A 71226-nucleotide genomic window follows, 5' to 3' on the forward strand; every position below is an offset into this window, starting at 1 on the left:
AGAGAACAGGCCTCTATCCGCAACGCCAGAGGGGCTAGAAGTGCCTCCCGCATATCGGCGGCCGCGTCCGGATCTCACATCCCCCCGCCCGCCCCAATCCCACAGCACATGGTGCAACCCCACGAGGTCTTGAGAGATAACATAGATGTGCAGTTGATGCAACAACTGCAAGACGTATGCAGCAAATACGCAGCGGAATCTGACCCGTACGTCAGGAACGTCTACAAGAGGCTCATCACTCGGATTGAGAGTCGGCTGGGGTTGGTTGATGATGCTCCTGGGGAAACCGCGACCGGCAGCAGCGACGGAGGAGGAGGAGGAGGAGAAGAAGAAGAAGAAGAAGAAGAAGAAGAAGAAGAAGAAGAAGAAGAAGAAGAAGAAGAAGAAGAAGAAGAAGAAGAAGAAGCCGACTCCGACACCGAGTAGACGGTGGCAGAGTTTTTAGTTGTATTTTATTTTAATTATTCGTTGTATAATTTTACCAGTTTGCAATAAAACGAATATTCAGCTCCAATTACCTCGTGTTCTAATTATTTACAGTGCGATGATTTTAATTATACCTGATTAAAACTAAAAACATTTTAAAATGAAAATTGATTATAAAATTTGGGGGCTATTGAAAATGTCCACTATAGTGGCGGAAACAAAATTTTAGGGCTATGGACAAAAAAATTGGGGCGGGACTATTGGAGTGTCCGTCTTATTGTGGACACCCTTAGCTCTCTTCTCTCTCCACTATTGTAACGAACGCGGACTTGGCTTTTCCGGCATTGACTCATTTCGGAGCTGATCTCTCAGGTAATGAATTGTTGCAGAGATCGATGGGTTTAATTATACCTAATTGAATTGTTGTCAATTGTTTCCATTGCAGCAAGATCTGTCCCTCTGTTGCCAACTGCACTATGCCCATGCGGGCATTGTCAATTGTTTCCAATTGTTTCCAATTCTCTCTTTCCATTAAACTTAATTGGCATGCTTTAATTTGAGTGTGAAGTATCTGTTGTTTGATTGCATTTCTTCACACGCCAGCTCCTCCATTAAAGCCTTGTAGGTTTCGCCTTACATCTTTGGAATTAGAATCCTCTGATTCGGAATTTGCTACTGTAGTTTCTCAATTTTTCCGTGTTTCTGATTCATGTTTGTTGTTTTCTGTTTATTTCTAGCTTTTTTAGGAATGTGCATTTGTTAATTGGCTATTCCTTTTCCTGTTGTTTTTGTTTTGTTTTTTTATATTTGCTAAATTTGGGAACTTGGCATGCGGAGAGATGCAGATTGTTGAGGAATGGTTGTTTTTTTAATTGAATTTTTATGAGCATTAATTGCGTTTTCTAGTCTTGGAGGATTTATTATGTTGAAATGTTGAATTTTTTCCAGGAGTATTGAAAATCAAAAGAAATCAGCCTCACGGAGAGGGAAGAAGAAGAAGAAAAGAAATTGAGTATTTTGACGAAGAAAAGAAATTGGGTATACTTTAAAGAGAGATAGAGGGAAGAGAGAGAAAGGATAATTGGAATTGGAATTGGAATTGGAATTGGAATTGGAATTGGAATGTAAATATATTCTGGAAAGTAAAAGTGTGACATTGACCAATTTTTTGTATGGACAAAAATACCCTCCAAGCTTTTGAGGGTATTTTTGGTATAAAATTAAACTCAAAAGTGAAAAATATAAAAAAATGTGATTATCTCTTAGTTCAGGGACTATCTGCGATATTTATAAAATTCAGGGACCATTGGCGTGCAAATGGCATAGTTCAAGGACCATTTGCGTAGTTCACTCTAAATAAATAAGGCCACTTTCGAAAAGTGACAATGAGTTTGTTGGTGGAGGTGATAATTGTTTTACTCCATCCGTCCCCCAAATTTTGTCACACTTTTACCGGGCACGGCTTAAATGGATTGAAAAAGTTGATAATGTGTGGATCTTGCTTTTAAAGTATTAGTTTTATAAAAAAATGTGAGTAGGAATAAGTTAGTCGAATGTGGGGTTCATTACCAAAAATGTTAAAAAATGAAATGTGACAAATTTTGTGGGACGGGCGGAAATAGAAAAATGTGACAAAATTTTAGGAACGGTGGGAGTATTTTTTAAGGCTGTATTTCCTAGTTGAGTTTAGACTTTAGAGCATTAGCAGTGGTGACCTCTCTCCGGAGTCCTTATGGCCTCTTTCCATTTTCTCATGTCATGTTAGTAGACCCATCTCAGAAGCCTATCTTCCTGCAATGACAGCTATCCAAGAGTCTATATCAAAGTACATCTCATTTTCTAATCATCATTATTTTTATATATTTCACTAAAATAAAATGATAAAATAACAAAAAATAAAGACAACTCAATAAAAAATAAATTTCATTAAAAAGAATACATCCTACATTAAAAAAGGAGAGAGAAAAAAACAAACTAAAACATTGATAAAAATATTGTAAACATTGTGACTAGAGAAAAGTACTATAGAGTGAGATAAAATGAAGTGAGATAAATGTGAATAATTGAGATAAAAAATGAATTTAAAAAAAAAGAAAAGGAAGAGATTGGCGCAACCGAGGGAAGAGCCCATGAGGAGGGGAGAAAGGCCCTTCCTCTACAATGGAGGCCTCTCAGAGCCATGGGGGATGCTCGGGCCCCATTGCTAATGCTCAATATTAGTTTATAAGGAGTAAATTTGTTTAATTATATGTGAGCATCCACAGCCGGATGTGGAAGGAAGAGGCTGCAGCGGGAACGGAGGGCATCTTCCTTCGTTGTGGATGCTCGTACACGGACAGGGGACAGGGCTGGTGACGACAGGAAAGGGGATGGGGGTGGGTTTCGGTGGGGTGACATGAATAAAGAAAGAGAAAGAGGAAGAGTAAGAAAAGTGGGAAGGCAAAGATGACCCCTCTTTCTTAATTTGTGCATTTATATATGTTTTTAATATCATATGTTATTACTATTAATTTTATTTATTATTAATATTGTATTTATGTGAGTTTCATTTAAATTATTATTACTATTAATTGCATGTATACTAATTTCAATTAATTATTTATATATTATTGAAAGAGTAGCGCTAAATGATCGAGCCATAAAAATAAAATATTAATATAATTTGTATATTTATTGATGGTTCGAGCCATAAAAATAAAATATTAATAAAATTTATATATTTATTGTTGGTTTATTTCATTTAGAAAGTAACAATTTTCTTTGGACCATGTTATCCTTGAACATTAACACTCCACTAAATAATACTCCCTCCGTCCATAAAAAATAATCTCAAATATTCATTTTGAAATGCACAAAATCATATTTATGAAAAATGAAAATTTTCAATATCATACGCTGCTTACTTTTTCTCTATATCTCTTTTACTTTATCTATTTTTTTTCTCTCTTATTTACCTATTTCTCATTAAAATTCGTGTCGTCCACATATGAGACTATTTTTTGTTGACGAAGGGAGTAACTGTAACCCTTTTTTAATTCTTTTATGTTGATTTTGTATTTTTTTACTATTAGTTATTATTTTTTTGTTTTGTAATTTGAATTCCGTAATATGTAAAATTAATTTTAAAGTTATACTCCCTCCGTCCCAGTTAAAATGACCCCTTTTCTTTTTCGCACGTGTTTTGGAGAAATGATAATAAATAGTTAAAGTGAAGAGAAATTAAAATAATAGAGAAAATAATATATATGAGAGTCTCTTCTACATTATTCTTCCTCTTACTTTAATTTTTCTCTACTTAACTATTTATCGTCATTTTTCTAAAACAAGTACGAAAAAATGGGTTATCTTAACTGAGACACACGGTATATCCAATGATATTATAGTTCAATTGTTACTAATTATTTTTGTTTTCCCTTTATATAAAATATGTTAAATTAGTTATGTATTTACTAATTTTTAAACAAACTATATGTAAATATTACATTGGAATGATATATTCACAACACTCTCATTTGACGCACATTTAACGTTGTTTGTTTTGATTTAATCTATACATTCAGTTTGATTCTAATACATTAAAAATGTTATTGAAAATTTTAATTTAAAAAATTCATAAAAAATAAAAACTTGTTTTGTTATTTTATTAATTTATTTGAAATTATAGAGAAAACAAGCAAATCGAGCTTTAATTTTTTTTTTTATGAATTTTGTGAAATAAAAAATTTCAATAACATTTTTTAATGTATTAGAAACAAACTAAATATATAAATCAAAACGAACAACGTTAAACGGGCGTCAAACGAGAATGATGCACACATAGGAAGCGCGCATAAAGTATGTGGCATATCATTTCTCGTTATATACTAAGATTCGGTATGCTTGAGTATTTTTTATATACACAAAATTATATATAAAAAAATAAAATTAACAAATTTAAGTTATGATCATATTTATTGTGTCTCATTTTTAGCATTTTATATAATAAGAAATGGTTGTTTGGGTTTTTTTCGTATGCATAAGATAGTACTTCTATCTAATAAAAAAAATTAACATATTTAAGTTATAATCATATTTGTCTTACTTTTAGCATATTTATATAATCTATTACTATTACCCTACTCATTTGCATGTCAAAGATAATAATAAAAACTATACATGTTCAATGATAAGTTGCAGGTAGGGTTAAAGAGATTAGAGACGGATTGTGTATGACCTAGGGAACATACGCTACATTTATACCCCTTATTTATGTGATTAAAGTAGTAGTTGATAATTTATTTCTGGGCAGAGTTCAACATTTTGCTTTTATAGTTTCTTTTGTTTAAAAATCATTTCGTCCACGGTCGCTACATGTTTTTCTATTATGAATTTATATATTCCTCCACTCCAATTTGAATTCATTATAAAATAATATACGTAAGAAATATTTAGAAGTCTAGATTGGTCAACAATTAATTAGTTGCTTAAAATAAATAGTTATATTTTTTTTATTAAACACACAATTTAATTAGTAATACTTTAGAGACAATTAAATTTGACAAAAAAATAAAAGTCCATATGCAAGTTAAAATTCAGAATTCACTTTTATAATCTATTTTCAAATTAAATATGCATATACGTACGCTATTGTTAAAAAATTATCAAACAATCAAATACGGAGGTCATTTTTAGATATATTCAACTCACTTTTCTTTACATTTCTTAAAACTCGTGTCCTAACTAATTAGGACTCTTAAGTTGGGACGGAGGGAGTATTACACATGTATTTATATACTTATAAATTGTATCTATGATGTAGTAATAAATATTTGTATATTTCATATTTTAAATTTTAAATACTAACAATATTATGAAAACAAATCTGAATTATATTTGAGGTGAAATTGTAAATTCAAGTACAAAATTTCTAAGTATTTTTTTAAAAAGCATTCCCTCCGTCTTATTTTAAGTGATACCTTTTCTTTTTTGGAATTATACCGAATTATACCAAAATGAATTAGGGTACTGAAATGACCTAGGATAACGACTTATACTGGAATGACTTAATGTACGTTTGTGTTTATAATATTGCATGATATGTGTCACGTGGCAGCACGTGGTTGGAAGTACATAAGATTAATATATGAAAACAGATTTGAGGGTGGATTATCTACTAACTGAAATTTAGGGTTCTTAAAATTGGGAATTTTATATTTGCCAGATAAATTGTGCAAATTGATTATGAAATTATGCATTTAGGTTTGTGTTATGATATTACAGGTATGAAAATATTAGAAAAATAGGATTTTAATAGAGTTATGTGTTGATCATATGCTTTTGACAGGAACTTTAAAGATATTTGAATATTTTGTTGATGGAAAACTGTTGTACAATCTGAAAGTTATGTTTTAGCAACTGAAATATGGACACGAGATGTTTTTAAGCTCCATTTACTAAGTTGTTAAATTATAAGCTAATTTTAAGTAAAGAAAGCTTTCTTCTTGATGGAGTTTGGGACGATAAAGTTTGGGGGTTCCTTGTAAATGCAATACTATTGTTACTATAAAGATGAAAAAATTGATTGTTGAAAGAGGACTTTCCCGGCGGCCTATATGTTGGATTAAAATTGAGAATTTTATTTGTATTTTTTTTATTATAGCTTGTAAATGACTTTTATCTTAGTAAATGAGTATGAAGCTTAACGAAAGAGTAAATTTTTGAGGTTAATGTTTTGGGACAGCTACAATGTAATTATAACTTTTGATTATTCATATTGAATTAGTATCTTTCTTGTTGACATGTGAGTATATAGAAATGCTTTAACTTAGTTTATGAGATGTAATAGCATTATCTTGGAGAAATATGAGATATTATAAAAGATAAATAAATGTTATGAGTTATAAGCTGATGAAACTCGAAAGCTAGGTTTAAAAATGCAACGGAGAGATAATAGTTGGTTTTGGATTGTGCTTTTTGTGTTTGAATTTTATAGTATGTGTGTTTATTTTTAAAAGTAGGTGAACCAAATTCAAAATGCAAATAACAAAGGAAAGAGCAATATCTTGAAGTAAATGGAGAAGTAAACGCAGTTTTGTTGACGTGTACAGGTAGTGTACGCGTATTCTAGAATTTAATGCCTTTAAATTTGATAAATATTACTACGTGCTTATGTGGTTAGTTGCTTGTGCAATGAAACTTAAATATAATTGTGGATAGATGAGACTTCTTTAATTATATGTGTTAAGGTGAAATAGTCGAGTAATGATTAATCTTGTGTGGACTACATAATTGTGATATGACATGGGTGAAATGGAAATGTGAGATGATGAAGATTGTGGGATTATATATATTGAAATTGTGAATATGTATATGATATGCAAAGTAATTTGAAAGTCTTTATGTGTTGAGCAACGTGAAAAGAGATGTGAAATATGTGTTATGCCTCATTGCTGAAGTGAGTCGCAGGGTATAGTTGGCATGCCATAGGACAACAGTACAACACACATGTTTGATCATTCGTCTTCTGGATAAAACGAAACTATGGTCTATATGATATGTTGATAGATGATATGTGTCATATACGGGTAATATATGACAGATGCCTTATGATAGGCCATATGAGAGATATACAACATCTGATAGTACCTCATACAGATGTACAGATGCCCTCATCGGGCTACTTATAGTATCCGGTACCCGTGTCCACCACTAAGCAAAACTTGGGACTGAATGTGTTATCTATTTGAGAAATGATAGTTGTTCTTTAACATTAATTAAATGGATATGAGTATCTTGTAGTATATATATTGCGTTGATTGATGAAAGAAAGTGACAGGATGTGTTATTTATATGAGATTCACAGAAGATATATGTGCCTAAAATGATTCTAAGGGAAGTGATTATCTCAAAAGCTATATATTATGTTGATTGGTATATAAAGTGACAGCGGTCAGTATGATATGCTATATTTGTGCTATAGTTGCGACATGTATTATTTTGATTAACACGTGGCATGTCATTATTGAAAGTAAGTCGTTATTTATAAATGAATCTATTGGTTGTTTGGTCAGATGGAATTGTTGGAAGTTGAAAGTGTTATCTACTTGAAAATGATGCATGTGCTTAAAGGCTATGATGTCTCAAACTAGATAGTGTTGGATGATGAAATAAAGTGACAAAGTTGATAGAATAAATTGTTATATTATGCTATATTGAGATAAGATTATTTTGGTTGACAATTATCATATTATTATTTGAAAGTGCCACTTGTTTATATAATTATGCTTGTTCTGTCACTTCTATGATTCAGCAGATTTATTAGGTGGCGAATATGATTTGGTTGACAGGTTGCTATTATACTAACGTTACAAGTACAATTTTGTTTATATGATTGTTTGTTATATGATTTGACAGAATTAATGTTATATGGGGAGGTAATATAAATAGATGTTGTACGACTTTCCAGGTAACAAAGTTAATACTTTGTGATAGTGTTATTGATGGAAATCTTAGGGATTATATTCGGGAATGTGGTTACACTACGAGCTTAAGCGCACCTCCCTTTCTCCTCCCTTTTGCAGAGTATTCGTAGAGTATAGTGGTGAGGGATCTCGCTAGATGGACAGTTGCGTGCGTCAAGTCACTGTCGCTTTTGTCCAGAAAGTTAAAGTTGTGTATACGTGGCATGTTTAGTTGAGAATTGTAGATATGTATAGTTGACAGATTTCCTTACAGTAGCATGTTGCTAATTATATAATAGTATGTGCCAGTGTCATGTTAAAAGAAGAAAAAAAAAATACACAGGAGAAAGGTTTTTTCGTAATAAGAGGCTTAGTGTATCGAAATTTGACACCAATTGTTCGGTTTAATCAATCGAGCAAGGGGTGTTATAGTTTTTTAACGGTCAATGGGTTTAATCCCGATTTTGACCAATTTAAAATATTTAATTATGATTTTTTACTCCTTAGTTATTTTCTTAATTATTTTAATAAATATTCATTTAAAATATGAAAAAATAAAATGAAATAAAATTGCTCATTAAAAAACACGTATGTTAAACACTTAGGCTATTTGATGATTCACTCAAAACATCTCCCTCACGGAACCCTTCACTTCGACGGAACCCTCCTCCGATCGGCGACAACGAATCCAAGGAAGACCCTCGCGACTCTCAGTGGAAGTTCGAGAGGAGGAAGAAAGATCTACACATGCATGGAGCTCATCTGGATGAAAATACATCCGGTCCTTCGACTCAAAATCTGCCTCCTCCGACTGAAAATCCGCCTCCTCCGGTTGGAAATCGATAGCTACCACCACTTGCCTCTCAAAATCGACCCCGACTACAACCTCCAACTCAAATTCCACCGCCTCCGAGACGTAATCCAGTGGCCCCGACTGCTTATCGTGCAAGTGAAGGAAGAAGATAAAAGATAGTGGGAAACATGAAGGGAGGAAGGAAATAAGAAGATGAAATAAGTGGGGAACCCTAATCTATTATTTATTTCATATTTTAAATGAATTTTTATTAAAATAAATATGAAAATAATTAGGGAGTAAAAAATCATAATTAACAGTCTAATTTAGTCAAAATCGGGATTAAACCTGTTGACCGTTAAAAACTAACGGAACAGTTAGTCCAGAACCAATTGTGATCCGATTTGAAATGTTCAGGATGCAAAAATTTAAAAGATAAAGTTTATGACCAAAATCGTAAAATAGACATATGTCCAGGACTAATTTTTTCCTTTACTCTTTCCAAATTAAATATACATATAGTTTGCTATTGTTAAAAAAATTATCAAGCAATCAAGTACGGAGGTCGTTTTTAGATATATTCAACTTACTTTTCTTTATATTTCTTAAAACTCGTGCACTAACAAATTAGGACTCTTAAGTTGGGGCGGAGGTAGTATTACATATGTATTTGTATACTTATTAATTGTATCAATGATGTAGTAATAAATATTCATATGTTTTAGATTTTAAATTTTAAATACTAACAATATTATGAAAACAAATCCGAATTATATTTGAGGAGAAATTGTAAAATCGATGAGATGGGATAGGAGAAATGGTCGTTTCTATAGTTGGAATATAAATCCGAATTATATTTGAGGAGAAATTGTAAATTCAAGTATAAAATTTCTAAGTATTTTAAAAAAAACATTTCATCCGTCCTTTTCTAAGTGATACATTTTCTTTTTTGGAATTATACCAAATTATACCAAAATGACCTAGGGTAGCGACTTATACCGAAATGACCTAATATATGCTTGTGTTTATAATATTGCATGTTACGTGCCACGTGGCAACACGAGGTTGGAAGTACATTTCAGATATTTAGTTGCACATTTTCTTTTATTTGTACTACTATATCTTATTCGAACTAACTCATACTATTTGATACTTATTCATACATCTCCTATTTGTCATTTGTTTTATTTTATTTTACTCTACTCATATTTGTCATTTAGAGTGGTTTGGGAGGAGTACATTTCTCTTTTTGTTATTCCTATTGTTTATAATGTTTTTAGATGTTTATATATTGTGAATATTTATTGTAATTAACACATATTCTTAATCATATACATCATTATATTCTTATTATCCTCTTTTTTTTAAAATCTACTTACTTTATAATTTATCTTTATTATTTAAAAATTTTATGTCTCATGCTTAGCATGAACGTTAAACCTAGTAAAAGATAAAAAGAACACAGTGCCATAATTCTCAAACTAGTGGCATAGTGCGTGAAAACTGAAAAGATTATTTCAAACACATATGTTGCTATTTTATCATAGGAATATATCGAGGAATGATATGCTAATGCTACATACCTTATGTGAACTTTTTATGTGTGTATCATGTTGTTCATTGTGATTTATATATCTAAATTTAATTCTAATATATAAAAAATGTTATTGAAAATTTTAATTTCACAAAAAATATACAAAATAAATCTCGATTTACTTATTTTCTCTATAATTTAAAAGAAATTAATAAAATAACAAATCAAGCTTTGATTTTTATGAATTTTTTAGCGCGTACTCCGATTTTTTTCATAATATATTAGATGTTTATTTGAGAAAGTTAATTGATGGAGATTCAGCATCATGATAATTTGTGATATAATGAAGAATTACTTAAATCATGCTTTAAAAATGAATTAATAAATTTACTTCAAATGATTTGATTTAGGATGACAATGTGTAGTGCTAAACTTGGTGTTGGGAAATAGTATTGTAAAATTGAAATTTGCTGGACTAATAAAATAGGAAAGAAAATAAACTAGAAATATGAAGAGAGAATAAAGAGAAGATGTGTATTTGCCAAAAACTGAAATATCTCAGCGAGACAACCAAATAAAAAAAATTAGACTAATATTTATCACTTGCTTATGTTTTTTAATGTACCAACTTATCATTAAATGAAAAAGTTTGAAAAATAAGTTATGGGCTATTATATTCATTCATTATTATTATTGGGCTTAATAGGAGGCCTAAAGAAAAAGCCCTAGAAAATTAACAATCGCTACTTCTGCATCACATACTCCTCCCTCGCGCCTGAATTCCCACAGCCGCACTTCTCCAACCGCCATCCCGCCACAGCCCGCCTAAATTGACTAGTATTTTCTGTGTAAATACCAAATGGAGATTGATTTGGAAAAACTTCCCTTTGATCTTGACTTTCATCCGTCAACTAATATCGTCGCGGCTGGTCTCATCACCGGCAACCTCCTACTGTGAGTCCAGTCTCACTTTCCAACTATTATCATATGAATTATGTTGTTGATGCATTCTCTGTTCCTTTCCATTAGGTACCGTTATGATGCAGAAGCTACGCCGCAACGGTACAATTTTTCTCCTCGGCAATTCAAAATTATGAATTTGATGTGTTGATTTAGTTAAACTGTTATGGTTATGCTGATTATTAGGCTGCTAGAAGTGAATGCTCATACCGAATCATGTAGGGCTCTCCGTTTCGTCAACGAAGGGCGTGGTAATTTGTGTGCTTTCTGTAGTACTGATTGTTGCTGTGTTTTTTTTTTGGCTTATTTCGTCTACTGAAATCGGATTTCGTGCTCAGCTATAGTCACCGGCTCTCCGGATTGTTCCATTCTTGCAACAGATGTTGAAACTGGTGCGGCTATTGCACGCCTTGATAACTCTCATGGGTATGTTTTACAACAAAATTTTTGTTTCCAGTTATGGATCTAGTAACACTATCATAGATGTCGTTTTGTAAAATTAAAAGGGTTACTTGCCAAATATGTAGGGCTGCTGTAAATCGCATAGTTAACTTGACAGAATCTACCATTGCTTCCGGTGATGATGATGGTTGTATTAAGGTGAAGTTTCACTCACCTAACTATTGGAAATTCACCTAACTATTGGAAATTCAGTCTCATGACTTAAAGTGCACTATAGCTGTGTGCTATTTTTGGAGGGTATGCTGTGCTTGTTGTAACTTATACTTGTAAGCTCTGTAAAACTCGAGGAACAGCAATTAAGGGATGTATTTCTGTGGTTATGTTATCAGGGTTGATCAAGTATTTTCAAACATAAATGCTACTGGGTAGCTCCCTCATAGTGGACATACTTAATGCATTTTTGTTATCCAATTTATTCTGGTCTGCATCCAATGAAATTTGTACTCTTATCTTATTACTAGTAAAATCACTTTGTTGATTAGTGTGAGTTCATCTTATATGTAGAATAATTAGTTGAACTGTGCATTATTATCTAAAATGCAGCATGTATCCCTTGGCACCATCTTTTGTGTTGAAATCAAGAATTCTGCTCTGGATTTGTTTTTAGTTGAGAGTTCAGCCTATGACACCTTCTGTTTCAGTGATAAATGATGAGTCTGTATTGTTTAGTAAGAAGAGTGGTGTTTTTTTTCCCAAGCAGCTAATGGTGAACCATTTTCTCTTAACTGTCTAATGAACATATTTTCATTTTTCGTACTGGTATCACAGGTATGGGATACCAGGCAACGTACTTGCTGCAACACTTTACATGTTCATGAAGAATATATATCAGATATGACATTTGCATCAGACTCGATGAAATTGATTGGAACAAGGTAGTCTTGTCTTCCGTATGCGTTCATGTCTGTTAATACAAACCTTTCTGATAAAATCCTGCAAAATGTGGTTTCTTCTGAGATGTGGGCTCTTAAGTTAATCAAGTTTGTCATAGTTGAACTCACTGGGATGTGGGAATTGGTCCCCCTCATTTTTCCTTTTGTTGCCTGCTTGGGAGGCAGGGAGTAGTACCTATAAATTTAATTTTCTGAAATTTTGTTAACATGTTCCTAATCCTATATGTCAATGTTCATTTTTGAAACTCAAATTTCATATGCTGAGTGTAGACCGCCCTATTTAAATGTTGAGAATGTAGTGTATATCTTCTATTAGCTTCCCAGTTTTAATCTTTTGTAAGTTTTGTGCTTTGATGCAAATTCATCACGTGATAACATTTTCTTCACTACATCAGTGCTTATGATGCCATCCATTTTATGATATTTCCACTTCTCTTATACATGCTTTAAATTTTTATGAAATTTAACACAGTGGGGATGGCACTTTATCTGTTTGCAACTTAAGAAGCAACAAGGTATGCTCTTTTACTTTCTTCTAGCACTTGGTCATTTTTGATTGCATCTGGTTGTCAGTGCCTTTATCAACTACATTTACTCAATGAAAGAATATATGTTATTAATGTACATCAGGTTCAAACTCGATCCGAGTTCTCTGAGGATGAGCTGCTTTCTGTTGTGATTATGAAGGTTGGTTTTAATTTCGTCCTGAAAAGTGAAAGTTGTTTCTAGATTTGCTTTGAAAATAAAGGCCTCTAGCATAGAAGAGACCTGCTGAGTTTGTTTTTGTTGCTATTCATTACTCATTAGTGAGTGATGAAACCTTTTTACTACTATATCTTTCCAGGTTACCTAGTACTTTTTATATGCCTATTGCCTAACTGTTGCATGTTCCCCTTTGGACTAGAACGGTAGAAAGGTTGTTTGTGGAACACAAAGTGGAACATTGCTGTTGTACTCTTGGGGATTTTTCAAGGATTGCAGGTATATGCCTTTCTTGGATGTCTATTTTCTTTATTTACATATAGTCCTAACCATATTGGGATGGAGACCCTGCAATATCCTTTTATACTTTGGAATTTGGTTTGCATTACTTATTTTTGGTTAATACTGATAGTAGTGTTTTAATGATTAGCGATCGTTTTGTTGATCTCTCCCCAAACTCTGTTGATGCCATGCTAAAGGTCAGTACTCATGATGAGCTTTTTCCTTTTTTTATCACTTTTTTCTTGCTTCTCAAGTTGTTTGTCTGATGAGATTATTCTAAATCTTAAGCTTGACGAAGAGAGATTAATAGCTGGTTCAGAGAATGGAATAATCAGGTGAGGTTTTTGTATAAAAAACTCACATTCCACACTTAAGTTTAACTTATATCTCCCTTTTTGTTTTATAGCCTGGTAGGTATTCTGCCAAATAGAATAATTCAGCCAATTGCTGAGCATTCTGAATACCCTGTGGAAGGTCTTGGTATGACGCCATTCCTTTTTGCAAACTGATAATTTGAAGTTTTTAGCTCTTGTAGTCAGAAGCAAAGCATATCAATAATCTTTTGCATTTTTCTCTTTTCTCTCACTGTAATTTGTTTTCTTGCCCTGCAGCTTTTTCTCATGATAAAAAGTTCCTTGGCAGCATTTCACATGATCAAACACTAAAGGTCAGGGTCTCTCTGCAACTCAACTGTTATATTCATATATGCAAATCTACATTTGGTCTGTCTATCTTTTTTTATCTGCATATAGCTTGTTTTACATAATCTATGCTCTCAACTAACCGTGGCCTGTTAATATATATAGCTGTGGGATTTGGATGAATTGCTGCAAGGATCTGAAAATAGCATGCCAAACCATTCAGCAGCTTCAGATAGTGATAGCGATGGGATGGATGTCGATGCTAGTATCCCAAAACCCTCTAAAGGTAAGCCAATATCTTTAGTCGCATTCAGTTTTTATAGAGTGCGAGGTAGAAATTCTTGAATTAATTTTCTGACAGAAATCATTTTAGGTTTCAATAGCATTCTTTGAGTCATGTAACTCGTGTGTTTGTTGATGCATCAATTTTTTTATGACTGAGTTATACAATGAGGTTAAATTTGGCTTGGATTAGTTAGATTAAAATTTTCTTAATCTTGTTGTAAATAATTACTACAAATATCTTATGAACTAGTGTGCTCCTCCTGGCAATGTTTGCAGGGACCAAGAGGAAAAATGTAAGCATGGGAAGCAAACTTGACAATTCAACTAATTTCTTTGCAGACATGTAGAAATTGCTGAGTTTTGTTGTTCAAAGCAGATTATTTGTTTTGTATTATTATTATTTTTAGAATAATTGAATGTAGAAAATTGTGCGACAAAAATTAGCCTTTAGTGTTGTGCTGGCAATTTTTTTCACAGATTTATGCAGTTCTTTATTTTGGCCTTTAAGTTGGCCTTTAAGTGTTGTGCTGACAATTATAATTAGTTTCATTCTGTCTTGTGGATTTAGAAAATATTCCATGGTCTTGACAGACCATGTTGGCAATATGATTTGGTGTGACCAACTAATAGTTTTTTTTGACAAGTGTTATCAATAATGTGTATTATGGAAACTAAATACACCTAATATATGGAAGATTTCATCAATTTATAGGCCAATATTTCTTTTATTTTAAATTTTTTATGCATATAAACTTTATTTCATATTTTAATTTGTTTATATTATACTATTGAAATATTAAATATTGGAATTAATTTATAAATATTCTAACAAGAGTAATTGTATATAATATTGAAACTAAATGCATCTAAAGTACTTTTTGCATTTTTATGCTTTTATTTCTTCGACTAAATATTTTGATACATATTGAATTTATTTTTCAGTAAAAATAAAATTAAAGTTTTCTCCAACCTTTAATATTTTTTACTAACTTTTTATATGTTATTAAAAATTAATATTAATTAATCAATATAAAAAAGTTCAAATTATCACATTTTATCACACTACTTATATAGATTTTTTATAAAATAAAAAATAAGGTATCATTTTAGTATATTAATTTATTGTCACTACAATTTAATTTTCTTGGAATGTTGGTTAGTTAATATTCATCAAAAAATAAGTTTTCTTCCATCTTTAACATTTTATGTTATTGAATTTTTGATGTATATAAATTTGTTCCGTTGCATAACAAATGTAAGTGTTCTTACACTATTAATATTTTATTTTCTTTCTTATTTTTTTAAAATTATTTCTACATGTTATAAAATATATTAAAAGTTGTAATTCACTAATATAATAATAAAAAAGTTCAAATTAATTAATCTCGATTTTTAATAGTATAATATAAAAAAAATTAAAATAAAAAATAAAATTTATATGCATAAAAAATTTCAAATAAAAGAAATAAAGGCCAATAAATTGATGAAATCTTCTACTCCATATTAGGTGTATTTAGTTTTCATAATACATATGGTTATTGATAACACTTGTCAGAAAACTATTAGTTGGCTATACCAAGTCATATTGTCAATTTGGTATGCCAAGACCATGGAATATTTTCTCATGTTGTGGATGATTTCTGATATTGTAGTTTTCTATAAAAAAACATGTTATTTATCATATTCCAGGCCCAAACGTGCATTAAATCCATACTTAATTTCATGGAATGCCCAACATAATAATCTAGATTACTAATAAAAGTAATTGATTTAACACAAAGAGAAAATGAAAAAAAAAAAAAAAACCAGTCGTTCGCTTACAAAAAATGGCTTGTAAGTCCATGACAATTATTGGGGTGTTACGAAAGTTTAAATACTAACTGTAGTCAATTGAAAAACTTGCACACAAATTGACAAAATAAATAATTACAACTTTCATCCTTTGCCCAACATTACTCTTCAAGAAACACTTGCACACAAATTTACCATCTCAACTTTTCTGGGAAGTACTGCAATAATAAAGTATAAAATATTTACTTCTCATCGGCCAATTAAAACTACAATAAATACATAAAAAACAACAAAACAGAAAATGAATAAATAGCTAGTAATTAAAACACACCTTGTGAATGAGTGACATATGGTAGGGTTTCACTTCTTCTACATCAACATGAACTTTGCTCTTACAGTAAAGATCGTATTTGCTGTACAATTTTAATTCAAAAAATAATGTTAATATATACTAGCTACGTCTAGTAAATATTAAGGTCTTAATTTTTAATTAAAATTAATCAGTTTATTTACTTGAATACGTGGAGCCATTTGAGGTTCTCCCTGTCTTCGTCGTTCATCAAGTGTGTATAAGCTCCAGCCTTATGCAACGCTGTAATTACAAATGTCAATACAATTATTTAATGTCACTTCCAATAAACAGAAAATTTATTAGTTTTATTAATTGAGTTTTGTGAGTGACATTATCTTTTTAATTTTCACAATTGAATTCATGAATTCTAATTTCATATTTATTGCATGTGGAATATTTAGTACTAGTAATTAATAATTCATCATTCATTTACTATGTAAAAATTTGAATACTTACGATAAAATGAATGGTAACGGACAATGAACAATGCGGCTGGAGGTAGAGTTGTTCCATTTTCCTTAGACACCTACAAATTGAAACAAATTAAGAAGCATGAAATTTCAACTAATATGAAAATTGTGTGTATGCAATTAATTATATTAATTGTTATAGAATTACCAAAGACATGTAGTCGTCGTGCCCCCATGACATAACCACATTTTCCAAGCCACATCCTTGGTCGTAAACTCCAAGAGACTAGGCTCGAAGTCATGGCGGACTATGAAGCTTGGAGAAAAGGGGATTATCTATGTAAAAATTTTATTTTAAGTGCATTAGATGATAGCCTCTATAATGTATACTCCAATGTAACCACATCTAAACAAATGTGGGAAAACCTAGAAAAGAAGTATAGCATAGATAATGCTGCAGGGACGGAACAAGTTGTAGCATCCAAGTTTATGGACTACAAAATGGTCGACTCTCGACCCGTCATGGAGCAAGTCCAAGAGCTCCAAATGATCATCCACTCATTAGTGGCTGAAGGGATGACCTTGCCCGACAAATTCCTAAGGTGCACGATCATTGACAAGCTCCCTCCAAGTTGGAAGGACTTCAAGAGTTATCTCAAGCACAAGCGAAAGCAGATGACCCTTGAAGACTTGATCGTGAAGTTGCGCATCGAGGCCGACGTGCGCAAAAGTGATCAAAAGGCTAAGGGATTCGCCCCAAACGAAGCCAAGGCCAATCTGTTGGAGCGGGGCGGACCCTCCAACAAACGCCCTCGCCCAAACCGTCCAAACGACAAAGGGAAGGGAGAGCAGCCTTCAAAGAAGTTTGAAGGCGACTGCTACAAGTGTGGCAAACCAGGCCACTTTGCTAAAGACTGCCGCAGCAAGAAGAAGAAGCCGGCTGCCCACGTCATTGAGAAGGAATTCAAGGACTGGGATGAGAACGACCTCATTGCTGTGGTCACTGAAGAGGTCAACCTTGTCAACAACAACAAGGGTGGCTGGTATATTGATACCGGCGCTACTGCACATGTTTGTGCAGATAGGAGTATGTTCTCCACCTACAACAACGTTGAAGGGAGAAATATAAACATGGGGAATCAAGCCTCGTCTGAAATCCTCGGAGTTGGTGATGTAATCCTAAAGATGACGTCTGGCGTCTCAATCACCTTGAAGGATGCGCTGCACGTTCCGGACATCCGGAAGAACCTAGTTTCATGATCAATACTAGTGAATAAGGGTTTTAAACTTGTATTTGAATCCGATAGGTTTGCATTGTATAAGTTTGGGAAGTCCCTCGGAAAAGGTTATGTAACCGACGGACTTTTCAAGCTTAGTGTAGCAACACTGCGTGTTCCAAAGCCACTGGCTAATAAGAATAAAGCATCTACTTCCTCTTATTTGATTGAGTCTTCAAATTTGTGGCATTGTAGATTGGGACATGTGAATTCAAAAGCTATTAAAAGATTAGTGAATTTAGATTTACTAAAGGCTAATGAATTGGATACCCAAGATAAATGTGAAATTTGTCTTGAAGCAAAAATGACTAAGTTGCCGTTTCACTCGGTTGAACGAAGCACAAAACCCCTTGAATTAATTCACACGGACGTATGTGATTTAAAGATGGTGCAAACAAGAGGTGGTAAAAAGTACTTTATCACTTTCATAGATGATTGCACAAGGTATTGCTACATTTATCTTTTAAGAAGTAAAGATGAAGCAATAGAAGCGTTCAAAAATTATAAGAACGAAGTTGAGAATCAACTTGGTTGTAAAATCAAAATGATTCGAAGCGATAGAGGAGGCGAATATGTAGCCCCGTTTGAGGAGTTATGCAACGCAAGTGGTATAATTCATCAAACAACTGCTCCATATTCACCACAATCTAATGGTGTTGCAGAACGCAAAAATCGAACTCTAAAAGAGATGATGAATGCACTGCTTCTAACTTCAGGATTACCACATAACATGTGGGGGGAAGCTGTTTTGACAGCCAACTATATCTTGAATAAGATCCCTCTCAAAGGAAAAGATGTCACTCCTTATGAGTTGTGGAAGGGAAGGAAGCCATCCTACAAATACCTCAAAGTGTGGGGGTGTTTGGCAAAGGTGATGGTTCCTCCGCCCAAAGAAGTTACAATCGGACCTAAGACGGTTGATTGCATCTTCATTGGATATGCACTTAACAGTAGTGCATATCGATTTGTTGTTCACAAGTCTGAAATATCGACTATCACAGTAGGAACAACAATTGAGTCGAGGAATGCTGTATTTCTCGAAAATACATTTCCTTGCAAAGACAAGGAAAAAGTCTCAACCAATTCTGAGACAAGAATTGAAGAAGCCACTAGTTCTAAACAAGTGGAAGAAGAAGCCATTAGTTATAAATCAGCAGATGCGGAACCTGAATCGCGCAAGCGTGCAAGGCCCGATCCAAAAGATACAGTACTAAGACGTGGTAATAGAGTCAGAACACCAAAAACTTTTGGTCCTGACTACATTGCTTTCATGTTGGATGAAGAACCAACATCGATAAAAGTAGCCTTTGCTGGCCCAGACGGGCAGCATTGGAGAGAAGCTGTTCAAAGCGAAATTGATTCAATTTTGCTAAACCACACATGGGTGTTGGTTGATTTGCCCGAAGGTGCTAAACCTTTAGGATGCAAATGGGTTCTTAAAAGAAAGTTTAAGGCCGATGGAACAGTTGATAAGTATAAAGCCCGATTAGTAGTAAAGGGTTTTAAACAAAAGGAAGGACATGACTTCTTCGATACCTATTCACCTGTAACAAGGATTACATCTATACGAGTGCTTCTCGCTATTGCTGCATTGCACAATCTTGAGATTCATCAAATGGATGTAAAGACCGTGTTTCTAAATGGTGAACTAGAAGATGAAATCTATATGGAACAACCCGAAGGGTTTGTAGTACCTGGACAAGAGAAAAAGGTATGCAAGCTCGTAAAGTCCCTATATGGATTGAAACAAGCGCCATTGCAATGGCACTTGAAGTTTGATAATGTGATGTTATCAAATGGGTTTAAAATCAACGAGTGCGACAAATGTGTCTACATCAAGAGCACTAATAACGGTCATGTTATAGTGTGTCTCTACGTTGATGATATGTTAATCTTGGGTAGCAACACTCAAGTAATTAACGATACAAAGGCCATGTTAAAGAGAAACTTTGACATGAAAGACATGGGTCTAGCCGATGTAATTCTTGGAATGAAGATTCTAAGAACGAATGATGGAATCATCTTAACACAATCACATTATGTTGAGAAGATATTGAATAAATTCAAAGCCTATGATGGCGCGCCGGTTAAGACTCCAATTGAACTCGACGTTCACTTGAGCAAAAACAAAGGCGAGCCCGTTGCACAAGAAGAGTATGCACGGGTCATCGGGTGCATTATGTACTTGACTAATTGCATTCGACCTGACATTGCTTGTGCCGTGAACAAGTTGAGTCGTTACACGAGCAATCCAAGCAAAGAGCATTGGAGAGCTCTTGTGAGGGTTTTGAGATATTTAAAACACACTCAAAATCTTGGGCTACACTTCTCGAGATACCCCCCGGTACTTGAAGGGTACTGTGATGCCAATTGGATATCCGATAATAGAGACTCACTTTCAACAAGTGGATATGTCTTTACTATTGGGGGTGGTGCTGTATCGTGGAAATCCACAAAACAGACCTGTATAGCCCGATCAACAATGGAATCGGAGTTCATTGCCTTGGATAAGGCTGGTGAGGAAGCCGAGTGGCTTAAGAACTTTCTTGAAGACATTCCATGTTGGTCTAAGCCAGTGCCACCAGTGCTGATCCACTGCGATAGCCAAGCAGCTATTGGAAGGGCAAACAATGGCTTCTATAACGGTAAGTCTCGACATATACGTCGACGACATAACACCGTGAGACATTTGATCACAACAGGGGTGATTACAATTGACTATGTGAAGTCAATAGATAATCTAGCGGATCCGCTAACCAAAGGGTTAAACCGTGATCAAATGAATAAGTTGCTAGAGGGAATGGGTTTGAAATCCACAAACTAAAGAATTATCATAGTGGTAACCCAACCATGATGACTGGAGATCCCAAGAACTTGGTTCAAAGGGACAACTAAGCTATGAGAGTTCATGAGAAACACTCAACTATATCTATTCCCTAGAGAGCAATAGAGTGTTGGAGAGCTTGCCTAGTGGTAAAGGCTAAGTCTATGACTTTTAATGGTTCTTAAGGATCTCAAAGAGATGGAATTCTCAAAGAGACCAAGTATGGCAAGGTACTTGACTAAGAATCACCTATGTAAGTGCGAAGTGTGGTCGCTTCATAAAAAATGCACTTATGAATCCAAAGTGGTGTCCAAGACCGCAATGGACACAAAACGTGAGAACGGATGAGGTTGAGGTGTTTAAGCACCATTGTCTCGGTGCACGCCGTGGGGGATTAGTTCAAAGCATCGCGCTACTAAGCCGCCTGTGTATCCGATGGTGTCGACTATGGAGGGTTCAAAGTCAACAACTACCTATCCTTATGCTTATATACCTCTCGAGGGTTGAGCTTATGTCTGCATGCATATGCATTTGGCTATTTCCACTCATGGATTAAATATGCCTGGTCAATGGTTTTGACCAAAGAATAAATGTGACGAGACATTTAATTTTGTGAAATTAAATGATATAGCGTCGATCTACATTTTACGTAGATAAATGTAGTATATTCACTTTCTCAAATCCGATTTCCGGTGAGTGAGAAATAGTGGATTAAAGTTGGGCATAATTAGCTTTTAATTAAAGCTTGGAGCATGTGCTTAGGGAATAATTAACTAGTGTTAATTATCCCACATTGGAAGATTAATACATCTTTAATGTGTATAAATTAAGTGACTTTATGTTACTTAATAATTATAGTGGACCAAGATGGGTGAAAGAGCCCACACGCGCGCACACGCACGCGCCGCCGCCACGCTCGTAACCGACGGCGGTTACGAATCTGCCATGATGAGCCTTCATGGCTCGGTTGACCCTGCATGGTGGCTTGGCCTATAAATAGGCTAGCCATACCACTGCATTAGGACACACAATTCCAAGCATTCTCTGCATCATAAGCTCTCTCCCTCTCTCTGCATTGTCCTTCTGTCGAAGCTCTGCCCTCTCCTCCATCCAGTTCGCCGGAGCTCTACTGATTGCGGTGCTGCATCAATAGAGACGTAGCCGTTTTACCTTTGGGGACGACACGCCAAACCGAAGAGCACTACCGGGGCGTATCTCGTCTTGCGGGAAGAGGCCTCCTCGACTCGGCTAATCATACTGGTTTAGTAGTTTTCGATTCTACGTTGTAATTTTTAAGTTCAGTTCCTCATTTTCTTTTCTTTTGGGTTGTATTACGCCCGGTTTTGGTTTTGTTATCTCTTGTAATCAGTAGAACCAACAGAATTAATTTGTTACCTTGTGATGAATATTGGAGGCGTCGAAAGCACATCCAAGAGGGAATGTGTCACCTGATTTGGGAAATTTATATGAGTGATCATCGTCTAAATGGAGAAAAATATAGTACTATAGTACTAGTAGGTGTTAATGTACTCATCAACAACGGCCCATTGAGGCAACCCTCCGAATTTCGGGAGAAGGAGCACTTTTCCTAGATCTGAAAAAATTAGTGTGTCAGGTTTCAATTATGCACACTCAAACTTAACATTAGTATAATACTATACAAACGAAGTTGAGGAAACACTTATACATTGTTTTAATTTACTTGTTCAGCCATGTGGGATGAATAACGAATTAATGAGGCAGTTGTTTGGTTGCGTACCGTGAATTAGAGCGGTGAGGTGCAACCAATCTTGATCGGGGTAGTCCTTGCGGATAGCCTCGGCAGATTGCAACAAGTGTTGAATTTGTGGTTCGTCTAAATCAGGATCACTTTCATCCACTACTTCATTAAGAAGCTCACAACATTCCCATATGCTCATTTCCATTTTGTCAAGTTTTGAAAACTTTTTTCTCATCTGCTTAACCTGCATTTGCAATTCAATTTTAAAACTAAAATTAAAAAAAAGATATAGCAGTGGTTGATTCAAAATGAAATGTGTTGCACGCACATAATCATATGTCTGGTTGATGTGTTGCAAACGGTAGAATTCCTCAACCCCTTTCTGCCTCTCGGTCTCGGCATTCGTATAGTCCCTATAAATTTCATATCAAATACTAATATTTTTAAAAACTAGATTTAGAAATTAAATCAATTGTAATATGATTAATTCAATACCTAAGAGCATCCATAATGGCGGCGAGCGCACCGGCTAGCCGATTCGCGGCGCTCGCCGAACCATTGCAAGCGGCGAGCGCCAAATCGGCGTGCGCACGCCGATTCTCGGGCGCTGGCCGATCGGCTGGCCGCCATTGTAGGCTCCCGATCGGTGAGCAATCGGCCAACCAATTTTAATTTTTTTTTATTTAATGTATTTTTTTATGAAACTCATTCTTGGTTGTTTCTCTTTTATAGAGACGTCCTTGAAGGTTTTATGTTCCACTTTCGATGTGGGACAAACTCATTCTTGGTTGTTTCTCTTTTATAGAGACATCCTTGAAGGTTTTATGTTCCACTCTCGATGTGGGACAAACTCATTCTTGGTTGTTTCTTTTTTATAGAGACATCCTTGAAGGTTTTATGTTCCACTCTCGATGTGGGACAAACTCATTCTTGGTTGTTTCTTTTTTATAGAGACATCTTTGAATGTTTTATGTTTCACTTTCGATGTGGGACAAACTTATTCTTGGTTGTCGAAAGTGGAACAAATTCATTCTTGGTTGTTTCTCTTTTATAGAGACATCCTTGAATGTTTCATGTTCCACTTTCGATGTGGGACAAACTCATTCTTAGTTGTGTTTTTTTAATTAATGTACTTTTTTAATTTTTAATATTATTATTGGGTTTTTCCGTATCTGTGTCGTAAATTTAATTCCGTATTTTGTGTGATTGTTAATTATTTATTTTATGTAATTTTGAGTGATTGGCTAGGCTATTGCTGAGCTATTTGCTTGTCCCGATGATGTGACAGAAGGATTTTTAGTACTGATGATGTGACAGAAACAGTTTGTGGCTGGGCTATGGCTGGGCTATTGCTGGGTGAAAACCGTTATGGATGCTCTAAAGTTTTGACCAAAAGCATTTATTTCAGGAGCTTCGAAGGCGCCTTGAGATTGCTGCCAACTTTAATCTCTTCATCTCACACACAATTTTAAATTATAGATCGTGAATATTGTGAAACATTATGGCATTTTGGGAGGAAAATAAAATTATTTACCATGATGGAGCTGGTCAACGAGGTTGGTCATCTTGGCAACAAAAAAAATTCAATATCAAGATTCAAACACAACGAGATATATTATGATTGGAAAAATTACAATGTGACAAAGAAACGGCTTTTCTGCTTGATATTATAAGATTGGAAAAATTCTGGTATTTATAATGAGATAAATGTCCTCATCTATAAGTTTGGACTTTTTCGTGTACTCAATAGAAAATCTAATTGCGTTTAGATTGGCTGATTTTGGGAATAAGATTTGGTCAGAGGTGATATTGCCACTTACGATTGGGAAATAAAAGTATAATGGTATTAATTTATTATATATATAAAAAAATGAAAGATACATCTAATCACCTTTCTAATGATAATAATGTTAACTATTACAATGATAACTCATTAATTTATGATTGTGATTTTATTTATTAAAAATAATGTAATAAATTAAGAAAATATAGAGAATACAACACAATATTATTTAAATTATATCAATTGCATTTAACTAAACCAGATATAATAATAAGCAATTAATAATCTTTAAATAGGTAAATAGAAAAGGTTAAGACTTAAAATAAAAAAATATAACCAATGTCATTTTGATATAATGATAGATGACTTATCTTGTGTATTGTTAGGATTTTAAATTTATATTAATCAATCAAATACAATCAAGTAATTGAAATAATAACTCAATTAACTAATTGATGAAATAATTATTAAAATTTCCATTGATAGAACAATAATAATAATATTACCGAGAAATTAGTTTTCGGGTGAATCAATAGTGCTAAATGCAATTCGTAAAGTTTATACAATCGTTCAAATGGTATAATACTGTCTTTACCTTTTATAATAAATTAGACATGTACACTCTTCGTAGACCACTCAGAATCGTATAATCATTCATAGGAAAAAAATCAAAAATTTCCCATAATTATATTTTTAGAGAATAATTTGGTGTACTTAATAAATATGCCATGATTTCAACTCATATATAAATATAGTTGCACTACATCGATAGCCCAACAGTCAAATTATATCTCATGAAACCATCAAATCAAATAAAGCCCAATAATAAGCCCAATTAAGTTTATTGTAGACTACGTGACGTTTGAAAATAATGAAACAATTTCAAAAACTAATTTATATTGACTTTAAAAGAAGAGGAAAAAGGAATGGAAAAAAGTTTATTGAATAAACCCTCAACTTGTAACCGCCGTTTCTTCATCTTGTTCAGCCTATATTCTAGTTTCCATTTCTCTGTGGATTCGAACTCCTTTCTGTTGCACAATTCTCTGTTTTTTTCGTGGTGTGTTAGTTATGGCGGAGAAGAAACGGCTGATAGCGTTAGGGTTTGAAGGATCCGCTAACAAGATTGCGGTAGGCGCTGTGACGCTGGACGGTTGCATTTTGTCGAATCCTCGTCATACTTACATCACTCCGCCAGGGCATGGCTTTCTCCCCCGCGAAACCGCCCAACACCATCTCCACCATGTGCTTCCGCTCCTCAAATCGGCCCTCACTGAGGCCAACATTACACCACAGGATATTGACTGCCTTTGCTACACGAAAGGCCCCGGGATGGGAGCCCCTCTTCAAGTATGAATTCACTTAAATTGGTTTTTTTTGTATGTTATGTTGTTGTGCAGTCTCAGCTGGAATAGCTCTTAAGTACTTATTTGGATCCAAATAAATTCACCTCTATTACCAATTTGTAAAGCTAGGAGAGCATATTCACAGTATTTTCCCAGCTGAATTTTTTTCCAATTTGATATAGTTTGATTGGTGTTACTCTGGTTGAACTGATATTAAATGAGACCAAGTATCTGCTGAAGTTTGAGGGTAAATGTTCTTTTTTCTTGTGGAATACTATAAGACCATATAGAGACCTCTTGGGAATAATTATAAATTAGGCAATGAAATTTCCAGCAGCTCTGCACCAAAATATGAATGGCGGAGTAGTATCATTTTAAGCCTGGAAAACTGAGGAAGTGGTGAAAATTAAATGAAATACTGCAAACAATATGGATCGATTCCTTGCCGAGCAGAGGGTTATGCCTTTGATTCTTTTTATGAGTTCTTTGAAACGTAGGGAATGCCTAGATCCTTTTGTGGATGTGACAAATTGTTGAATTTTGATTTTTGTCCTTCCTTTCAGGACTTTTAAAATAGTGGAGTATAACAATTGAACACAACACTGAAATGACTGTGCTCTCTTAAAGCAGTTTTTATTGGTTATTTAACATTGGTATTCTCAGGTTTTCATTGTTAGAAGGCTTAAAATCATGTGTTTCTTTTGTAGATATCAGCTATAGTCATTCGCATATTATCACAACTTTGGAAGAAACCAATAGTTGGGGTTAATCACTGTGTAGCACATATTGAGATGGGGAGGATAGTGACCGGGGCAGATGATCCAGTTGTGCTGTATGTGAGTGGGGGAAATACTCAGGTCATTGCCTATAGCGAGGGCAGGTATCGTATCTTTGGCGAGACAATAGACATTGCAGTTGGAAATTGCTTAGACAGATTTGCTAGGGTTCTTAATCTGTCTAATGACCCTAGTCCCGGCTACAACATTGAGCAGGTATGGTTTTAACGAAGCTTTTAAAGCTGGTTACATGAACACAATTGCATATGATACAAAAACAACTGCTTGTGAGTTAGATCTAATTCCACCAGTTTCCTGCCAGCTTGCTAAAAAAGGAGATAAGTTTATAGAGCTTCCTTATGTTGTGAAAGGAATGGACGTTTCCTTTAGTGGGATATTGAGCTATATTGAAGCCACAGCAGAAGAGAAACTTAAAAACGATGAGTGCACACCTGCAGACTTGTGTTATTCCTTGCAGGTAATTTGGGACCATTTTCATTATAGATGGGCTAATATCTAGTCCTCATTTTTGGGGAGAAAAGGTAAAATTCTTATTGTATCTGGTTGCATATTGGGGATTTGCAGGAAACTTTGTTTGCAATGCTTGTGGAGATCACGGAGCGGGCAATGGCACATTGTGACAAGAAGGACGTGCTAATTGTTGGTGGTGTGGGATGCAATGAACGGTTACAGGAAATGATGCGTGTTATGTGTAGTGAAAGGGGAGGGAAGTTATTTGCAACTGATGACCGATACTGCATTGACAACGGGGCAATGATTGCCTACACTGGGCTCCTTGCATATGCTCAAGGCCAGACGACTCCGTTAGAAGAATCTACGTTTACCCAGCGATTCAGAACGGATGAAGTATTGGCAGTTTGGAGAGGGAAGGAAGATTTTAAATCAAATGGCAACTGACAAGGTATTCTCTAACTATGAACAATTCAACTTTTGTTTCTTTATTTTATTTTAATCTGATGCAAAGATTCTTTTGTGTACAAATGGTATTTCAAACTTGGAATTCATGGTTTACGGGGATCTCTGCAAATGCCAACATATTTTCTATGACATGAAATTTGCATAGTTACAGCTACTAATCGAATGATAGTCAACATTTTAATTACTAGTTATTTGTTTGCATTGCAGGCCAATCCACTGTATCATTTTCCATCAGGATTTCGTATTTGTTGTGTATTAGGATGTTGGATTAGGAATTACTCGATCATGTACTGATTTATACAGAAGATGTGATTCTTTCTCTTCCATTTTTTCTTCTATTGATCATATGTACTGATTTATACAGAAGATGAAATTCTCTTTTTTCTCTTTTTAATTTCTTCTACCGATCATGTAGTTGTTATTGTGTCCAAGAATCAAGATGACTCCAACTAATTTTAAGTCCAAGAATAAGCTTGATGTTGTAGTGCAATATTATCCATGCCATTTAAATAATACTAATATGAGTTGTTATAAGTTGAACATTTTATTTCATACATTATTCCCTGTGATATGTTATCTCTAAAACTATCCCAACATGGTGATCGTGATCTTCGACGGTCTATTTTGTTTGTAAAATGTTCCAAACTGAATTTCATTCTATTATACATCTGTTGTAGATTATGGGCTGTACAACCCTAACTATTTTCTCCCACTTTGATTAACTTGGGAATAAACTTGCTACCCTAAACTTTGAAGCAATCAAATAGGGCATGAAGCTTCTTGGGAATAACATGCATGTAAAGGTCGTAATCGAGAAGACGCACTATTTTTACTTGACATGTGATTTAGTTCCTCAATTAACTATGTCATTCCAAACTAGACAGAAAATAAATTTACAGGATGAAGAAAAGATGCCAAAGTTGATGAAAGAAAGAAATCGTCACGTGGGGATATCATACAAGCCATTGGAATTTATAGAAACCATTTAGAGAAGCCCTCACCTTCCTCTCAAGCTCATACTTCTACGCTTCTGAGTTACAGCGAAACGGCGTGCCTTTGCAGGATTGTACCCGACAGTCTACCAATTGCACGGAGGTCACCAACTGCAGAGAGCTCCTTCAAAAAGGAGTCGAATTTCTTAAAGGGTAATTTCATCCCCATGTTTAAAACTTCTTCCAAAAGTGAAATCGCATCCTTGGTATTATTGCATCCGAATAGTCCTTCAATCATCACGCAGTAGGTATCAGTATCACGAGCACAACCTCTTCTCTCCATCTCCCTCCAAGCTTCAACGGCGCCATCGGGCTCACCAATTCTGAAAAAACATCACAATCAGCATATTGTACGTTTGCACACTGGGTGAGCTTCCCACCACGTTCATTTTCCGGAAAAGACGAAGTGCCTCTTCACTATTCCTATTATCACACAGAACCTTGAGAAAGCAATTGTAAGTGACAATATCAGGAGGGTAGCTCGTCTGTCCCATCTCTTCCAAGAACTTATACGCTGCTTCGATTTTCCCAGCTGAACACATGGCATCAATCAGGTCTTTGTACGTAGACACATCATGAAGGCATCCACTAGCTATCATATCTGCTAAGATCTCGAAGCACTCATCCATTCTGTCATTCTGGACAAGTGCTACCATTATAATCGCGTAAGTTTTTGCTGTGGGAGAAGACATAGTTGAGCCTTTGGTCTTCATGAATTGCAGAATCTCAGCAGCATCTTTGAGCATCCCTGCTTTGCAGAAGGTATAAATGGCAGTGTTGTACGTGAAATATTCGGGCGTAAAACCCATACTGATCATATTCTCGAGCACGCCCATAGCTTTAGTCTAATCCTGCACCATCCAAAGAACAAAATGTTATACGTGTCAGCATTCGGCTTGACCTTGCTTCTTACTCTCTGGCACATCGCCTCAGCATCCTCAACGAGAGAGCACTTGCACATAGCATCCAATAGCAGATTTAACGAGTTTATCTCAGGCTGTGTCTTCATGCGTATCTTTTTCTTCTTCGCAAACTTCTGAAGATGCGTCAAGTGTTTCTCAATATACCGTCTCAAAATGGTCAGCAACACCTCAATGGGTACAGAGCTTTTACCGCTCCTTTTCATATAGTCAAGAAGATCACAGATGATACGAAACTGCCTCACCTAGTACTTAGTACTGGATAGAATGTCAATCATTCTATTATAGGATTCAGGCTCATGACTATAATGTTCTTGGTGCCCCACCCAATTAAAGAACCTGAATGCTAGCTTCTCCTCAAATCGAAGCCTGTCTAGAACCTCTACTACCAAAGGTGTTGTCAATTCAATGCCAAGTTCATCAAGAGCCCCCTCCATTTTATACTCGGGCTTTGCATAATCCAACACTGTTTTATAGACCTCATCAGCATGATCAGTTCCATCTGTATAAGATGGTTTGATCGATTCAAATTCCTCTGAAGTGCAATAGGGCCTAAACATAAGTGGATATGTAGTCACAAAATGCGGGCCGATGAGACTATTTCCGCACGGTACACAAGAGGCGTAAGCGAGCATTTTGCTGTAGTCTCTATAACAACTAAAAGCAACAGGATAAGGCGCTACTGCAACATGATAAGTGAATGATGGTGAAGATGCATTTCTCAATAATATGTGAGTTGTGTATAAGAGTGAAAGCCGCTGCGACATTGCGGTGAACATTGCACACAAAAGCATCAACAAGACCTTAATGCATAGTCAAAAGATACTATCAGTTATAAGTAAATGCAAGTTCAGAGGAAAGAAAGCACAATCATGCCGTTGACGCATTTCGTCGAACACCTAGGCGACATCAACATATTCCGATTTCCGACGCATTACAACTACAGAGCAGCTCAGGTGCTGCAGAAAATTTATCCGGCCAGAGTATTTCAAAAGCTTCGTGTGCTGGGGAACTGATCAGAGGAATGGAGGAAAACTGCCGAACGCGTACCTAAAAATCTATGAGTACGATACTCCATTTGCTAATTTGCTTTCACGAGGAAGGAGACTAATTCTAATGTTATTTAGTAATAATAGAAAAAAACTAATGTTGCTTATGTGTAAATATAAATTGTAAGAAACTAATCCCTCGTTTTCTTGTTAATAAAGACATTTTTTTGGCGGAGTTTAAGAATAATGTGTTAAATAGATGGTGAAAAAAGTAAAAAGAGAATAAAGTAAGAGAAATGAAAAGAGAATAAAATAAAAATGAAAATTAATTTTTATCAAAAATAAAAATAACTTAATTAGTTTAAAACTTATCAAAATAGAAGAAGAGCGTTTTGGTCAGAAAAAATTAAACGGAAATATTACTACTCCACTAGCATTGATGATTTAATGAGGTGAATTTAAGGATGGGCGTCAAGTAAGGCCCATTTGGAATTGAATTTTAGGGCCTGGCCCATTGTTCATTTTGAGAGTTGAAGATTCTATGTTTCAAAAGAGTGTGCTCAACTTCTGTCCGATCAGAGACCTAATAATGTACTACTTCCGTAAATCCCATAGGCCAGAGGTTACCATTAACGAAACTCAGTTGATCATAAAAAAATTATAAAGGGTAGAAAAAATGTCACCAAAAAAAAGTTTAACAAGTCCTCTTTCAACAAAGTCATACAAACTAAAAGTAGAGCCGACTATTCAGAGGATTAATTTATTCTAATCATCGTTCATACTCCTATTATTTAATCTTTTTTTTTACCATGCATTTTCAAGATGAAGTCATAGTTTTTATTATATGAATAAATCAAATCTGAGCAAAGCAAAATATCTATTGGGGGCCCTCGAGCTGATACTCAAACCAAAAAATGTTGACATATGTATTACTTGCCCATGAAACAAATTGACCAAGTTGTTTCCTTTATCCAACACAAGGGGAAAAATGTTAACACTTCAAACTCCATGTGGGGGAAAGAAATTAGCAAAGTACTCCAGTTGACAAAGTCAAGCTTACACCCATCCATAAAATCAGATACATTTCTTCCCCATATTTTGCCAACCTCTCTCTCTAAACATAATAGTGATCAAAGTGAGAGTTAAATGGGAAGAGCACCTTGTTGTGACAAAAGCAAGGTAAAGAGGGGGCCATGGTCTCCTGAGGAAGACACCACTCTCAGAAACTATGTTCAGAAGCATGGCACTATTGGAAGCTGGATTTCTTTGCCTCAAAAAGCAGGTACTACTAAATCTTTTTTTTTTTTTAAATTAAAAATTTCCTCAATTTTGTTTAATTTATTCATAGACACACATACAATACAATTACAAGCATACATACTCACTTTGTGTTGACGAAATAGGGCTGAAGCGATGCGGCAAGAGCTGTCGGCTGAGATGGCTTAATTACCTTAGGCCCAACATCAAGCATGGCGGCTTCACTCATGAAGAAGATTCCATCATTCTCACACTCTATCATACCATTGGAAGCAGGTATTTATCTCTTAATTCATTTCCAATTACATTCACTATACATGCATTGATGCCAAATTTTTCAATTCCTTTTTTATGCCAAGAATTTATCAGCAGACTCATTCCGCTACTAATCCATTATTGAACTATTAGTAGCGGATTTATAATGTATGTTATGGATAGGTGGTCCGTGATAGCTTCACAGCTTCCAGGGAGAACAGACAACGACGTCAAGAACTATTGGAACACCAAGCTAAAAAAGAAGCTATTGGCTGCCAATCATCCAACCGCCGCCACTACAACAATGGAGAGCATTAACTCAAAAATCGACAACATGTTGCCATATTTCCCGGTCGATGCAGAAATTGTGGACTCTCAGTTCCTACTTCCCGGCCTCAAAGAAACACCGGATTCCGCACCACTTCCTTCAGCTCATGCAAGCCTTTCAAACATTCATGTAAATGGATCATCCGAAGACGACTCGTTTCTGGTTGAATTAATGCCCTATGATGCCTTCGATTTCGTCCAAGACAGATTCAACCATCAACTTAACTATCTCGAACCGATGTATCAAAGTTATACGTATTAATTAAGTTATTCTATGTTAAGTTGAAGAAGAGAGGAGTGATGTTAATGCATTCAATAAATCTTAATGGCTGAAATTTAGTGGTAATGGATATGTGTTCATTAGTTTATGGTATATATAGTTGTGTTTAAACTACTAATGTTAATTAGCTGTCGTTGAAATTTTATGGTCTTTTTTAATTGATTATATGATACCAATGTCCACATGCAAATTTCTGTTTGAGATAATTGCAATATCTTACTGAAAATATAGTTTATGCTTGATCCAAATACTTAAAATTTCAAACATGGTATCAGTGCAACTAATGCCCAAACTACCAAAACTGAAAAGATGTCTAATAAACATGGATTTTACATGTATATAGGCGTTAGACTTGACTTGTGTTTGATTAATTATTATTATGTGATAGAAATATGATTTTTCTTATATTCCTGTCAAGAAAAGAAAAGAGTAGTGGATTGGATTTTGTGTCGCATACTCACCTTCTTATTGGGTGAGGCAGAGAGCCTCCAACGTCATTCTTCGGCATAGGTAGGCTAACTTTGTTATCTGAACTCGCCTTATTAGCTTCTTAGAAAATAATTAGGTATTCATGCATTTGCAATCCCTAATTCCCAATAATATTATCTATAGTATGGTGAAACACATGGAGACATAAACCAAGCTTAGTTTATTGGCATTCCTCCTTTTTATAAATTATAAGAGTGGAAGATTTGTGTACAAATCTCAATTTCTCAAACTCCAATCCAAAACAAATTGAAAAAAAAATACAGGGGTAAAAGAGTAATTAATTAGTAATTGAATTTAAGAGTAATTTTTGGTATGTCATTTAGCCATGGATGACCATATTGTATATACAGCCTAAACAAACACGTCCCATATGATATACACATCAAAGGAAAACTAATTTTTTTGGCTCTTGGATAAGTTTGAACCAAAGTTAAATATCATAATTATCATTGACTAATCTTGCAATAAGGAGTATTAGATTAGTAAAAGCAATTGAAGTAATTTTACTCGGGGGGGGTCTCTTGACTCTTGAGATCATTATCCAATAGTTTCTCCATATGTTTTAGTAATTGGTTTAGTATCGACATTTTTTGTCCTTAATCACAAAACGTAGGGTATTATAAAAACTTAGATTTGTTGACTTCACAACATGACGGTGTAAATAGTCTATCGCCCTATGCTTTGAATTGAATCAATTGTCTAAACCATCAATCCACATTTACATAATCCTTGTTGATAATAAATAACTATTGATGATACGTATATGGTCCCTTTGCAATTTCAAATTTAAGTTTCCTGTTTACTTCAATAATAATTCATATACTACTTCTGCTATTTCATCTTGATATGATATATACTGCATGTTATTGTTACAGACTCCACAAAAAGTAAAATAATTTATCAAATATTGTATTGATCCATGTATTATGTATATACTTCATTCCTGGATTGGTGAAACAGCCAGCATTCATATATATTCATGCTTGGTCTAACAACCCTTCAACTTCAACCCCACCAACCAACAAACACATGATTTTAGTAACTCTTATTATTTGGTGATGTTAGAGCATCTCCAATGGCGGCTAGCGGACCGGCTAGCCGATTCCCGGCGCTAGCCGGTTCGCTCGCCGAACCATTGGAGTCGGCTAGCGCCAAATCGGCGAAAAAATCGGCTAGTGGACGCCGATTCTCGGGCGCTGGCCGATGCGCTCGCCGATCGGCTGGCCGCCATTGTAGGCGGGCGATCGGCCAACACTTTTTTTTTAAAAAAAATTTGAAACACTATATATACGCGATTTACACGTCATTTTTATTCGCACCGCTTGTTTTAACGAGTTTTCTCTCTCACTTAATTTCTGTACAAGAGCAATAAAGCAAAATAGAGAACAAAAACGAGGGGTTTCCAGTGACGAGCGGGTCTCAAACTCCCACGGTACCCGTGGGAGGTGGATGGGGTCCGATGGCCGGGTACTACAACATGTACCCTTGGCAGCAGATGATGCCCGGGATGGCAGCCGGGGGTAGTATGGCCTTGACAGACCAGTGGCCAAACTGACGAGGACTGCAGGAGGATAGCGGATAAAGCCTTCCCCGTGCCCGGGTTTTATAAGGAGTTCACCTACTGGAACTGCTATGAGGTCCTGATGGACTCCGAGAAGTTTCAGGCAGGTGTCGATGCTGGCTGGCAGAAGAAGCAGCGTCTGAACTATGCCGGTGATTACAGCGGCAGCAGCGGCGGTTCCCACGACCTCCCCGAGGATGTTCAGGAGTTCCCGTCCCCTTCATCATTTACTCTCCGCACTCACCCGGTTGGGCAAAGGCGGGCGCAACGGGTAGCGAGGGGGTTGCCCAGGGGTCCCAGGAGGTCCAGTCGGCATCCCCCCTGTTGGCTCGTCGCCAACCGAGCTCGCCTTCTTCGCACGTCAACAAACGCGAGCTCAGATGCACAAGATCTTAGCTGAATGGACGGCGGCAACTGACCCGTGGAGAAGATGTGGTTGTTAATTATTTGTTTTTTATAATTTTGTTTATCGTGGCTAGCCTATGGCTTGTCCAGTTGCTTGTCCTGATGATGTGGCAGGAGGAGTTGTGGCTGGCCTATGGCTAGCCTAAAACCATAGTGGATGCTCTTACCGCAGACTTGGTCATTGTCTCACAATGTGTGGGTTATTACTACTTCCTCTAAATTAAACAAAATTTTCTAATTTCGGAAAAAGTTTATAGAACAACTTTTGTCTGATTTTCATTCTTTTATAGTACACCATATACAGCAAGTATTACTTGCATACAGTAGTTTTCATCTGTATGCACAGATATTCTGTTTTTTATAAATCTGAATGAGTTCTGGACTTGACAATTTGAAGTACATCATTTGGAGGGAAATTGGCTAAATGGAATAGTAGTACTTAATTAGTACGTTGCATAGCATAACAATACATGGTTTGAAGCGAGGTTAGTCAAGTGCACACATTGCCATGTTCTAGTCTCCACCGACCACAAGCGGCTACCCCAACGTTCAACTAAAATAGTCAACAAAAATCAATGGTAAACTCAAACTCACAACTCATAAATTGGCAAAATCAAAACCCAAAAATGACAAGAAAAGAACACTCTCAATATTAATAACAAACACTCTAACCCTTCATGCTTATTACTATTATATAGGAGTACTCTAGTAGTATGAAATTAAAGAGTGATCTTTTACGAATAGTATGGAGACACATTCGTATTTAAGAATAAGACACTGAATTTGGGGCAGCTAATATTATTGGATTCAGTTACAGAAAATAATACGGCTATTTGTAAAAATAATATTCTTAGGCTTACTTCAGTATCATGGAATTGAGCTTGTGGGATAACCAAAGCTTTCAATACGAAATCCAATGTTTGGTATTATAAAAAATTTGAATTTGGAATTGAATTACAATTTCATATTATAAGTATAGTATATAATTGGAATTCTAAACAGTCATAATATTAGTCACCTTCACTCACTACACTCACCGCACACATATTACACACACTTCATATCAAATCCTTCAAAATTCAATTCTGTATATTATCAATTTTACCGAACAAAAAATTTAAAATTGAATTATAATCCGTCAAATTCAATTACAATTTTTGTATTGAACGGACCCTTAATCTAGCCCAACCTAACAAAAAAAGCCCAAAAAATTGCCTTGGCCCACCAGTAACATCACTTATCCAGAGCATTACTCTGTGATGAACAAACTTTCCTCTATTTTAATAAAGAATCAAAATCCTTTCTGGATGAACCTTTTGAAGAATTGTTTACGTTATTACAGCAATTCTTTATTAAACAAGTACTACTCCTTATGGAATTGGAGTCTTCTTTTTATTTAGAGTGGTGTATTCGATAAACAGAAAGAAGATTATTAAGTTATGTGAAATGTTTCTGTTCTATACTTTATTCTGTGTTTCACACATTGCTTAAAAGTAATTTCATAGGTGTATCAATTTTTAATGAAATATACTAACTTAATAAATTTTTGGGAATAATGACAATATATTTGGCAAATCAATTAATCGTGAAGTGAACAAAACATTTCCATTAATATAAACCCAGCCAGCTTGCAGAAATAATATTAGTTTAAAATATGTTGGCCCTTCTGCCGAATTACAGTCATATCTCATCCAACGGTTACACACAAATCTGTACAAATTCCAACCCAAGACGAAAAAAGATAAAGAATTTATAATAAGTAAATTAACAAATGGGCAGAGATATATATAAAAAAAGAAAGAACAATTCAACTCCAAAAAGAATATAGCTTTGAAGCAAGAATCAGAAATTAACAAATGCAATCCACTAACTAAACCCAGAAACTGAAATTTCTTCACACAATTGACGTTGATCAATGAATGATGTATGTAATAGCCAAAGCAACAAGCATCAACACATATGCTATTCCTTGATCGATAGCAACCCCTGCATAAATCACCAAAATACAAAACATAAATTGTCAAAACATTTACAAAATTTAGACATGATTATACAAAAACATTATGAAAAAAAAATAAAAATAAAGACTGACCGTCGCTAGAAGGAGCAGGTGCTGGCTCAGATGCCTGCGCATTAATTGAAGGAGCCAACAATGCCAAAACAAAGGCAGCGATTACCATCACACTGTACAATCTCAAAACCTCCATTTTTTTTTTATTTTTTTTAAATTTAATTTTGTTTCTCAACGAATAAATCTTGGAAACAGAGAGTTTGTATACGAGAGAGAAATGAAGGGAGCTGCTTATTTATATGGAACCATTTTCCATCTGTCAAATTTTTTATTCCAGATTCTGAAGGGCTGTGAAGCGTCGATGGTGGACACGTGGACGGCTCAAGAGCGTCGCACGTTCTGTTTCCAGGTAAGATAGAGCTGTTGGATGAAATTAGTGTAAATTCAAATTAGTGGGGATATGCGACACGTGCGGAATAATTTAGCATTTCGAATTTGAGTGACCTGACCGTTGGGGACAACCAAGAAAGGCTTTCTGCTGACAAAAACCAACTAATTTAAAAAAAAAAAAAAAAAAAAACCAACTAATTTCTCGTTGTACAATCTTGGACTGTTTCTCTCTCCTTGTTAAACAAATTGAAGCAACATTGGTCTATACATCAAATTCATGTTAACGAATAAAATAACAAAAGTTTTCTTGTTTTTTACAAAAGAAACCTGAATAGAAGATTAATTCTTCAATGCGTGGAAACACCCATTTTTTATACTAATGAAAATCACTTGCATTAAAAATAAACATTCGATTCCTCCATGATTCGAATTCATCTGACAATTAGAATGATGTTTCCACAATAAATATTCACAATTTTAGAGCTGGTAATGGTATCAACGCATAATTGTCCTTTAAAACTAAGGTTGGTATGCTATATCCTAAAATTACACCACATTTCATTAATCAAATGCACATCTTTCTTGTACTTATATCTAATACTGTTATGTTGCATTGTTGCATATACACTAATAATATTTTCTTCACATTATGATAATACATTTCATATTATAGTGGCTTAGTAATTTTGGATTGATTTTTTCTTATAACACTTTGATATATTGCACATTGATATATTGTATGTAAGAATGAACTGAAGTATATCAATATCAACGCAATGATTAATTTTGAATATAAGTATTAGAATATTGTTCAGATAGACGGAGCAATAGAAAATAGTTGCACCTCGGTCTAACCCACATAGCCAGTCCATCAGGTTCCAAGTCAACCTACTTGGATTGCGAGCAAATTAAGTTATACTTTTATCGGGCTATAAATTTTTAATCTCTCTCTAAATTTAACAGGTTATTTAGGTTAACCTACGACTTGCGAGCTGCATTGATATCCCTAAAATTAATGAATCAATTATTGGAGTATATTTTTTAAACAACTTCGTTCCTTATAAATTGATACTCCATTAAATTATTAATTATGATTCACTGTACTATAATCATATTTATTTTAGAGTAAAGGCCAAAATTGGTCCTAAACATATGCCCATTTTATCATTTTCATCCTAAACATTATCTTTTGAATTTTTTGGTCCTGGACATTTCAAATCGGATCACAATTGGTCCTCCGTTAACAATTCCGTTAATATTTAACGGTCAACGATTTTAATCACAATTTTGACCAACTTAAACAATTTTTAATTATTTAATCATCAAAAATATTTTTTTAAATAAAATCATAAATAATTTGATTATTTAAAAATTATTTAAGTTGTAATAAATAATTTATGATTTTTTTATGATAAACACAATTTTGACCAACTTAAACAACTTTTAAGTATTTAATCATCAAAATTATTATTTTTAAATAAAATCATAAATAATTTAATTATTTAAAAATTGTTTAAGTTGTAATAAATAATTTATGATTTTTTATGATAAACACAATTTTGACCAACTTAAATAATTTTTAATTATTTAATCATCAAAATAAATTTTTTAAATAAAATCATAAATAATTTTGTTATTTAAAATTTTTTAAGTTGGAATAAATAATTTAATTATTTAAAAATTATTTAATTATTTCTAATAAATAATTTATGATTTTATTTAAAAAAATAATTTTGATGATTAAATAATTAAAAATTGTTTAAGTCGGTCAAAATTGTGATTAAAATCGTTGACCGTTAAATATTAACGGAATTGTTGACGGAGGACCAATTGTGATCCGATTTGAAATGTCCAGGACCAAAAAATTCAAAAGATAATGTTTATGACCAAAATGATAAAATGGGCATGTGTTCAAGACCAATTTTGACCTTTACTCTTTATTTTATAGTATAATAAATAATGTCAAATAATATTTTTTATTACATGTAATAGAAAATTAACCACCTACCACATGATGTTCTATTATTGATGATCATTTTTCCAACTAAATCATTTTCTTTCTGTAAAATGGCATCTCACTTTCAGCAAAGTCCTGTTCAATGTCATCGTCGATCATCATTGTATATTCCCACCTCGAATGCATTAAACTAACTCAACATCAAATAAATGTATTGTGAGCGTATTAAAACGAAACGAGTCAAATGACAAATTAGGCATAGGCATTCAATTGTAATTTTGATATATATATTGAATAATTCCAATATATGATATTGGAGAGGAATGAGCTGAAAGATGATTCATAGCACTCCTCTCATAGATTGTAATCCTGTTTTCTTTGTTCTTTCTTACGTTTTTCATAACTGGAAATTGGGTATGGCCGACAACAACTATTGATGGAATGGACCCGAACCCAAAAGATATACCACTGTAGGCACATTTCTGTGCATTATGAATTTATGATAAATTAAATCCTATTTATAACAGATAAACTATAATTGTGGTTTAATATTTTTTTGGATTTAAATCCACAACAGAGTTTTTTTCTCTCTGTTTTTTACTCTTCAATTTTTTGGCCCGACACAAAAGACCAATAGCAAAAGTTGCTAAGTTGACAAGATGTTAGATGTCACCAATACATTTTCAAAACTAAAAATGGGGAAATTGGCAGTTAACATTATCTCACTGTCACTATCAAGTACTCCGTAAGCATTGAGAGCAATCTTTATAAAGAGTCAAGAAAGCCAGCTTCTTAAAATCCCCTGATTTTCAATATATACTGTCTGCTGCTTTCTCACCTCAAGCTACAAAGCAAAGCCTAAACGTTCCCCTCGGTCTCACGGTTAGAGCAAACTGGAACAGGTGGAGGTAACTCCACATAGTCAAAGTCATCAGTTATTCCGACCTATTCAACATATTGACAAGCACAATCAAATCTTACTTAACATGGAAGGATACGGATACTAATCCTCGGATCTAATTCTTTTATCTAGTTCTTCCACAATCTCAAAAGATCTAATTGCATCTTAAGCTTGAATATAACTACATACCTCATTGTAAAGTTGCTCGAGTTGTTCTGTTGCCTGAGGAAAGTTTTTTGAGCACCATTGTCGCAGTGTGAAGATGTTATCTGCCAAAGCATAACATGTAACAGAAAGGGAAACAAGAGAAACGTAAATTACACAATGAGCAAAATTTATTGGAACTTTGAAGGAACAGAAAATGAATTCAATTATATATATTAGATAAGAACCTGTCCATCTATTAGCCGCTGCAAGAGCTACCTCAGCGGCTTGCTCTGCAGGAGAACATTACACGTAAGGATATGTAAAATAATTTAGTCCAAGAGAAACATGAAGAGGTGAAAGATCCACCGCTGACAGGGTTTAGGGAAAACATGAATTTTGAAACAGAAATGATGACAAAACTTACTCATTGCCTCAAATGTAGCTGGATCATTGTCTGAGTACTGTGAAATTTCATCCTAAACAACAACAGCACGAACTTCAGAGGTCAATACCAAAATAATAAGGCAACAGAAATGTTTTATAACAGAATGCATTTCCCACGAAGATTCGATATTTAACCTTGAGCTCATTATATTTCTTTTCAATAGCTTTAAGTTCAGCAAGAGCCTTCTCCCTTTCATCCTAATAGAGTGAGAAGCTTGTGAAACACTGTTCATCAACTAATGTAATCAGTAAAAGCTCTGCAGATGATGTACTTACAGATTCCTCTCGTCCCTTCTTCAAAGCACTGCACTGTTCATTAAGTTCTGCATATCGTCTTTCACTACTCTGGAGATCAGCGTCAAGCTTTTTCTGTATATTTCTTAACTGGAGCCAACTCACAGATTGGTTCAATCAAAATTGGCTTAAATCTCATTCTGATTCAATATATGAACTTAACTATCAAACAACCTGGTTACCAGCACAGCTAGGAAGACTCCAAAAGTATACCTGAAAAGATTGGAAGTATAATGAAAATTAGAGAGGATATCTATATAACTTAAAGCACAATGTCACATGAAGAACATATTATGCATAACCATTTCATGCAAGATAAAAGTAAGAAGCTATATATATTATCCATCTCAATAATGATACTCACAGATGTTCCAATCTTGTCTTTGAAAACAAGGTCGTCGTCTACTAGACTTTGGACAACATCTTTCACTGACTGCATAATCACGCCCTTTTTGGGACCCGATTTCTCGAGTTCCTTCAGCTATAAAAAGTTTCAGAAACAAGCAGTGGTCTTAGCAAGTAAAACATTTATATTTTGTGGATCAATTTCAATAAATAGAGCCTACTTCTTAAGGAAAATTGTGACTGTGAAACAAAATGTGTAACCCTGGGATATAAAGTAATCAGCAGAAGATAGTGGGTTGTCACACCAAGTGTTGGTAATACGTAAGTTTTTCAAGTGCATTAAATTTTTTAGATAAGCACCCAGTTCAATACCAAGTCTATATATTTTAATAATAGACATGTTGAAACTAAACCTTGAGCTCTTCAATCTGCATACAGCAAGATAATATAGAAGCTATATCTAAGAGAATTATAATGAAAAGAAGAAACATCTGAATGGAAGTATGGAACAAGGTTCCATTATTCAAATTAATAGCAAGAGCAAATGCCAGTCCCTAGTGGAGTGAACTATTGTGATGCCTTTCCTATTTCAGATTGCGTTATATGCACAGGCTATCTACTTGTGATAGTGTCAATTTACATATATTGAACAGAAGCAGATAATATTTCCTAGAATCTATTAGAAGCTGGCTGAAAATGCATACAGGTTATCAGTTTAATTTATTATATTTGTTACAATGGCACATGGAATGGTTCTTCACTTTCAGAAAGGTGAAGTGACATCCCATTTTACTTTAGCATATCATTTGTTAATGAGGAACCATAACGTCACAATAGTACTAAAGAAAATGCCAGAGTAGAACAAAGCCCCTTTATAACAAATATGATCATAAACTTAGGAAGCACTTGCGCCATTATGTCATCTTGATGACTAAACACGTGAGGAAAAAAATATAATGTTGCTGCTAGTTTGCAAAATGTATATGATGAATTAAATGGTTAAGGTAGCAATCCCCTGGGTAGAATCAGTAGATAGAGAAGAACCACTGGAAACGAACTGGATGATTTAAGTCATGAATGACATTAGAACTTAATTTAATCTTAACACACCGGTTGGGATTCTTACGAGAAAGAAATCCTGAGAGTCATAGAAAATCTGCAGCATTTTCTCACGTTTCTCCTCCAAAGAGAGACCTCTCTTCTTTGACTGCACATAACCAAAATAAATGTTAGAATTATGGAAGGGCTGCAACTGCTCTACTACGATATAAATAAAACAGAATCAATAAGTATCAGGAGTAGAAGATTTAATCCAATTTTAACATATAAGCCAATAGATACGTCGAGATCTGAATCCCAAATATGCATCAGAAAACATGCTGAATATATCAAATTTTCCATACAGATAATAGAACATAATACAAAAGTGGTGGAGATTTACAGACTGTAAAGAATCAGGAACAATGATCAAACAATTTTACCAAATTACTCCTTATATGTCGACTCTATTAAACACTCCAAATTACTACAATTTAACAAATAACATCAGTGTCTAATATGATCCTTATACTCACAAGTCTACCAAAATTAAAAAGCCCGTCCAATTCTCAACCTCCGGACCAATTACTATCCAATACACAGTCACTGTAAACTGATAAACACAAGCCTACTGCAACTTACAAACCTAGCGAAACAATAATTCTCAAATGTGGAAACAAAACGGCAGATAAATCGGCGAGTTCTCAAAGTAAATAGCAAAATCCGTCAAATGAGCAGCTAAACCGAAGCAATCTACTAATAGATCTTAAAAAATGGAAAAACAAAAAGCTAAGGGTGTACCATCGTGAAACGGTGAAGAGATAGAGGCCGTAAAGTAGAAAGCAGCACACGAGTAGTGAGGAAGCCGATGGATTTGGCGAATGAAATGGTTTCGCGCTTTTACGCCTCTCCATATATAGTTTGGCGCGACAAATCCATTTTTAACTCCACCCCATTTACCCTTTCTATTTTGTTGTGACTCGTGACTAGTATGATTGTTATAAACTTCATGAATCAATTTTACATCTTTCTATAACTAAAAGATCATATAACTGCACAAGTGCAAATCTAAGTGAAACATTTTTCAAATTATAATAATAATTACAATTGTTAAGATATTAGGATTAAATTAAATATATAAAATATAAATAATCTTTATGTAAATCAAACATGTTCACATAATGGATCTACACAAACAATATAGTCTCCTACTACTAATATTATTTGACTTGTCAATAAATTATTTAATTTAATTACTAATTTTATTCCATAAATTCGAATAAGAAAATCCAGAAATCAAAAGAAATTTGGCATCTATTGAGATTGAGTCCGAGTCAGAGAACTCAAACGCCAATCATATAAGCCTACTATCGACAAAGAAGTAATTCAGAGGAATGATGCAGAAGCTCGCGAGAACATTGAGAAAATCGGCGGGGGATGTTGACGGCGACGACGACTACTCGCTTCCAACTCGAGACGACTCCCGTCCGATTGACATCCAAGGTGATTTTCTGTTTGCAGATTCTCTTTTCATTTTTTTTCGAATTTGGGTTGGAGTCTATGAGTGAATTACAATTTGTTTTAAGTTGATGAATGGCTTATGTGTGTGTATGCAGAGCAAGAGGAATTAGTCCGGTCCCTGGAGAAGATTCACGCCCAACAGTCTCTTCTATGGAGGGTTTGTGCCTAAAATCCTTACTCTTAATTGGCCTAAAAACCTTCTACTTTTGATTGACGCTATATTTTTCTCTTGAATTAATTGTCTGTTTTCCCCTCTTCTGATATTGCTGTAGAGTGTGTTTGCCGGACTGCTTTTCTGTTACATGATTTTCCTGGTTTATTCAATGTATCAACAGGCCTTTTCTCCATGGGATTTGGTATGTTTTCTATCATTTGATCTCACACCGCAACTGTGTTTATTTATCTACTCCTTTAACATTTACTAGCTGCATGTAAATGCTCATCAAAATGGCATTCGGTAATCTGATAGTTTTCTTGCTCTGCTAATGATGACAATGAGGAAGCTACACATCCTTCATAATTTGAATCAAAATCTTTGCATTTACCATTTCAAGGATTGAATCTAAATCTTTGCATTTACCATTTCAAGGAGGACTCTATGCTGGCAGACATAAATTAAACAACATTAAGAAAACATGTAAAGTATATTTATTTGCTAGTACATTTTAAAATCATTTAAAATTATTCGAAACTTTTAGGGGAAATAATGTTAATCTCCACTTTTTAGTTGATTTTGTCCGAAGTATAATGATCTTTGAGTATTTAACTTTATCGAAGTAAATATGAGACGTCATACGTTTAAAAATCTACCATGGGCTGATTATTGACTCTGGGATATAGTGTATGGTTTCTCTTATGACACTTTAACTGGCATTTCATTTCATATGGTATGAATGAAAACCTGCAAGTGGATGGGTTGAGCAAATCGTTACAGCAAGTTGGTCACATTTAGGAAGCAATAAGGGTTTATGGCATTTTTTTCATGTTGCTATTTTTTACCATTTGCAGCAGTATCATGCTTACTTCATGTATGAGATTGACTCAGGGAGCATTGTAGCTGCAGGTTTGTCTTCTCATCTTCTCTATTTGCTCTGTCTGCTGCTCTTTTTTGTATACACGATAAGCATGCTATTTCATCCAATTTGTCACTATTGAGCTCTTTCCATGATTGGATGGATACTCATATAGAATGGGTAGATGATCTGGGTTTGTGAATTTGTATATTGTTATTTGGCCCTTACTTGGGAGCTGTGCAAGCTTTTACCCGGTCTTGTCCTACTTTAGTGGTTTCTTGAGGCCACCCAATGGCCATGTATTTACCAAAACACTTGTTTATATGTCAAAGGTTACTTCTACACTGATAAGTTTCAAGTTGGAGAATACTTTTGTAATTCACAACACCTTTTAACCCTTGGACATAAGTTGACTAATGAAACTGATATTTTGTTCCAAGTTCCAACTTATATTTTGTATAATAGTATGAATTTAAGATCTTGCATCACTCTATTTAATTGAAACTATGTTCCAGAGCTGGTTGCTGTTATCACATGTTTGATGATCATCACTGGCCTCATGCATCACTCAAAGAGCCGTCACCTTTGGATTTGGTACTCTTTTCTCCCTGGTACATTACTGGCAATCTTCTGGTTGCACCACATGCTGAGGTGAGCTGTTAATATGTGCAGTGAAGTCCTTTTGCTATATTTTAACTCATTTTTAGATGAGGAATTGTGGAATTTATTTACTGTAGTTATTATTTCTTGGAAGTGTATTGATTATGTGTGGCTTATATTCAATTTTCAACAGCTGTAAACCAACACACTTGCCACTTGCCCCAAGTTACTCTATTATTCGTCCATCCATTTCTTTAATGAATTGGTGTTGGGTCACTACTTTCAAGATTTTATTACTCTGCTAGTGAATGAGAACTTAAAATGACTTGGTCGTAAAACTAAAAAACATGTTGAAGAATCCTTTTTGTGTGTATGATTTCAATTTCCCATGTTAGATTTATGTCTCTCATGCAGGTTGGTGAAGTTTAGATGGGAAATCATGTGGGTTCCTTTGGCGCCATTATGGTAGACCCTAATTCACAGTTTCCGAATTTTTTCAGAATAAAGTTAATTTAGTTCATGCTTGCATTTTTGCTAACTGAAAGCATCGCTCCAAACCCTTTCAGTGGAGCTGGAGTATGCCTATATGTGGATAGCTTACTCAACGGGTCATCTGAAGAAGTCAGGAAACTTCGTGGATATATGTATGCTTACAAGGCTTACTAAATTGTTTGCTCTACCTACAGAAGGATCTCCTATGTACAAAGCTTGCTACAGTTCTCAGCTTGTGCTTGATCCATGGATGAGCAAGTTATTGCTTTACAAGAGGGCTTTGTTTCTATTTGAGATCCATGCATGTTTTATCTGTGCAATATATGATTTTGAGATGAAGTATATAGTGGCCTACATTGCTAGTTGATTTGATATTGTACATATCTCAATTTTTGCTTATGATCAGAATATCAGCTTGGTAGTTCAATTATCTGCATTATAATTGTCTTACACTTATATAGACATTCATTTGATGAGCATCTCATTTATCTCGATGACTTATGCTTTTAACCATTTGGATATCAGATCTGGACCATGTGGTAATTGATCATTGGAATTCAAGTCGTTTACTAATACTAGTTGAGGTGGTTGTTTTTGTGGTATTATAGTAGGAGTACTACATGTTTATGGGCACTGCATTTTGCATTTAACACCTACTCCTAATTCAACCTTGTTGCCTTTCTTATTTGTATACTATGATATGTATATAGTATTCATTTTTGTATATCAATTGGGCTTTTATAATAGTACATGGTAGTATTGTTACAAGAAATGTCACCATCGGAGTGTGTTATATTGCTAACTTTTTAAGTTACTAACTCTGTTAACTCATCAATGCAGTGTATTAAAAATGATAACACGATGTCAACACATAATGTCAACCCCATATATTGAAATGTCATCGAATTGATATTTTTTAAACATTGCGTTGATTCGTTGAATTGTACTCTAATTACCTTTAAGTTATTATTGACATAATTAATTTTATATATTACATAAAAATTAAAGCTTAACGTGTTTAAATAAAAAAAGATAAACTAATTTATTAAATGTAAGATTAACCGATTACCCAATAAAATGGATATAGATTTTTAGATATGTTAACTCTCTTGTTAATTTCAATAATTTGAAACATTACTTTATTTTTATTAAATTAAATTTGGAAGAATTGGAGAAACCCAAATCACAAGGATAATAAAAATATTGTATGAAGATTATATGTTAGAGCATCCACAATGGCGGTGAGCGGATCGGCTAGCCGATCTCCGGCGCTCGCAGGTTCGCTCGCCGAACCATTGTAACCGGCAAGAGCCATTTTGGCAAAAAAATCGGCTAGCGCAAGCTGATTCGCGAGCGCTGGGCGATGCGCTCGCCGGTCCGCTCGCCACCATTGCAGGCTCCGGACCGGCAAGCGATCGGCGGGCGATTTTTTTTAATTTTCGAAAACTATATATACGCGTTTTGCACGTCATTTTCATTCGCACCACTTGTTTTAACAAGTACTCTATCTATCTTAATTTCTGCACAAGATCAACAACGTGAAATGGAGAACAACAACGAAGGTACTCCAATGACGAGCGGGTCTCAAACTCCCCCGGTACCCGTGGGAGGTAGATGGGGTCCGATGCCCGGGTACTACAACATGTACCCGTGGCAGCAGATGATGCCGGGGGAGTATGCCGGGGGGTTACCGGCGATGCCGGGGTGGACACCCGGTATGCAGATGATGCTGGGGTGGGCACCCGGGATGCAGATGATGCCGGGAGGGGTACCGGCGACGCAGGGGACGCCCGGGGGGAGGGGGAACGTCTATCGCCCCAGTTTTGATTTTTCGACTGCTTCTTCGCACACATCGACCCAGCGGAGGCGCAGTTCACGCAATATGAGAATTTCTCCTTAGAGGAGTTGGGGTTTGATCTTCTCGGTGCGGAGGAAACTCCTGTTCAAACGGGGGGGAGTAGGGCAGGGGTCGGAGCCCCCAAAGAAGAAGGGCAAGGGGAAGGGCAAGAGGGTCGGCGAGTCGTCGCAGCCGGTTGAGGACGACTGCTCGGTACGGAGGAGGTGGACGGATGCAGAGAACGTCGCTCTGTCCAAGGCGTGAGTGAGTGTTTGTGATGATCCCCTCACTTCGAACAATCAGAGGATCGTCAACATGTGGGCCAAAATAGCAGCAGCCTACAAGACATTTTGCCCGGAGGGGAGGCAGCGCAACGGGGAGGAGAGCCGGAAGGCGTGGGACCGAATCAGGGCTGGGGTCTCCCGATTTTCGGGCTTGTACGCCAACGCCCTCCGCATGCAGAGCAGTGGCCAAACGGAGGATGACTGTAGGAGGATAGCGGAGAAAGCCTTCCCCCAGCCCGGGTTATATAAGGAGTTCACCTACTGGAACTGCTATGAGGTGCTGAACGACTCCGAGAAGTTCCGGGCAGGTGTCGACGCTGGCTGACCGAAGAAGCAACGACTGAACTATACCGGTGATTACAGCGGCAACAGCGGTGGTTCCCACGACCCCCCCGAGGGTGCTCAGGAGCTCTCGTCCCCTCCATCGTTCGCTCGCCGAACTCGCCCAGTTGGTCAAAGGCGGGCGCAACGGGAGGCGGGGGTAGGGCTGGGAAAATATACCGAAATACCGCACTTACCGTACCGAAAAAATGCAAAAATACCGAATTTTCGGTATACCGTACTTTTCGGTACGGTATCATACCGTACCGACAGTTTTAGGTACGATAAAGGCATGCATTTTGTATATACCGCGTTATACCGCAATTGCGGTACATACCGCAAATTTACGGTATATACCGCAATTGTGGTATATACCGGAAATCACGGTATACCGCGGTATACCGAAATTACGGTACGGTATACCGACAAAAGCGGTACGGTAACAATATCTAAATTTTGGTATACCGACTTTTCGGTATACCGCAATTGCGGTATCCCGACAAAAGCGGTACGGTAAAGGTATGGTTTTTGGTCATACCGCACAATACGGTACGGTATGCGGTATGACCATTTCGGCGCGGTATACCGTACCGTTCCAACCCTAGCCGGGGGGTCCGAGGAGGTCCAGTCAGCATCCCCCTTGGCCAGTCAACAGAGGATCTCAATTTCTTCGCGCGTCAACAAACGCGTGCTCAGATGGTCAAGATCTTAGCCGATTGGAAGACGGCAGACCCCGAGGAGAAGAGCTTTCTTCACGCATTGCTCGTGAGCATGCGTGACGATTTGAAGACCGGGGGGCACAGGGGGTACTGGCGGCGACGTATGCGGCGGCGATGGGGGCGACGAAGACGAGGAGTGAGACGGAGGTCGGGTTTTTTTTTTAATTATGTAATTTTTTTAAATTAATGTATTTTTTTTAATGTACTTTTTTTAAATTAATGTATTTTTTTAATGTACTTTTTTTAATTTAAATAATATTATTTATCTGTGTCGTAAATTTAATTCCGTATTTTGTGTGATTGTCAATTATTTGTTTTATATAATTAGGAGTGATGTGGCTAGGCTATTGCTGAGCTATTCCTGGGCTATTTGTTTGTCCTGATAATATGCCAGGGGGATTTTTAGTGCTGATGATGTGGTAGGAGGAGTTTATGGATGGACTATGACCGGGCGAAAGCCATTATGGATGCTCTTAGTGCTTTAGTTGAAGAGTTGATTTAATCTGCATATCTTCTTCACTCTTCAATGGCCGACTGATAAGCTTTGCAATTCTTCCGCTAAACTCTTCTCCTCCACATTGAAATCGAACACATTCAATTTCAATATAACCCTCAATCCTCATGCTTATCCTCCAACCCTGTTTCACCGCTCTTCCGCCAAACAAATTCCTCTCCTTCCGCCGCGCCAAACCGCTGCATCATGCCGGATTTTATTCCGGTCTACTCTCACCCGTCACGCGTATGAGGACCAAGACTCCCCACTCGCAACTCGAAACAAACGGTTTTGGTGGCCGAGATGATGAAGAACTTGAAGACGCCATCGATGTCTCTTGGGCTGGAGGCGGGTTTGGGGGTCGACAAGGCGAAGACAATGATTACGATAAAGACCCTGAGTTCGCCGAGATTATGGGCTCCTGCCTCGATGACCCGGATAAAGCTAAGTCCAAGGTCAGTCGAAATCATTTTTTGGAAATAAAATTGGGGTTCATTTAATTGAATTTCAGCTTAATTTTGTTTTAGTTTTCCTTATGTGTGGTGTATGTAATTGTATGATATTGGAAAGATGGAGGAGAGGTTGAGGAAGAAGAGGAACAAAATACTGCACACGAAAACTGGCTCAGCAAACCCAATGAAGGTGCATTTTAACAAGTAAGTGGACTTGCATTTGTATACCAAGTTTGGATGCAACTTGCTCATGAATCTGCTTATGCATACATGGTTTAGATAGAGGCAAAACTTAGTTGATTCGGATTTGTCTGAGGTACTTGTTTGGATTTTCAGCTGGCTGATTTGCTGGCCATGTTATTTAGAGATTTTGTTCCATATCATTAGAAATGCTTGACCTATACTAGTCTGCATTATCTGCACTTTGGGTTTTGATTCAGTAGGACTTTGGTTTGCATTACTTACACACTAATTTTCTCATTTGGGGCACACATCAAGATATCTTAATCCCGGTGAATATCAAGATAAAGCATTATGGGGATGGGACTTTGGAGGCATTTGTTTTCATTGTTATATACTAAATGATATGGCAGACATTGCTAAATATGAATCAAAGATGTAAGTTGCAAATATCTCATTCTGATGTCTCTCAAACATTATATGTATATACTACTCTCCATACTCACAGTTTTGTTTGGAGAAACCTTATGTTTTCTATATTGCATCCTGTGTTATTACATTGTACTGGAGATCAAAGTCCTAAGTTTTTAGCTAGAGATTATTATGACTCAATTTACTTGTCACTATCTTTCTAAGTTTTTGGTTTCCTTTTTCATGGAAGACGCATAAATGCCTTCTTGTTTTCAATACATTGGTTAAGTGACCCATTTCCTGGATCATGTGGCCAGATTTGTTTTCTCAAATTCGTATATATGGTTGGAATTCTACAATGCTCCACTTGAGCAAGATATTTCATTGATCAGCGATGTGAGTTTCTGTCACCCAATTCCTTTAATTTAGGCACTTAATCAAAGTTATTTATTCTTGAATGAACTTGTATTCAGACCATTCGATCATGGCACATTGTTGGACGACTTGGTGGGTGCAACTCTATGAATATGCAGGTAAAGATCCTTCAACACACATTTCTTTACATCTAGCGTGAATAAACATTGGAGAATTGCAGAACCACAGATGCCTATTCCTATAATCAGTTGATTTCGTGCTCTGTTTTCTACAGCTATCACAAGCTTCTTTGGACATGAAACCAAGTTACGATGCTATTCAAGGAGCAAATGTGACTCCAACCACGTTTTACAACATAGGCGACCTTGAGGTCCAACATAATTTAGCTCGAATATGGTAAAGTATTTGATCTTATAAGTTATTTAGGGGTTGGAATGTGTCTCTGACGAGATCCAATACAATGTATTTTTGCTTATTTACTGACAGGGTTGATATTGGCACCGTGGAACCATTACTCTTGGATATTTTGATTAATGCTCTAACACAATTAAGCTCTGAGTAAGACACAAAACTCTCTCGTTTCTGCCAATATTTTTTTTCAGTCTTGCTCTACGAGTATCACCAGAAAACTGCTGATATATTGCTTCATCTGCCGATGATAGTATTCTCGTCTCTGACCAGTTCGACTTGAATGCACAGTTATGTCGGGATTAAACAGGTGATGTTTGGTGGATCTGAATTTGAGGGATGGGAGGAAAACTTGAAATCTGAGGATGTAGGATACAATGTTCACAAGATCTAGAAAAATCGGTACGTATGTTTTAGTTTTTTTGTGAGATTCTATATTTAACTACCTACATTGTATAGTATAGTTCATGATTTTAAGACCAACTCTCCTACATTATTATCCAGTTTTGCCGCTTTGGCATTTCAACAGAGCTCAGCTGGGATTTCAAATAGCCCTTTTTCCAGCGAAGAAGCTTTACATGATTTAGGGAAATTTTGTCATGTTTCATTTCTAAGAATGTGCTTAAATTGAATGTCTTTTGTATCAATGCCTATAATAGTGATGGATTAAGTATTGTTTTTTTTGCTAAAAAGGAAATTGATCAAACAAGAATACCATCCACACATAAAAATAGCAACTATTTCCATGAGGGGATATACATCTTTAAGTAAAAAGAGTGGGAAAATGTGTACTTTTTTATTAAAAAAAATAATTCTACTTCTATATAATGGAAAAATGACTATACTATATTAAACAGAGGGAGTATTATTATAAAGTGCAGTATTTCTCCATGGTGAATCTCATTTTTCAAAAAAAAATTCTTAATTGTTATTTATATTACATTAAACTAAATTCGTGTTCACTACTAAAACAAATTTTTTGTAGATATAAATACTCCTTCTATCCCAAAAGAATATGCACCTTTTCTTTTTAGTCTATTTCACAAGAATCTGCATTTTTTAAATTTGAAAATCCTTTTCTCTTTAATGATGTGAGATCAATTATCCACTAATAATACTTTAGTTACTTTTTTCTTTTTAGTTCTTTTTCACTTTACCAATAATGCATTAAAATTTATTTTCAACTAAAAGTGTATATTTTTGTGGGATTGAGGGAATAGTAATTTAGCTTTAATTACTGATCAACTCACTGTATTCAAAAACACTGTAGAGAAGAATGTAGATTGAATAGATGGCGTGTGGACGAATTTCCAGTTGCGGTTACGGTTCGGAACCGCCGGTTCCGGTTTCGAAAATTGTCGAACCGGAACCGAACCGTGAGGGTGTTTCACAGTTCCGGTTCCAGTTCCAAAACCGACGATTACGATTTCGGTTTGGAACCGTCAGTTTTTCGGTGATTTTTAACGGTTTTTCACGGTTCTGAACCGCCAGTTTCTAGTGGTTTTTCGCGGTTCTGGCTAGATTTCACGGTTTTTCACTGTTCCGGTTTGGAACCGTCCGGAACCGGCGGTCCGAAACCGGTGGTTCCAGCACGGTTTCGGTTCGTAAAATTTGGAACCGGAACTGGCCCACGGTTCTAAATATGGCGGTTCCAGGTTAAGAAAAAAGTGTCGGTTCCGAACCGCCGGAACCTAAAACTTTGGACATCTCTGATTTCCAGTCTTTTTCTTAAATAATTTAACCACGGAACCGAAAACCTTGGGCATCTCTAATTTTGAGTCTCTTTCTTAAATAATTCATGTGTTTGTTGAGTGATAGGTGAGGCTATTTACACGGCTCTGGCAAATGGCACAACATGCAATGCTATGGACAAAACGCATGGCTTTTAATTACTCCATTTCTTATTTTCACTTTATGTTTTTATGTTCTAAAATAAAGACATAAAATATTAGTATTATCGAGGAAACTTAGTATTTGTATGTCACAATATCTTTATTTTTATATATTAAACGCCAAAACTAATTAAGCGGAAAGCAACAATACCATAATCATATCACAACAGAACTTGCAAAGTGGTTTTCACAAGGAAATTAAACAAGCCAAGAATTAGAAAAAAACAGCTAGTGCATAGTACATAGTAGTAATAATTTGCAAAGCATCACACAACAATTTATTTAAAAATTTATTCCAACATAATAAGTTGCTTCTAGTTACGGCGGAAGGCAGTGATCCCATCACCAAGAGGGATTTGAGAAATCTGCACTCTAGCATCACCTCCTATGCACTACTTGTTAAACTCTATCAAAGCCTTCCTCGAATCGAAGCCAGCTCGCTCTCCGGAACCGAACCCTCATCCATTGCCACCGTCCCTGCCCAAAGGGTGTTATCGTAAACAGCTATACCTCCCGGTTTCAGAAGTTCCAACACTCGCTCATGGTAATTTGCATACTTGTCTTTATCAGCATCAACAAATGCAAAATCAAACGTCCCCTTATTCTCTGCCTGCATCCAAAACTTTATTTGGTTAACATTTCCACTGCCTCTTACTAAAGAGGAAAATAACTACTCCTAGTAATTACGTATACATCTTTAAGTAGCTGATCAAGAACCGGAAGAGCCTCAGATTCGATGAAGTTGATCTTGTGCGTCACCCCTGCCTTGTCGAGGATAGGTAATCCTATCTCATACCAGCTCCGGTTCACGTCTATGGCTGTGGTCTACACCACACATTCTTAATAAATAAACAAATATGGCAGATTGAAATGATGTAAAAGAAATGTAAACCTTTCCATATCCTTTCAATCTCCCACTTGGACTAGCATTAGATATAATACGCAGTTCCAACTTTGTACCCTTGAGCGGATCAACATACACATATAGTGTGACCCTTTAGGCCCTCATTATCGACGACGATCTAATCGAAGTCTGCACAAAACTCCTAGACTGCGTTGGCAGCGTAGCTCGATATATGAAGGACGTTTACATGAATTCGGTAAACAAGCCTTTACACAAAGTTTATAGTAATATCCTTTCATTCCCGAACCACCTGATTGAGCCTAAGATTTGTCATGTGTCATCCAAATAGCTCAATCAATTTATCTCATCTTTATTAAATAACCCATTCGATCATATTCAATTACTTTAATTGAATATATCTTTGCATTGGCCAATGACTTAATGGTCAAGTAATATAGAGAATTTGAGTGTTCTCTCGAAATTCTCGAGGAATGAATCTCATTCTTGGCTCAACTACCATTTCCATTTATCTTATGATGTACCCAACACAAATCCGTGTCTCAATCCTCCGAGGGGAGGCAAAGCGTTGTACAATGTCAAAGCACACCACTCAACAAACAAAATGTGTAATGACCTCAAATCCAAGGACTATTACATACTTCATGTACTAATAGACTGTAGACACTTAACAAAACAGTTTAATAGTAGGGTATACCAATACTCTCCAAAGTATACCATGTGTCCATCACGAGTATCTAATATCTCATAGTTGTGAGAACAACTATATTCTCGAATAATGTGATGCAAACCACATGCTAACCTATAACATATCATCAATATCTCATTCTTGATGATCATTGGTTATGGCTATTTTAGAATTATACTGTATCATTAGTGTCTCACACCATTAACGACAGCCATAATTCAAGGGAATAAATATTTAGAATAAATACAAACATTTTAAACAATTATTCCAATAAATGCACAAAACCCATAGGAAATAAAATTTTCATATAATGTGATCAAGTAATATTGTCTCAACACAAAATATTTCTAAGACACATAAAACTATAACTCCCACTGATTCAAAGCCATCTACCAACATGCTTAACACCTAAGCTCTCAAAGTGTTTGTTGTGTTTTGCTATATATAATGGTTTGGTGAAAGGATCAGCCAAATTAACATCAGTGGGTACTCCTTCTAATTTTATGTCGTCTCTTTCAATTATTTCTCTAATCAGATGACATCTTCTAGGAACATGCTTGTTCATGTTCGTAGCTCTGGGTTCTTTTGCTTGCGCAACAACACCAGTGTTGTCACAATACAAAGGTATTGCACTATTGGCACTCGGAATGACACCCAGTTCTTTAACGAACTTTAACAAAACAACAACTTCTTTGGAAGCTTCAGATGCAGCAATATACTCGGCTTCAGTGGTGGAATCGGCAGTTGCACCTTGTTTGGAACTATTCCAACTCACTGCTCCACCATTGAGGACAAAAACATATCCAGACTGAGACTTATAGTCGTCATGGTCTGTTTGGAAACTAGCATCAGTGTACCCAGTAACTGATAACTCTGGTTGTCCACCATAGACTAAGAAATATTCTTTAGTCCTTCTAAGGTACTTAAGAATAGTCTTAACAATTTTCCAATGTTCCTCACCGGGATTTTGCTGAAATCTGCCTGTCATGCTAAGCGCATAGGCCACATCTGGACTAGTAGAGATCATGGCATACATAATAGATCCTATAGCCGAAGCATACGAGATCCTTTTCATGTTGTCTCTTTCTTTGTCATTAGAAGGACAATCCTTCTTTGACAATACAATGTCATGTCCCATAGGAAGAAAACCTTTCTTAGAATTCTCCATTGAGAAGCGCCTTAGCAACTTGTCTATGTAAGTGGATTGTGATAATCCTAACATCCTATTTGGTCTATCTCGATAGATCTTAATTCCAAGGATTTAGGAAGCATCACCTAGATCCTTCATCATAAAAGAACTAGACAACCACTCTTTCACGGATTGCATCATGGAATGATCGTTTCCCATAATCAAGATATCATCAACATATATGATAAGGAAGACAACGTTACCATTCTCGTGTTTACTATAAACACATGGGTCCTCTTTGCTTCTGACAAAACCAAACGATTTGATTGTTCTGTCAAAATAAATATTCCAACTCCTCGAAGCTTGCTTAAGTCCATAGATGGACTTCTTTAGCTTGCACACTGCATTCGGTCTTTCTTTTGATACAAAACCTTCAGGCTGTGTCATATAGACATCACCTTCTAATTCTCCATTGAGAAATGCGGTTTTGACATCCATTTGCCAAATGTCAAAATTGTAGTATGCAGCAATTGCAAGTAATATCCTAATGGACTTGATCTTAGCAACTGGCGAAAAGGTTTCATCATAGTCAATGCATTCTCGCTGACTATAACCCTTTGCCCCTAACCTAGCCTTGTAGGTTTGTACTTTGCCATCTGCATCTCTCTTCTTTTTGAAGATCTATTTGCAACCTATGGGGTAAACCCCATCTAGCAAGTCAACTAGTTCCCAGACTAAGTTGAAGTACATCGAGTCCATTTCAGATATCAAGGCTTCAAGCCACTTCTCTCGATCGGTGTCTGACACCGCCTCGGTACAGGTCCTATGCTCATCATCATCTAAATCAACTTCATCATCTTGGTTCTCAACCATTAGATTTAGTCTCTCAGGTGCACGACGAATCCTTCTAGGCCTATTGAGTTGGTTTTGCTCTGGTTCAGGTTGTTCATTCTGTATGTGAGAAGGTTCAGGAATATCACTATGATCTTCTTGAGGTAGAGGTGATGCAACTATTGTATCATCTTGTCTTTGATGCATCTCATTGTCTTGAGGTGGTCCTTCGAGAATCTCTCTAAGGTCCTCTCTAAGAGTAATTTACCCTCCCAATAGATCATCAAAAACTCCCACTGAGTTATTGTCCAATCCAGTGGATAATACCTTATCCTCATTGTTAACTTGTGGTTCTTGAATTTCTTCAAGATCTACTTTATTTTGACCTTGTTCCTTGCAGACATAACTGTCTTTAGGGAACGTCACATTCCTTGATGTTATCACCTTGTGATTTTCAGGACAGTAGAAATCGTACCCTTTAGTTTCTTTAGGATATCCTACAAAATAACATTTCTCACTTTTAGTTTCCAATTTATCAGTCATCATTTTCTTAACAAAAGCTGGACAACCCCAGGTCCGGATATGGTTAAGACTTGCTTTCTTGCCACACCATAACTCATATGGTGTTTTCTCGACTGATTTAGAAGGAACCCTATTTAGAATGTAAATAGCCGTTAGTAAGGCATGACCCCATATGAATAAAGGGAGACTGGCGAAGCTCATCATGGATCGAACCATATCTAATAATGTTCTATTTCTCCTTTCAGATACTCCTTTCATTTGAGGTGTACCAGGAGGTGTCCAGTCCGACTGGATTCCATGTGACTTCAAGTAATCAAGAAATTCTCGGCTCAAGTATTCCCCTCCTCGATCTGATCGAAGAGTTTTGATACTTTTCCCAAGTTGTTTCTCAACTTCACCCTTAAATTCTTTAAATTTCTCAAAGGCCTCAGATTTGTGTTTCATAAGATACACATATCCATACCTTGTCAAGTAACCACCTTTTGCTTGAGTTGGAAACGGTCCGCACACATCTGTGTGGGTCAACTCTAGCACATCATTAGCACGCACCCCTTTCCCAGAAAGTGGCTTATTAGTCATCTTTCCTTTGAGACAGAATTCACAAGCACCATATGATTCAAAATCAAATGATTTTTTTCGGAGGATCGACGATGGTTCCCCATCTACCCCGTGAAGTGACTTGGACCCCCGGCCTAACGGTCGGAGGTGAAGCGTCTTACCACCGAGCTGCGCTTCGTTGTCGGAATGGGAAGGAACGAGTCAACCAACCTTTCCCCAAGCACGGGTCCAGACCAGTTAACTATATCAACCCAATCAAGGGTACCAAGTTAACCTATATCTCCCAGCGCCTGGGTCCCAAGCACGGGTCCAGACCAGGTAACTGTATCAACCCAATCAAGGGTACCAAGTTAACCTATCTTCCCCAGTGCCTGGATCCAGGCCAGTACTCAAGAACTCCCTAGGGGAAATTAATCCCCAAGTTGCGCCTCCCAAGGGTCGAACTCGTGACCTCTAGGATGACGCGGTATCCTTGCCTCCCTCCTCAACCACTTGAGCTAGGGGGCTTGGAGATAGTCTAACTTTCTCAATCTCGCTATCCTTTTCTCATTGATATGGCCAAGTCTACAATGCCAAAGATAAGTAGCATTATCCGTATTACATAGCTTAAGTCTTTTATTTTGCACATTGAGAATATTCCGTTTGCATTCAAGCATCTATAATCCATTCTCTAAAGTGGCATTTCTATAAAACAATCCATTTTTAGAAAACGAGCATCTGTTGTTTGCAAAATGGAAAGAAAAACCTTCGATGTCCAACATCGGAATGGAAATAATATTTTTTGAAATAACTGGAACAAAATAACAATTATGTAAATCTAGTCTATATCCTGAGGGAAGATCTAATCTATAAGTTCTCACGCGTTCGGCAACAACTTTTGCTCCATTTCCAACACGTAGGTCTACTTCCCCTGGCCTCACTTTCCCGCTGTCAAATAAACCTTGCACATTATTACAAATGTGTGAACCACAAGCGGTATCCAATACCCAGGATTATGAGTTATTCATAGACATATTTATCTCAATGACAAACATACCTGAGCTCCCACTTTCTGCACCTTGTGCGTTGAATTTTGGGCAGTCTATCTTCCAGTGTCCCTTCTCATGACAGAAAAGACGCTCATCCTTTGATAATTTCGACTTCTTATTGTCCCCTCCACTCTTAGGCTTTAGAACAACATCCTTAGATGTCTTTTTCTTCTGTTGCTGCTTATTCTTCCATTTCGAAGACTTCGCAGAAGAGCTCACCATGAGCACAGATTTTACCTTAGCAGTGGAAGACTCATAAGTCTTAAGCCTATTGTGCAGCTCTGGCAGCCCAACCTTCGTGCTGTTCACGTTGAAATTCACAATGAAATTCTCAAAACTACTAAGAAGAGACTGCAAAATTAGATTTGTTGAGACATTTTCGGGGAGCACCATTCCAATCGATGCTAACCTCTCAATCAAACCAATCATTTTCAACACATGCTCAGAAACCTTGCTTCCATCATGAAGCTTGCACTTGAAGAGATCGCGAAGTATCTCATACTCCATAGTTTGAGCTTGTGAAGCATACAAACTCTCCAAGTGCTTAAGCATTTCATATGGAAACATGTGTTCATGTTGTCTTTGCAGTTCCAAACTCATAGATGACATGACACACTGAGCATCAGAAGCATTATCAATGTGTTTCTGATGAGCTTCAACGTCAAACGTTGCAAACTCAAGAGATTCCTTATCGGGGATGACACCGATTGGTTTGTCCAGGACATACTCAACCTTGTCATGCCTTAGCACCAAGCACAAACAACAGAGCCAATCCGTGAAATTTGACCCAGTCAACTTGTTTGTTTCCATCAAACATTTGTAAGCCAAGTTTGACATTTTATCTGAACATAAATTAAAATGAAAGCAAATCAGAAAATCATACAAAGATCACATTCGCATCACTAATCAAACAAGGGTTTATTGTATTGATTAGCACCCACTAATTTTAACATATATTATGCCCCCAAACATAAAATACGAATTCATATCAAATATAAATTTTAGTGGTCCAAGATCCAAGTCTATATAGTTGTAGCCTCTGCGAGGGCTGATGACTACAATAATATCACCAGGTAGGCCTCCAAGCCAATTGTAACAACAATTTTACAATTCTTGGTTTATTAATCTAATTAATATGCGTCCATAAATCATTTGGTTGCGAGGGATGCTCAAAATAATTTAAGCAAGTCAACCCCATCACACGCCAACCATGCATCTATGAATGAGCCTAAACCTTGTAGATTTAGAGTAAACGCGAGGGCGTAAAACTCATGGTCGAAAAGACTAGGAACATCAAACAATTATGATGGACGACGCATTTGTTTCAAAACCAAGACTTATATTTTATGGGGAAGAGTGTGATACTAGTTTTGTGAATATAATATCTAATATTAAATTTCAAACAATTACTGGGCGCCGCCTACCCATGCATAGTATAGCACGGACTATAAATACTGGGCGCCGCCTACCCAGACATAGTATAATACGGACTACACATACTGGGCGCCGCCTACCCAGACAATAAAACGGTCTCTAACTACTATAGTTAAATAAATAAGCATAATTCAAATAGTATGCTTATCACATAGGATATCAAATAATGCTCAACAAATAAAATTAAATTTTATTCTATAATAAAATCAAAATTTATTCTATAATTAAATGTGGACTTAACTAATTGTATTAATTCTAAATTAATATAATTATACATATTTAATATTAATTCCAAATCAATAGTGGTGATCGAAACCATGATTTACTAATCAAACTAATAAATCATTAATTGAGATTTTATTACTAATTCACAACTAATAATAATTTATAAAATTTTGTAACCTTCCTGCATGAATGACTCCTGCACGACCCAATTTTAAAATTGAGTCAAACTCAAAAGAGTAAACTCACAGCCACGCCTTGTAATCGGCGAAAAGAAACACAAATTTCCAAAATCCATTTTGGTTCAAAAACACGTTTTGATTTCAAAAATCAAGTTAAAACCTTTTCAAACATTGTAAAATCATGACAGCATGTTTAAGGAACAAAATTGAATATAGATTTTGATTATTAAAACATTAATTTTACTTTTGGTTTTCGTAAACTTTAATTTAAATCTAATTTCAATTTTCAAACTTAGAAATCTAATTTCTCATTTATTGTTCATTCTCAGAATTCAAAAATGATCTCAATTACATTATCACATATAATCCACAAATAATTCGCAAACAAAATAATTATGAATCGAGCCCTGAGCTCTGATACCACTGTTAGTAATTCTTGTATTCATCTAATGAGCGCAGCGGAAATTGCAGACAAGAATAACAGATCTAGATTCATAATTATATTGTAAGTTGAGCACGTAATACACAACAGAACTAAATCTTACTTGTTGTGTTGTTTTCTTCTACGATTGAATCCTGCAAGTTGAATCCACTACTATCGAGGTCCACGTGTATTCCGATCCGATGCAGGAACAATTCCTCGGTACAATCGCTCCGCAGAAGAAAGCTAGGAATTCTCTCTATAAAGCTTTGCGTATTTTCTCTCTAATGTTAGGCTATTTCTCCTCTCCCACAATGAAGAATAAATAACAATTATATAGATGGTGAGTCACTAGGGTTCCATGATTGTTGGGCTTATGGACTATTATAATTGTAGCCTAACTATAATTATTTAATCCATATTAATCTAATCTAGTCCATATCCTTTCATTTAGGATGCAAAAGAAATTGTTCGTAAGTTAAGAACAAGTTATCTTAATCTTTTACTTTAATTCTAGGACGTTTCCATTTGCATCCTGTAATTTTAGTTGGAACACTAACAATGAATGAACACGGTTTTTAAAATGTTGGTGGTATATTTACAAATACAAATTAGTGTCCCTAATTGCATTAGAAAATGGCAGTAGCTATTTTTTTGGTAGTGTAACATACTACAAAATAAACATGATTTTTGTAGTGAAGGATTAAAAGTGCATACATTGTATAACTATGCGGTTTGCAAGACGCCCTTTTTAGTAGAACTAGTAGTATTGATCACAGCTTTGGTTTTCATGACTCCTCACAAGGGAAAGGATGATCTTGTTTCTGCTAGGCTTGCTCTCACTTCTAAGATGAGTAACTCACTGTTTGAATATTTATACTACATGGCAATAAAGTTAATACTCCCTCCGTTTCACATTACTTGAGACGTTTCTTTTCGGCACGGGATTTAAGAAAGTTGTATTTATTGAGTTAAATAAAGTAAAATAAAGTAGATGAGAGAGAATAAAATAAAAGAGAGCAGAGAGAGTAAAGTAAAAGAAAGAAAAATAGGTGTGATTAAATGTTTTTCTTAACGATGGTTATCCAGAGGGGTGATAGGCATATTGGCGAAAAGAGTGTTGGAAAAGAGAATTGGACGTTGAAGAAGTTTTTGTTTCTTTTTGATGTCTAGAATAGATTACAACCCTATCAATATATAGGAAGACTCTTCCCTTTCTATGGAAAATACCATAAATGTGATTGATCTATTCTAGGAGATTATGTAATTGAATCAATTTCTAATCAATCCATTATTTTACAATCTTCTCTCTTAATGGGAAGATCCCATTTGATATGCTTTGACACTCCCCCTCAAGTTGAGCTACGGTATCCCCGATACTCAACTTGCCCAAAATCTCCTTGAAGGTCTTTGGATGGATTGCTTTGGTCAAGATGTCGGCTAGTTGTTCTTCTGAACGTACAAATGGGAATTCAATGGTGCCTGCCTCTAGATTTTCCTTAATGAAGTGTCGGTCGACTTCCACATGTTTCGTTCTGTCGTGTTGCACCGGATTTTCAGAGATACTGATTGCTGCCTTATTATCACAAAATAATTGACTTTTCCGTGATGGTGGGTAGCCAATTTCTGTTAACAATCTCCTTAACCACATGATTTCCATAAGTCCACTCTTGATTCCTCTAAACTCAGCTTCAGCACTCGATAAAGCCACCACCTTCTGCTTCTTGCTTCTCCATGTGACAAGATTGCCTCCAACAAAGGTAAAGTAGCCCCTTGTGGACTTCCTATCGATGGGATTGCTTGCCCAGTCTGCATCAGTGAATCCATCGACTTCTAAGTCTTCTCGTTTAGCTAGGAATACTCCACAGCCCACTGTTCCTTTTAGGCATCGAACGATCCTCAAGGCTGCTTCCATATGAACAACTTGTGGTTGGTGCATGAACTGGCTAACTACGCCAACTGCATAGGTAATGTCTTGCCGAGTGTGGGACAAGTAGATAAGCTTCTCTACTAGCCGTTGATACTGCTCGCGGTCTGCAAGATCAGCTCTTTCTTCTATTTTTAAACCGTGGTTTGGGATCATGGGAGTTTCTGCCGGCTTGCACTCCAATAGGCCTGTTTCAGTCAATAAATCTAGGACATACTTTTTTTGTCTTAGAAATATTCCATGTCTGGATCTCAACACTTCAATTCCAAGGAAGTATTTCAACGCTCCAAGATCTTTCATTTCAAATTATTTAAATAGATTCTCTCGCAGGTTTTGGATTTCCTCGCTGTCATCCCCAGTGATGATCATGTCGTCCACGTAGATAATTAGACAAGTGATCTTGTCTCCCATTTTCTTCGTGAATAGTGTGTGGTCGGAATGACTTTGTTTGAACCCTTGCTTAACCATAGCCTGGCAAAATCTTCCAAACCAGACTCTTGGAGATTGCGTTAATCCGTACAGTGTTTTCCTCAGACGGCACACTTGGCCTTTTCCGAATTCTGCCGAAAATCCTGGCGGTATTTCCATATAAACTTCATTGTTTTCTTCTAATGCTCCATGAAGAAAAGGCATTGGTGACATCGAACTGGTGTAGGGGCCAATCTTTGCATGCAGCTACAGACAACAAGGTTCGGACAGTGTCCATCTTTGCAACCGGGGAGAAGGTTTCTTCATAGTCTATTCCATACACTTGGGTGTATCCTTTCGCCACAAGTCTCGCCTTGTAACTCTCGATTGAACCATCTGCTCTTCTTTTAATGGTGAAGATCCATCTACATCCGTCAGGCTTCTTCCCGTTAGGCAGTGTGCACTTCTCCCATGTTTCATTTTTGATGAGGGCATCTATCTCCTTCTTCATAGATTCTCTCCAATGTCGATGCCTGGTTGCTTCTTCAAATGATTGAGGAATTTCCTCTTCTTCATACAAAGCTGCTTCGAATGCTCGAGCCATTTCTGATAGCTGCTCCTGAGTGGTATTTGCTATTGCATATCTGGCTTGTTTCCCTTTCCATTCTGGTGAGTATCTCCGCGGTGGAACTCCTCTTGTACTTCTTGGGGGTAGCTCGTATCGTTGTTCTTCGCCACTAGTTTCACATTCGACTCCATTGTTCCTATCAACGTTAGTATTATCTGAAGATATACTATTGTTATTGGAACGATTTACCTCAGGAATCGAAGACAGGTTTGATCCTTGGTCAATGTCACCTTGCGCCTCGTTCTGTACTACAGGACTTGACGGCCCGGCGGTGCCGTTAACCTCTTCTGTTGGACCAACATCTGCGACATGGCTTGGCTGTGACTCTCCCCCTAAGAGTATTTTCCTTGGACCGTTGTTGGGTATGGGTGTGGGCAGCCAATTTAGTAGGTCACTTTTCGGATGATCATCTGAAGGTTGTGTCTCCCCCTGACTACTAGATTGGTTGTAGAAGTACTCGCCCTCCACAAAGTCGCAATTCATGGTAGTGTGTACTTGTTGTGTGTTTGGGTCATAACATCTATATCCTTTCTAATTCTTCCCATAACCAAGAAAGACACATTTGAGGGCACATGGGGAAAATTTGGTACGTTCATGTTTAGGAATATGACAAACACCCGAGGTTCTAAGGATAAGGAGGATGGGAGCTCGAAATGTTTGGAAAAGGCGTCTAAGGGAGATTTGAATTCTAGAATCCCAGTTGGTAAGCGGTTCATCAGGTAAACTGCAGTAGCTACGGCTTCGGGCCAGAATGACTTGGGTATTTCGGATTCAATCTGAAGGGCTCGGGTTACTTCGAGGATATATCGATTTTTCCTTTTGGAGACCCCATTTTGTTCCGGAGTGTAAGCACACGATGTTTGATGAAATAATCCATTTTCCCGGAAAAAGTCTTGCATTTTTGTGTTGACAATCCCCCCCATTATCTGACCTTAGGATTTGAATTTTTTGGTGATACTGGGTTTGGATTATGGTATAAAATTCAGTGAATTTGTCAAAAACATCAGACTTATGTTTCAGAAAATATATCCAAGTCATGCGGGAATAATCATCAATGAATAGCACAAAATATCGAAAGCCTTGTCCCCCAATAACCGGAGCAGGACCCCAAACATCAGAATGGATTAAAGCAAAAAGAGTTTTCATTCTTGTATTGTTCAACTTAAAAGTGTGTCTGTGGCTTTTGGCTAACAAACAAGTTTCACAATGAAAAGAATTCATAGAGGTAACTAACTTAGGAAACAGCATGCGAAGGTATCCCATGGATGGATGTCCTAACCGACGATGCCAGAGCCAAGCCTGCCTGTCAGTCTGTCCGTGAGTCAGCATTACAACACTCTGTTGGGCTATCTCGTCCAAATAGTACAGTCCGTTGCGCTCAGTGCCACGCCCAACTATCGTCCCCGTGTTGATATCCTGTAACATGCAAAATTGAGGCTACATCAGTAATTTGCAATTGAGCTGCTTAGTCACATGACTAATAGATAGGAGTTTATGCGATAACGATGGGACAAAAAGACAGTTATATAGGCGTAAAGTAGGCAAAATATTGATTGTTCCGGCCCCTTGGACTCGAGCTAGGTCCCCACTGGCAGTTTGGACATAGGATTTAGTGGATTTGGAGATGGCTAAAAAATCAGATGCATCAAACGACATTGTGTCTGTGGCCCCGCAATCAAAAATCCAGTGGGTATCTTTTGGGCCTGTTTGGGACATTGAGGAACATGCTAAGGCATCGAAGGAATTTTTGCATGGTATAGTGGGTAGTGATGTCGAGTTTTTGGGAGTTTGGGGTGCAATTTGTAGGGTTTTTGCTGGGTGGGGTCGAAATGAATTTTTTGGTTTTATGGGGGTCAATATCGGGTGGTTTATGATTTCTGGGGTGGGAATGTAATATATGGGAGTTGGGGGAAGATTTCTGAGAGGTTATTTTGGCTAGGGGTATTATTTGGGATTTCGGGGAAAGTAGGGGTTTTGTATTGGATTTTCGGAAATAGGAGGGGTGGATTTGTGGTTCTTAATTTCTGGTGTTAATTTCCGTCCCCAAATTGGGAACCCTAGCCGCTCCCAGACCATGAACCCTAGCCTTCCCTAAATCCGGAACTCTGGTCGCCGAGTCCTCTCCAGTGGGGATCCTAGCCCCCTTTGTTTGCCTGTATCCAGCGATGGCTTCCCCCGTGGTTGTACCTTCTGTCCAGACCCGTGTAAGGGATGCTGAGGCCACGTCCTTCTCTTCCACCGATGCCTTATGCTTGTCGTCTCCTCCATTCACCACTGTTGTGCTGATGCCGCCCGCCGATATATCGGCGTAGGTGGCTCGGTCGCCGACTGTCACGGCTGCTGCTGCTCGGCCGCTGCCTCCGCCGCTGTTCCGGTGAGTACTCCTATGTTGTTTGGCCTTTTTCATCTCATCCCACCATTCAGGAAATCCGTGTAGGTGAAAGCATGTGTCTTTTGTGTGCTTTTTACCCCCACAGTGACTACACACGAGTTTTCTTTTGTCTTCGTCTCTCCGGTATGGTTTTGATGGCGGTGGCTGACTCCACGCGCCCTGATTTGAGTGGGTTCGGCTTCGGTCGAATGTGGCGAGGCCAACCCCTACTCCAGATTCCTTTGATTCTGGATTCAACAACCTTTCGTTTACGGATTCCCTTCTAACTAAGCCGTAGGCTTTCCTAGCGGTTGGAATAGGATCCATATTGAGGATCTCCCGCTTGATTGTGTCGTACCGATCATCAAGGGCCCAAACGAATTGATTGAGTCTGTGGCGCTGGGTGATTTGATTGTATTTCTCAATGGATGATGGTGTGTCCATTGGATTGGGATCTCTGCTATCGATAGAGATCCACAAGTCTTGGAACTTCTGCCATAGGCTTTCTAGTGATAAATTCCCTTGTCTCATCCCGTACGCTTGTCTGTGCAGGTCTGAGATTTGGAACGGGTCGGCGCCGCTTCCGTAAGTGATGGCTAGGTTTTCCCACAGATCCTGAGCCGTCTCGTATTGGGAAACTTCGTTTACGAGGCTGGCGTCGATGTTGTTGAGGATCCAGTTGAAGCAGCAGTGGTCGCGCTGCAGCCATCTGGTGTATTTCGGGTCGGTCGGTGAGGGAGGATTTGAAACTCCAGAGATGTGAGATGTTAAACCCTTCCCTCCGATGGCCCGTCCCATTAGTTTCGCCCACAGGGGATAATTCTCCCCATTGAGCTTGGTTGTCAGATGGATATCACCCAACGATTCTGGTAGGGAATCAACTTCGGGCTGTTGTTTTGGAGTATTCTGAGACAAACTCAGCTTCATGAATTCTGCAAATTGATCTGCAGAAAGAGTTATGGGTCGGTTTTTGGAGTCGGATTCTGACATGGTGTTTGTTGGCTATTTTGCAGGGTTTAAAAGGTCGGGAAAGGTACTCGAGACAATGATGATATTGTTCTGAGTCTCAAGCCCTATTCAACCTGCTTTGATACCATCTTAACGATGGTTATCGAGAGGGGTGATAGGCATATTGGCGAAAAGAGTGTTGGAAAAGAGAATTGGACGTTGAAGAAGTTTGTATTTCTTTTTGATGTCTAGAATAGATTACAGCCCTATCAATATATAGGGAAGACTCTTCCCTTTCTATGGAAAATACCATAAATGTGATTGATCTATTCTAGGAGATTATGTAATTGAATCAATTTCTAATCAATCCATTATTTTACAATCTTCTCTATTAATGGGAAGATCCCATTTGATATGCTTTGACAATTTTGTTTTTAGCTAAAAAGAGAAATGAAACAAGTAACTTGGGACAAACTAAAACGAAATATGACTTAAGTAACTTAGGACATATGGAGTATTATATTTGATATTAAGCTACTAATAATATCATATTAGGTCTAATTGGGTCAAATTGGACTAAATGACGGTTGACCGTCAAGAAATGACGGAAACCGTAAAAAATGACATATTCGACAACATTTTCGTATGTTTTGGATTCAATTTTCAAAAAGCGAATGTTCTGGACCAAAATCGTAAATCGTCCATATGTTTAGGACCAAAATAGTACTTAACTCTTAAATAAAGTAAAATAAAGTAGATGAGAGAATAAAATAAAATAGAGTAGAGAGAGTAAAGTAAAAGAAATAATAAAGTAGGCGCAATTAGATGTTTTGTTTTTAGCCAAAAAAGAGAAATGATTAAGTAACTTGAAACTAAAATGGAATACGGCTCAAGCAATGACGGATCCAGAAATTGTCCATGGTGGGGTCGGAAAATTAGCAATAAATATAATATTTAAATAATTATTTTGAAAAATAAATCTCAATTTATGTTATATTCCTTTCTTTCTATTGTATCATGGAGTCCTATATATGAGTATTCTTGTGTTTAATTCAAAATTAAACATTTTTCTCTAGATATATACTATCGAGATGTATACTCACAATTCACAAACACAATAAACAATCAATGAAAAGAAGAAATTCACAATTCACAATTCCCAATTCACAATGCCCATGCACAATAAACTACTCCCTCTATATTTTAAAAATAGCAACTCTTTCTATTTTAGTTCGTTCCTTAAAAATCGCAACTTTCAAACTTTCTATTTTAGTAAATCTTTACACCCCTATACATCAATTTATTTACCACTTATACTACTAATAAAGTGGACTCCATAATCCACTAACATTGACTTTTCTCTCTCTCTTACTTTACCACTTTTTTCTCTCAATCTCTCTTACTTTACCAATTTTTCTCTCATTCTCTCTTACTTTACCAAATTGTGCATTAAAACTCGTGACATTTCAAATGTTTCTATTTTTAAAAAAACGGAGGGAGTATTAATTATTCAAAAAATTAACAAGTTACGAACAAAACAACAATTTGCCGTGATAGATTGATAGCATAAGCCAGCAAATAAGAGATTCAATATTCAAACTAGTTTGAAATTCCAATACAAATAGTATTTTTTAAAAAATAGTGCCAAGCATTGTATCACACGGTACAAATGCAAATAGTTATGCAAAAAAAGTTCAGAACTAAGAATAAAATGAATTGGACATCTTACATTAATTTCCTTCCTCGTGTATTAGTTTAGCAAAAGATGAGAAGAAAATAAAAAAAATACAGGAGTATGTAAAAAGGGGACAGTGTAAGGCCACCCGCAACGCGTCACGCGGGTGGCCCGTATTCCGTCACAAAGGAACGAGACAGCGGCGTGATGCGTTGCGGCACCCCGTCTCGTCCTCAGCCCGTTCCGTGTTCTGTCACGGCGTGACGAATGGCGAGACGTCTCGCCGCGCGCCGAGGCGACGTGGCGCGCCCCGGCGCCATGTGTGACGCCCACTCGCCTGCCCGCGAGTGGGCATCGTCACGCTGACGCAATAAATCATTTTTATAAAATTCGAATTAAAAAAAAATTAAAGTGGAAAACGGTAATATTACCGTTTATAGCCGTTTTCCATTTTTTTTTACTCTATAAATACTCCTAATTCATCCTCATTTCACACACAACTACACATCTATTCTTCTCAAATCTTCTCCATCTCCTCTCCAATTTTCATCTAACATCTCATCACAAAATGTCCGTCGACGGAAACTCTGACGGTGGCGGCTCCGACGGGTGGGATCTCAATGCTTTCGGCGACTGGGAGAGCATGTACAACACCTTGGGTGGTTCCGGTTCGTCGACGCCGGGCACCCAGGGTTAGTCGACGCCGGGGGGTACCAACCACCCAATTTTGACGTGGATGCATACGTCCGTCCCTCCGCCCCTCGGTATTCGCAGGGATTATCCCAGATTCGGGAGGATTATTCCGTTGAACCAACTCCGGAAGAAAGCCGAGGCGGGGGAGGAGGCCGAGGAGGTGGAAGCTCCCGGGCGGAGGCGGACGAGGAGGAGGAGGAGGATCTAGGCCCACATCCGTACGGCCCCAAAGAAACACTGGCGGTGTACAACGCCTGGATCAGCGTCTCGTACGATTCCATCGTCGGGAATCAACAACCCTGGAAGTGCTTCTGGGAAAAGGTCACCGAGGCCTACCACCAGATTAAGCCGCGCACATATAAGATGCTCAGCGCTCACTTTGACCGAGTCAACAGAGAGGTCAAACGATTCTGCGCCATCCACAAGAATGAAGCGGCTCATTACCAAAGCGGAGCCACGGGAGCCGACATTCTGAGGTCGTCTTTGCGGGTCTACTTCGACAACACCGGCAAACAATTCAAATATGTCGATGTTTGGGAGGTCGTCAAGGACGAGGAAAGGTAGGCCGGCGGTGTGCGGTCCAGCACGGGCTCGACCTCGAAGCGCACGAAGCACACGGCGAGTGGCCAATATTCATTTGGTGAGGGCGGTTCGGGCAGCGGGCCACAAGAGTTTGCCTCGCAGGAGGCTGAGACCCTGACGGACAATGCCGGGGGGTCCTCCCGTGGGCTCCGTCGGCCGCAAGAGAGAAATGCGGTGAAGGCGGCTAGAGGGAGGAGTGGCCGAGTCGAATCAAGCCAGGCGGGCTCGGGCTCGAGCCGAATAGTAATTTAAGAGACGGTTTAGTGACAACGTTTTTTTTAATAACAAAAACGCCCTTTGTGGGCGGGGGGTTTAGGCAGACCCCCAACCCGTACATAAGATCAAAATGTAATGTTCCAACAACATGATCTTACCTAAAAAATTACTAAGATCTAAATAAGAACATGAAGGTGCAAAGTAGAGGTCCCACAAGTTGGGATCCTTCATTCTATCAAGTGGAAAAAAGATGACTAAATACACTA

At 36.7% G+C, this 71226-nt stretch overlaps 6 protein-coding genes and 2 pseudogenes across 6 annotated transcripts; 5 read left to right on the forward strand and 3 right to left on the reverse strand.

Moving 5' to 3' along the window:
- The first annotated feature begins 10927 nt into the window (after positions 1-10927).
- LOC121809868 (WD repeat-containing protein 55-like) lies at positions 10928-14936 on the forward strand. Its single transcript, XM_042210698.1, has 15 exons — positions 10928-11146; positions 11222-11254; positions 11339-11403; positions 11491-11578; positions 11680-11752; positions 12383-12489; positions 12980-13022; positions 13138-13194; positions 13412-13488; positions 13640-13688; positions 13780-13826; positions 13898-13971; positions 14103-14158; positions 14298-14418; positions 14694-14936. The coding sequence occupies exons 1-15, from the start codon at positions 11052-11054 to the stop codon at positions 14762-14764; spliced, it is 1056 nt and encodes a 351-aa protein (XP_042066632.1). The 5' UTR covers positions 10928-11051; the 3' UTR covers positions 14765-14936.
- Positions 14937-16399: 1463 nt separating this feature from the next.
- Positions 16400-24356, reverse strand: LOC121808815 (annotated as a pseudogene).
- Positions 24357-25503: 1147 nt separating this feature from the next.
- LOC121806244 (probable tRNA N6-adenosine threonylcarbamoyltransferase) lies at positions 25504-28029 on the forward strand. The gene is made up of 5 exons (XM_042206225.1): positions 25504-25924; positions 26628-26912; positions 27019-27174; positions 27282-27618; positions 27843-28029. Exons 1-4 carry the CDS (start codon positions 25646-25648, stop codon positions 27612-27614), a joined length of 1053 nt encoding a protein of 350 aa, XP_042062159.1. The 5' UTR covers positions 25504-25645; the 3' UTR covers positions 27615-27618; positions 27843-28029.
- A 430-nt stretch (positions 28030-28459) lies between these two features.
- LOC121806411 lies at positions 28460-30956 on the reverse strand (annotated as a pseudogene).
- Positions 30957-31562: 606 nt separating this feature from the next.
- On the forward strand, positions 31563-32820 carry LOC121807256 (transcription factor MYB36-like). Its single transcript, XM_042207473.1, has 3 exons — positions 31563-31818; positions 31940-32069; positions 32232-32820. Exons 1-3 carry the CDS (start codon positions 31683-31685, stop codon positions 32635-32637), a joined length of 672 nt encoding a protein of 223 aa, XP_042063407.1. The 5' UTR covers positions 31563-31682; the 3' UTR covers positions 32638-32820.
- Positions 32821-40017: 7197 nt separating this feature from the next.
- On the reverse strand, positions 40018-43573 carry LOC121807084 (meiotic nuclear division protein 1 homolog). The gene is made up of 10 exons (XM_042207283.1): positions 43439-43573; positions 42726-42806; positions 41619-41735; positions 41429-41467; positions 41237-41344; positions 41096-41158; positions 40941-40992; positions 40762-40806; positions 40559-40638; positions 40018-40413 (listed from the first exon to the last, which is right to left on the reverse strand). Exons 1-10 carry the CDS (start codon positions 43439-43441, stop codon positions 40327-40329), a joined length of 675 nt encoding a protein of 224 aa, XP_042063217.1. The 5' UTR covers positions 43442-43573; the 3' UTR covers positions 40018-40326.
- Positions 43574-43958: 385 nt separating this feature from the next.
- LOC121806492 lies at positions 43959-46787 on the forward strand. Its single transcript, XM_042206549.1, has 7 exons — positions 43959-44140; positions 44254-44315; positions 44431-44514; positions 45167-45221; positions 45687-45822; positions 46186-46236; positions 46338-46787. The coding sequence occupies exons 1-7, from the start codon at positions 44032-44034 to the stop codon at positions 46435-46437; spliced, it is 597 nt and encodes a 198-aa protein (XP_042062483.1). The 5' UTR covers positions 43959-44031; the 3' UTR covers positions 46438-46787.
- Positions 46788-49922: 3135 nt separating this feature from the next.
- Positions 49923-52435, forward strand: LOC121806467. Its single transcript, XM_042206516.1, has 8 exons — positions 49923-50372; positions 50488-50573; positions 51278-51356; positions 51434-51493; positions 51610-51731; positions 51822-51893; positions 52035-52145; positions 52248-52435. Exons 1-7 carry the CDS (start codon positions 50046-50048, stop codon positions 52135-52137), a joined length of 849 nt encoding a protein of 282 aa, XP_042062450.1. The 5' UTR covers positions 49923-50045; the 3' UTR covers positions 52138-52145; positions 52248-52435.
- The last annotated feature ends 18791 nt before the right edge of the window (positions 52436-71226 follow it).

The sequence above is a fragment of the Salvia splendens genome, chromosome 6, assembly GCF_004379255.2.
Source record: "Salvia splendens isolate huo1 chromosome 6, SspV2, whole genome shotgun sequence".
Lineage (NCBI taxonomy): Eukaryota > Viridiplantae > Streptophyta > Magnoliopsida > Lamiales > Lamiaceae > Salvia > Salvia splendens.

What these genes read in the sequence shown, in the direction of transcription:
- LOC121807256 (XM_042207473.1), top strand. Translation starts at nt 31,683, where the DNA reads ATGGGAAGAGCACCTTGTTGTGACAAAAGCAAGGTAAAGAGGGGGCCA. An exon ending in TTCTTTGCCTCAAAAAGCAG is followed by an intron (nt 31,819 to 31,939) that starts GTACTACTAAAT and finishes TTGACGAAATAG; the next exon opens with GGCTGAAGCGATGCGGCAAG. An exon ending in TATCATACCATTGGAAGCAG is followed by an intron (nt 32,070 to 32,231) that starts GTATTTATCTCT and finishes TGTTATGGATAG; the next exon opens with GTGGTCCGTGATAGCTTCAC.
- LOC121806467 (XM_042206516.1), top strand. Translation starts at nt 50,046, where the DNA reads ATGCTTATCCTCCAACCCTGTTTCACCGCTCTTCCGCCAAACAAATTC. An exon ending in GCAACTCTATGAATATGCAG is followed by an intron (nt 51,494 to 51,609) that starts GTAAAGATCCTT and finishes TGTTTTCTACAG; the next exon opens with CTATCACAAGCTTCTTTGGA. An exon ending in CTAACACAATTAAGCTCTGA is followed by an intron (nt 51,894 to 52,034) that starts GTAAGACACAAA and finishes TTGAATGCACAG; the next exon opens with TTATGTCGGGATTAAACAGG.
- LOC121806492 (XM_042206549.1), top strand. Translation starts at nt 44,032, where the DNA reads ATGATGCAGAAGCTCGCGAGAACATTGAGAAAATCGGCGGGGGATGTT. An exon ending in CCGTCCGATTGACATCCAAG is followed by an intron (nt 44,141 to 44,253) that starts GTGATTTTCTGT and finishes GTGTGTATGCAG; the next exon opens with AGCAAGAGGAATTAGTCCGG. An exon ending in AACAGTCTCTTCTATGGAGG is followed by an intron (nt 44,316 to 44,430) that starts GTTTGTGCCTAA and finishes ATATTGCTGTAG; the next exon opens with AGTGTGTTTGCCGGACTGCT.
- LOC121806244 (XM_042206225.1), top strand. Translation starts at nt 25,646, where the DNA reads ATGGCGGAGAAGAAACGGCTGATAGCGTTAGGGTTTGAAGGATCCGCT. An exon ending in CCGGCTACAACATTGAGCAG is followed by an intron (nt 26,913 to 27,018) that starts GTATGGTTTTAA and finishes GTTTCCTGCCAG; the next exon opens with CTTGCTAAAAAAGGAGATAA. An exon ending in ACTTGTGTTATTCCTTGCAG is followed by an intron (nt 27,175 to 27,281) that starts GTAATTTGGGAC and finishes GGGGATTTGCAG; the next exon opens with GAAACTTTGTTTGCAATGCT.
- LOC121809868 (XM_042210698.1), top strand. Translation starts at nt 11,052, where the DNA reads ATGGAGATTGATTTGGAAAAACTTCCCTTTGATCTTGACTTTCATCCG. An exon ending in ATCACCGGCAACCTCCTACT is followed by an intron (nt 11,147 to 11,221) that starts GTGAGTCCAGTC and finishes CCTTTCCATTAG; the next exon opens with GTACCGTTATGATGCAGAAG. An exon ending in GGATTTTTCAAGGATTGCAG is followed by an intron (nt 13,489 to 13,639) that starts GTATATGCCTTT and finishes TTTAATGATTAG; the next exon opens with CGATCGTTTTGTTGATCTCT.
- LOC121807084 (XM_042207283.1), bottom strand. An exon ending in AGCTACATTTGAGGCAATGA is followed by an intron (nt 40,807 to 40,940) that starts GTAAGTTTTGTC and finishes GTTCTCCTGCAG; the next exon opens with AGCAAGCCGCTGAGGTAGCT. An exon ending in AGCGGCTAATAGATGGACAG is followed by an intron (nt 40,639 to 40,761) that starts GTTCTTATCTAA and finishes ATGCTTTGGCAG; the next exon opens with ATAACATCTTCACACTGCGA.